The following is a 72,089-nucleotide window of genomic DNA, read 5'->3' as shown; positions in this document are numbered from 1 at the left end:
AGATTGGCAGAGAATATACAATTGCTATAGCCATGGTTTGAGTTTTCCATGTACTGAGATTATTCTCAGGCTTTCCCCTCCAAGTTCTCAACATTGCATGATACTTTTTAAAGAATTTGAAGTTTGTGTCTAGTGATGTGAAGTAAAAATGTAGAGTCCCTTGTTTGCTGTTTGAAATGAAATGCTTGTCTATTATCTCGAGAGATCTGACCTATAAAGTGTACATCCAGAATGCCTTGGTGTTCCCAACTACCAGGGTACATGGTTTCTCTTTGCCTAGATTAAAAGGCAAAATGATTCTTGAAAATCATTGTCATTTCCCACAAGCCGTTCTAGTCAATGATTTTGATGATACAAGTCTTCAGTCTCTGAAATGGATAGTTCATCAAATACTCCCAGAGGATTTTTATCCCATCATTAATTTGTTATGATTTGATAGAACCAGAGGATTAATTTGTGCCATCCAGTGTAGAATCTGGCCATTATGGAGGTCAGTTAGGAGTGTGGACCATCTTGATCCAAGTGTATAGTATAGTACAAATAGAAAATATCTACTGGTGTACACAGCAGGTAGGTAAATAGTATGTATGCCTTGCCAGGTTCAGTTTCTTAATATAGATGGAAGGATGAGACTTAAGATCCCATACTATACATACATTTGGAAATGATAAAATATAGAAGTGGTGACAACTACGTTGATTGTACCAAAATGCCTATTTGCTACCTGGTGAACTTCAAGGTGCTTTCTGAGTGACAGCCATGGGAATTCAGTCTTCCCTAAGTTCTATCTATGTAATGGCACAGTAACTATGTGAAGGATGTTGAATATTTAGGTAGGGAATAAAATGATCAACGATGAATCCACAGATAGGGATAAGAAAAAATCAAAGGTGCAAACTGATCAAAGTGGAGAACTTCACTAGCAGTTAATAGTGCAAAGACAAGTGCTTGAGTGAGGTCTTAAAATCACCCCAAAGAAGGATAATTAGGGATGGATAACATGGTTGAATTTAAGCAAAATTTTCTGGAATAAGAGATTATGGTAAGTAATATACAAAAATCTGTCTGTCGATTATTGTCTTCTTCTTCTTTTTTTTTGGTTTTTTGAGACAGGGTTTCTCTGTGTAGCTTTAGAAACTGTCCTAGAACTCACTCTGTAGCCCAGGCTGGCCTCAAACTCACAGAGATCTGCCTGTGTCTGCCTGCTGAGAGCTGGGATTAAAGGCGTGCACCACCACGGCACAGCTGATTATTGTCTTCTTAAAAGACCATGAAATCCTTGGCATGAGGAACCTTGTTCCTGTTCTAAATTATAAAAGTGACATGATTGTAGGAAATTATCATAGCTCAGTGTGACATTCAGTGGTCTGTGTTTCTGGTTCGAAAACAAGTCATCTATTTCATACCCAGCATTACTGTTTTTGAAGCAATTTTACATGCAGCAATTTTAGTTAAAAAGAACAAAAAAACCTTTTTTTGTTAGGTTCAAACAGACAGCAAAATTTGAGAAAAGATATGATTCATTAGAGGTAAATTAGAGGAAATGGAGTGAATGAGTCATCTTTGGACTATCACAAAAGTGCATCACTGAAGCGAAGTTTTTCCTCCCAACGTACTTCATATTCCAGAATTATGGCACAAAACCAACATAAGGCAAGTGTCAGCCAGTCAAAACATTCCATTAAAAAAGACATTCTTCCAACTTGCAAAATCAAACTTAGTTTTCATTCTTTGCTTGAATCTATTCAGATGGTCAGGCTAGACTTCACCTGAAAATGAAAATTCACAAACCCAAATTGGTCCCAGATTAGCTTGTTAAGTAAAAGTAAGGTGGAGACTCACTACTTCTGAGACTGTCAGTAATTTGTTGAGTATATATGTATCAGATAAGGAGATCTCCCTGGAAATGCAGAAACCGAATGAGCCGTATGTTGTGTTTATTGTTACTCATGAGATTTGTTGAATTCTGAAGAGCCACTGTACCAGGAAGTTTGTCATGAAAGTCCTTCCAAGAAATGAATACATAAAGAAGAAAAGAAGAAAAGCAGTATCAATAGACATGATGATATGGAAGACAACTATTTTGTTGGGTTCCATTCTAGAAAAAGAATTACAGGAAACTAATAATGCTAGGAGAGGAGGAAGTAGCCTATTCTATGGACAAGACCACTTAATGATATTTCAAGACTGAGTGGTCAATCTTGAAACCATATACACATGAACAACACCAATGGTTTCAGAAAATTCCATTTATGTACTTGGGTATATACAAATTTATTTTTTGGTGTGTGTGTGTGTGTGTGTTTGCCACAGAAGGGTTCAGGGAAAGATAACTGGGAGTGCCTGCATAGAATAAAAGGAGGCCAAAATGGGAAAGGATATGATTTAGTTTCAACTAAAAAAAAGCATAGTCTAGAAGTTATGAAAACACGAATGTACATTCAAATGAAAGAATAACAATTATACAAGAAAGTAAAGATAATTTTTCAAAGAGGTAATAAACAGAAATCCCAAAATTTTTCTTTAAAAGCAACAGTCTACATTATTGACAATATTAGCATTGCAGAGAATACTAACCACATTGGTTTAACTGGGTAACTCAGTTTTAAAACTAAAGACAACAAGCATACATCTCCATCAAAGATTGGCAAGGAAAGAGACAACAAATTAATCTTAAGGATTTTATGAGAGACAGAGAAAATTGTAAGTAATAAAGTAATAAACATAACATAAATACATTATTCAGATATTAGAAAGATGTCAAATCATAGATGATTCTGTCAGTTGGATACCGTCTGAACAGCCTCAGACTCTGTTAAATTACATAAGTTGCAATACTGATAAGCAATAGAGAAATGCATAAGAGTAGGACAAACAAAACACTCAAATGATGTAAGATAATACTTAATGAAATTGTCAAGCTCTATAGAAATATATTAAACAGTTATACCCTAACACTCCCAGGTTTCTTAACAAAATTTGGTCTTAGACTAAGCATTGTGCATCCCATCTTCTTCAAGGATTTTATCTGTTTGCTGTTTATTGCCCTACAGCTATATTACGGACCCTCTCTCCCCCTCCTGAATAGCCATGAACATTTTCCTTATCTGTACCAGCTGGCTATCAGTGATATATCTTTAGCCATGGCCATGGTGTTTCAGATGGTTTATTACAGCTGGAATTGGGTAGGAGCAATTTTCTGATTCACTTTCTTTGATAGATTTTCTTTCTGGATTTGTTGTTTTTCTCATATTGTTTTATAGACAAACACATATATACATATGCATATACATACATGCACATAGGTTTCACAGTACGATCATAATATATACCACAAAATACAATTAAATTGTACTTTGTAATTTATGCCTGCATGTAATAGATTTTCTAGTACACAATGTTCTAAGTCCCTATAAATATTGCTGAGTAGGGAAAAAATTTTATTACAAGAACATGTTTAATTTTTCTCAGACTCCACTCTCAATATGCAATGCAGCATGGACTTCAGGGTTTGGAAAATCACCTCAGGATGAAAGACAGGTTTGCTGTTTTGATTGTACTTCCTGTCCCCCAAAATGAAATTTTCAACATGACAAGTAAGAACATGCCTAACAAAAAATTCACTGATTTAACTGATTTCTCCCATTGTTATATCATAAAGATGTCTTTATTAGAAATAAAATGCTAAATCTCTTCATGAAATGAAAAAATCAATGATACTTTCTTTAAAGAAAATATAATTCCCTTTAGAGCATTCAGCAATATTTTATAAAATTTAGGAAAGCTGTCAACTACTGTATCCTAATAAAATTCATACATTAAACAAAAATGTGGGCTAGAGAGATGGCTCAGTGGTTAAGAGCACTGGCTGCCTCTCCAGAGTACCCAGGTTCAATTTCTAGCACACACATGGCAGCTCACAAATGTCTATAATTCAAGTTGCAGTGGATCCGACTCCCTCACGAAGACATGCAAGTCAAACACTAATGCATATAAAAAATAAAAATACATTTAAAAAAGATTTGTTAAATATAAAAATAAAGTGATAATTTTGACATGTAGACATAAGGTGTGATTGGTTCATGCCCCCTCAGCTGTCCTAACATTATTAGAGTAGACATGTAAGAAGGAAATGGAGTAGGTAATGATTTTATGTCCAAAAAGCCACAGGAGTACATGGACATTTGGGTCTTGGCTGTGGATTATAGACATATAGTACTCTACATGGACAGACTGGTTAATGGTACATTACATAGAATAGAGAACCAAGACAGAGCTGAAAATAATCAATGTTCTTCTATGTAATTATTATTTCCAATATATTGTCGTGTAGCAATCAAAATATTCTATTAGTATGCATTATTGTTTTTTGATAGTTGCTGAAGCTGTCCTGAATATACTAGATAATATAAAAAAAACATTGTTAAAGCATGCAGAAAGTATAAGACTTGAATGTGAGGAATGTGGATATGGGTGTAGGGTTCAGATACAGAAAGTTTTCATTGAAATTCTAAATATTTATGATTATGAAATACATTGAATATTGTAAGTAGATATCCTATTTTGAAGGAGTACTGTATAGAACAATATCAATAAATATTGAGGATATTTAGCTGATACAATGATAGGACTTTTAAATGCAAATTAAGAGTTTGCTTCTAATGTCTTTTGTAGAATGTGAATTTTTTTCCATTTATTGAATTTTTTTTAAATTTTTTTATTTTATAATTTAATTTAATTTTACATATCAGCCACTTTTTCCCATGCCCTCCCTCCTCCTGTCCCCCCTGCCTCCCCACCAGCCCACCCCCCATTCCCATCTCCTCCAGGGAAAGGACTCCCCTGGGGATTCAGCTCAGCCTGGTAGATTCAGTCCAGGCAGGTCTAGTCCCCTCTTCCCAGGCTGAGCAATGTGTCCCTGCATAGGTCCCAGGCTCCAAAGAGTCAGCTCATGCACTAAGGACAGGTCCTGGTCCAATTGCCTGAGGGCCTCCCAAACAGTTCAAGCTAATCAACTGTCTCACTTATCTAGAGGGCCTGATCCAGTTGGGGACTCCTCAGCTATTGGTTCATAGTTCACGTGTTTCCATTAGTTTGGCTATTTGTCCCTGTGCTTTTTCCAATTATGATATCAACAATTCTCGCTCATACAATCCCTCCTCTTTTTCGCCAATTGGACTCCTGGAGCTCCACCTCGGGCCTGGCTGTGGATCTCTGCATCTGCCTCCATCTGTCATTAGTTGAGATTTCTAGCACGACTATACCAAAGTAGGTCAGTTCGGGCTTTCTCTCGACCATTGCCAGTAGTTTATTGTGGAAATGTCTTTGTGGATTTCTGGGGACCATTCTAGCATTTTGCTTCTTCTTATTCCCATGGGTCTTCATTTATCATAGTCTCTTTTCCCTTGTTCTCCATTTCTGTTCTTGATCCAGCTGGGATCTTCTGCTCCCCTAAGCTCTCTTTCCCTCAGCCCTTGCCCTTCATTATCCCCAGCCCCCAACTCCAGTTTGCTCATGTAGATTTCATCCATTTCTCTGTCATTGGGTGATCCCTGTGTGTTTCTTAGGATCCTCTTTTCTAGGTAGCCTCCCTGGAGTTGTGAGTAGCAATCTAGTCATCCTTTGTTTTACATCTAGTATCCACCTATGAGTGTGTACATACCATGTTTGTCTTTCTGAGTCTGGATTACCTCACTCAGGATGATTTTTTTCTAGATCCATCCATTTGCCTGCAAACCTCATGTCATTGTTTTTCTCTTCTGAGTAATACTCCATTGTGTATATTTACCACATTTTATTTATCCATTCTTCAGTTGAAGGGCATCTAGGTTGTTTCCAGGTTCTGGCTATTACAAATAATGTGGCTATGAACATAGCTGAGCATGTGCCCTTGTGGTATGATTGAGCATTCCTTGCGAATATGCCCAAGACTAGCATAGCTGGGTCTTGGGTGAGATTGACTCTCAATTTTCTAAGAAAGCACCATATTGATTTCTAAAGTGGCTGTACAAGCTTTCCTCTAAAAAGTAGCTATTATGTTCTGATTCATTTGGTCAAAGCAGAAAACATGCTATTTTCAAATTATCTTGTCTATTTAAGTAAATGATAAATTCTATGAATCAAAAAGGCATCACTGACATTCAATATTGCATTTCTCAATGACAGTTTGATATAAGAATTCAATAAATGATCTCCTATGCTAATGCATTCAAGACTACTTCCTACTTTCTCTTCTATTAGGTTCATAGTAACTGGATTTATGTTGAGGTCTATGATCCACTTGGACTTAAGTTTTGTGCACGGTGACAGGTATGGATCTATTTGCAGCCTTCTACATGTTGACATCCAGTTATGCCAGCACCATTTGTTGAAGATACTTTCTTTTTTCCATTGTACAGTTTTGGCTTCTTTGTTAAAAATTATATGTTCATAGGTGTGCTAAATATAACGCCAGTAGCACAGACACTGAGAGAAACAATCAATGGGACCTCTTGAAACTGAGAAGCTATTGTAGAGCAAAGGACATGGTCAGCAAGATAAAACGACAGCCTACAGAATGGGAAAAGATCTTCACCAACCCCACATCTGACAGAGGGCTGATATCCAGAATATATAAAGAACTCAAGAAATTAGACATCAAAGTGCCCAACAGTCCAATTAAGAAACGGTCTATAGAGCTAAACAGAGGATTCTCAACAGAGGAAGCTCAAATGGCTGAAAGACATTTAAGGAATTGCTCAACATCCCTAATCTTCAGGTAAATACTAATCAACATGACTATGAGATACCTTACACCTGTCAAAATGGCTAAGATAAAAAACACTGAAGACAGCTTATGCTGGAGAAGATGAGGAGTAAGGGGAATAAGAATTTTATACAATAAAAGATGTTAGGTTAAGCTGGTTCCCTTCTGTGTTTTATAAAAAGATTGAGAATATAACTTGCTCATAATGCCTAATAATTAGAAAATCATTAGAAAAAGTTAAATATCTTTAATTTCACTAACCAAGAGTTTAGACAATACCTTCTTCATCACTTTTCAGTCTTTTTATTGACACAATAAGATTTAGAAAACTACCTATATTGTGGTGAAAATAGCCATTTTAAGGTGGAAGGAACTTCTTATCCCCATCATGTGTTAGGTGTAACATATATGGTCTTGAAAAATGATCATGTGCATGTTGTTTTCTCAACAAAACCTACTGCCTAAAAATTAGTGTTCTCCTTGCTCCACATCTTCACTGGGATTATCTGTCACATATGTTTTTGATTTAGCCATTTTGACAGGTGACAGATACAATCTCAGAATTGTTTTGATTTGCATTTCCCTAATGGCCTAGGATGCTGAACATATCTCTACGTGTTTCTCAGACATTTGAGATTCATATGCTGGAATTCTCTGCTTAGATATGTACCAATTTTTAATTGGATTATTTTGGTTTTTTGATGTCTAGTTTCTTTAGTTCTTTGTATATTTTGGAAATCAACTCTCTGTCAGATATAGAGTTGGTAAAAATATTTTCCCATTCTGTGGGATGTCATTTTGTCCTGTTGATGGTGTCTTTTGCCTTACAGAAGCCTAACAGTTTCCTGAGGTCCCATTTATTAATTGTTTGCCCTCTTGGTATTCTGTTCAGGTAGTTGCCCCTATTCCAATGTGTTCAAGGCCATTTCTCAATTTCTCTTCTCTCATATCCAGTGTATCTGGATTTATATTGAGGTCTTTGATCCATTTCAAATTGAGTTTTGTGCAGAGTAATAGATATGGATCTATTTGCATTCTTCTACTTGTCAATATCCAGTTATACCAGCACCATTTGTTGAAGATGCTTTCTATTTTCAATTGTATAATTCTGTCTTCCTTGTCAAAAATCAGGTGTCCAAAAGTGTATGGATTTACATCTGGGTCTTTGACTCAATTTCATTGATACACCTTTATGTTTTTGTACCAATACCATGTTTTTTTTTTTAATATTATAGCTTTGTAGAAGAGCTTGCAATCAGCTTTTGTGACACCTGATTTTTTTACCAAATACACCTTCATTGCTGTTAGGAGTGTGACTTTGTACAGCTGTTTTGGGTCAATATGATAGTTTCTCAGAAAATTAGAATATGATCTACCTCAACACTCAGGTATACCACTGTTGGGCATGTATGAAAAGGATGCCTAATCATATGACTAGGATACTTTCTCAATTATATTAATAGCAGTTTTGTTCTTAATAACCAGAACCTGGAAACAACCTAGATGTTCCTCAAACAAAGAATGGATTTTAAAAATGTGGCACATTTAGAAAATGGAGCATTACTCAGCTGTTAACAAGAATGATATCATGAAGATTACAGGCAAATAGACTGAACTAGAAAAAAATCATCCTGAGTGAGGTAACCCAGGCATAGAAAGACAGATATCATATATACTCACTCATAAGTGGATATTAAATGAAAAATAAAGGATAACAGTGTTATAATCCACCGACTCAGAGAGGTTAGGTAACAAGGATGGCTCAAGGGGGGGATGCTGGGATCTCCCTGGGAAAGTGAAATATAAGAGATTTTTGTGAGTAGACTGAGTTCAGGTGGGTCAGGGAATATGAAGGATCAAGTGAGGCAGGTTGGGGGAGAGTACTAAAAGAGATGACTGGAAGTAGGGCATTAATTTTCAGGTATAAACCTGGAACAAGGGAAACTCCCAGGAATCTATAAGGATTGCCCAAGCTAAGATGCCTAGCAAAAGTTCCTGCATAGCCTGAATTGGACATCTCCTGTGACCAGGCAAGGCTTCCAGTGGAGAAAATTTGACACCATCCCAGCCTCATAACTTTTGACCTGCAGTCTGTCCTGCCTATGGGATTTGCTGGGATAAGGGTGGTGGAGAGATTGTGGGATTGGCCAACCAATGACTGGTCCAGGCTGAAAACCAATCCACAAGAGTGAGTCCACATCTGACATTGTCTGGAGCACCAGACCCAGAGGCTGGATGGCCCAAAGATCTAAAAATAGAACTAAACATGATGGGAGAAAAAAAAGTCAATTTAATGATGCCCATTGATATTTTGCTATACCCATACATAGATTGGAGCTTAGTCCAATTGTCATCAGAGAGGCTTCACCCATAAACTGAGGGAATGAGATGCAGAGACCCACATCCAAACATTAGGTAGAGCTTGGGGAATCCTGCTGAAGAGAGAGAGGAAGGATTATAAGATCCAGAGGGGTCAAAGACATCACAAGAAAACCAACAGGATCAACTAAGATGGGCTCACAGGAGTTCACAGAGACGGAACCAGGGAGCTACATGGAACTGACTTAGCCCTTTGCATATAGAGCTTTGAAGTTGTATAGCTTTGTTGTGTTATGGGAGTCCCAACAGTGGGTGCAGGTCTTGTCTCTGACTATTCTGGCTTTGTGTCCCTTTCCTCATACTGGGTTGTGTTGCCCAGTGTTAATACAAGGCAAGATTAATATCGTCGGGCAGTGGTGGCACATGCCTTTAACCCTAGCACTTGGGAGGCAGAGCCAGGCAGATTGCTATGAATTCGAGGCCAGCACAAAATTAAATTAATATTTTGTTTTGTAGATTCTTATTTCATTTTGGTATTTCTTTCTGTCACATTCTGTTGTTTCTTTGCCTTGAATTTCATATTTGGTTTTGCAGTTTTATTTTTTAATTTCAGTTTTCTTTTTAATATTTTGGAAAAACATAAAGGGAAGATTAGATGGGTAGGGGCATGTGGGGCCTATGAGGTTTTGGATGATATGGAACCTTATTAATTACATTTTAAATTTTTTATTACTTGAAACAATGATTTAAATTTACATATATTTTGATCATATTCTCCTCCTCCAAGTCCTTCCTTCTCCTCTTTGTATCCCTCTCATCTAACTTTAAGTTCTTTCTAAAGAACAAATGCCCAATATAATAACAAATTCCTTTAAAACCTATAAAACAAATTGAAAATACCTACAAAGAAAAAGACAAAAAATAAGCAAACAAACAAAAATCATCAAACTGTAACCAAATAAAAGTTTACAAATAAAAATAAAAACAAAAACAAAAACCCTTGTGGTCCACTGTATGATAGTCAACTACTCCTGAACAGAAAAATGTCTGTCCTCTTGAGCTTGATAACCCCAGGACCACTCTATTGGATAAAACTGAGTTTCCCTGTGCGAGTAGGTATAAGTGACATTTTAGGTGTTAACCTTAACCCTAGTGGCTATGTTCTATTCATTTATTTATTAACTAATTCACTCATTCCCTTTAATAAAATAAAATATAAGTTAAAACAAAACTACCATGTTGATGTTGGACAATATAAATCAAGAGAAGGAAAAAAGCCCAAGAGAAAGCACAAGAATCAGAGACCCACTCATTCACTCACTCAGTATTCACACAAAGACACTAAACTAGGAGCCATAAAATAGAGATGTTCTGGTCCTGATCCATGCAGGTCCGGTGAGTGTTATCTCAGTCTCTGAGTTCATATGAGCTTTGGACATGTTGAATTACAGGGCCCTGCTTTCCTGTCTTCCAACCACTCTGGCTTTTACACTCCTTTCCCCTCTATTCAGCGAGGTTCCCTGAGCTCTGAAGTGAAAGATTCATTTAGTGCTTGTTTTTTTCAAGATCTGTCACCTTTTGTGTAGTGTGTGACTGTGGATCTCTATATTTATTCCCATCTTCTGCAGTCAAAGCTTGTCTGATGACAGTTGAAGAAGGTGCTGATTTTTAAATAGAGCAGAATATCATTAGGAGTCATCTTAACACTATTTTTTCATAAATCCGTATTACTTAATTTTATCCCATGTCTCTGGATTATATAGTCTCAGGCTCTTGAGCACACAAGCAGTGAAAGTTATAAGTTCTATCTTATGAGGTGTACCTTAAGTCAAATCAGTTATAGGTTGCTTACTCACACTATCCTTTTTCAACCAGTGCCTCAGCATATATTTCAGGCCGTACAGCACTGTATGTATACGGTTTGTAGCTGGCTTGGTAATTACACTTTGCTTTTGAGAACTTGCATAGTAGTTCCCATACCAAATACACTGGAACATGGGAGAAATTACTTTTTAAGAACTGGCTTGATGTTTCCATCTTCGATGAATTCTGTAGGCGCCCCCTTCAGCAAAAGAACCTTCCTGTCATTGTGTGGAGAGCAACCTATACTTTTAGCAATATCCTGTGTTTCTTTTTTTTTTTTTTTTTGGATCTGTGTGGGTCACCTTTGGCCAGCAACTCAATTAGATGTAACTCAATCTGGGTACCAAAAGCTTCATTTGTCGAAAAAAGATGAGAAACGGGGACTCTGTGTACACCAATATTAAGAATTTTATTAAAATGCCTTCATGTACATGTACATTTGAGGAAGTTTCAATTGTAATAGGGTTCTACCCTACCCCTTAAATGACCCTTGATTTTAGATATTTCTCTCCATATTCTCTCCCATAACCTCCTCTCCCCACTTGATCCTCCCATTTTTGCCCTCCACCCTTAGCCATCCCTGTCTATTCAATATAACTTTCCAAATGAGATCTAACTATTCCCTCTAGTTCCTTATCCTATACATGCTCTCTGTAGTTCCATCAGCTGTAGCTTGGTTATCAATGACTTCACAGCTAATATTCACATATAAACAAATATATGCCACATTTATCTTTGTGGATCTAGATTACCTCACTTGGGATGATTTTTTTCTCACTCTGTCCATTTGCCTGCCAATTTCATAATATCACTATTTTATCAGCTGAGTAATACTCCATTGTACAAATGTACCATATTTTCGTTGACCATTCTTCTGTTGAGGAGATTCTATGTTATTTTTTTTTAATTCTCACTAGTATAAATGGAGTAACAAGAAAAATAAATGAACAAGTATCTCAGTGGTAGGATGAAACATCCTTTGGATATATGTTCAAGCATGGTTTAGCTAGATCTTGAGGTAGACTGATTGTCATCTTCCAGACAAACTGCCACACTGACTTTCACAGTGGCTCTATGATTTTGCATGGCTACCAGCAATGTACAAGTCTTTTTCTTATTTAACATTCCTACCAGCTCTGCTTTCACTTGTGTTGTGGATCTTTGCTATTTGGACAGGTGTAAGATGAAATTTCAGTGTAGCCTGGATTTGTATTTACATGGTTGCTAACGATGTTTAAACTCTCTTTAAGAGTTACTCAGAAATTTGAGTTTCCTCTTTTGAGGTTTTCTGTTTATGCTTGTAGCCCATTTTTGAGTGATTTGTTTTATTGATATGCATTATCTTGAGATATTTATAAATTTTGGTTATTATTCTTCTATGTGATGTGTACTTGATGAAAGTTTTTTCTCATTCTGTAGGCTACTATATTGTCTGAATAACATTGTACTTTGTCATGCAGAAGCTTCTCAGACAGAATGACAAAACACTATTCAATCAGGCACAAGACATACTTGAACATACTTATGCAACAGACAGTAAAGATACTGCTTCATGTCATGAACATTACTGGTCATATTTCCTGTATGTCTGTAATAGGTCTGTCTAGTATAACACAAAATTGTTAGAAGGTCTTATTAATAAAAACAAACCCAGAGCCAGGTATTGGGGTGAATTCTGGAAGATCAGAAAATCAGAACAAGCCACAGCCACCTCACCTTTCCAATTCCTCAGCTGATCCTGTTTCCTCAGACTGGAGGCTTCTAAGTCCTCATCCAAATGGATCTTGGCTGAACTGCTACGCAAAAGCCTAAAAGCTTAACCAGCTCTAGCTCCTGATCCTCACACCTTTTATATCTTTCTGTTTTCTGCCATCACTTCCTGGGATTAAAGGGTCTTGATACCACACCTGGCTGTCCAGTGTGGCTTTGAACTCAGAGATCCAGACAGATCTCTACCCTGGAATGCTAGAATTAAAGTTGTGTGTGCCACCATTTTCTGGCTTCTATGTCTATCTAGTGGCTGTTCTGTCCTCTGACCCCAGATAAGTTAATTAAAGTGCACAATATTTTGGGAAACACAATATCACTGCAGTCTAGAAAGAACTGTTTTTGACACAAAACTCAAATTGAATGTCTGATGTGATCCAAGTCAACTACTACAAATGATAATCAGAGAACTGGTTTGGTGAACATGGCTTGTTAGGCAATTTGCCCAAGAGGTCTTGTGTCTAATGACATGTACCTAATCATAAGGGATATGGAGGGGAAGAATAATCATAAATGAAATTATTATTCTTAATTGCCACCTGGACTTAGGAACTCAGATGTAGAGCCCAAGGCCAGAGAGTGCTTAAGAACCCCCCCCAGAGGCAAATAGCAAATTGAAAAGTAAAGTACGGAGAGAATACATGCATTCCTTAGCAGTAACTATAATAGTAATAAGTGACAAATGGATGTGTTCAAGCATGATTGATATATGGCTTTCTCTCTGACTCTTCATGCTGCACTTTGCTCAAGCTCTCATCTCAGCTACATTACAAAGATGTTGTCTTTGATCTTCATCCTCCTGGTCCTGAAGCCTCCCTTATTTCTCTGCAGTTTGACTGACCCTGTGTGCTTTTACAGAGTGAAAGACAAGAAAAACCCAGAAGGAGATAAAGACATTGATTGTTTCTTTTCCATTTATACAGAGCATAGATACATGAAAAATTATTATTTCAGTGGGAATCTTGATAAGCAGTAAGTGCCTCTTCCACTTTAAAATTTTTGTTTGTCATGTAGATGATACATTCTAGGGCTTCTGAGAGGTAGACCATTATTCTGTGTGTCTTCTGTCTATTTTCCTCCTCTCTTTAGGACATAACCCAAATATTTTTCATGTTTACTGAAGGTTATTGTCCTGTTTTTGATGGTTTAGGAGTTAGCTTGTTTGTGTTTTTCAAACCACAGATTCCAGGCTGGAAGTTGAATGAGTTATCCATGCTGTCAACTTTGCTTCTAGGGACAATCTTTAAATATGACAATTCCCAAATGCTGTCATGTAATGCCCCTCACAAACATAGTACTAAACACTGCTTTTAGTTTATTTCATAGAAACTACAATAAGTTGGTCTTTCTTTTGTTTGCTAGTGTTTTTTTTTTTAAACAGAATGCCCAATTCCTTCACTGAGGACTTTGGTCTATCTGTGCTAACTTTTAGTTAGATATATTAAAAAGGTACTGAGATTTTGCTCAAATAATATCTGTCATAAATTCACAACTGCTGTGTTCTATGACTCCTGCACCTGAATTCATGAGTGGAAACATAATGTCTGTTCATTATGAGAATTTCATGCGACCCTTTCTTCTATATTCAGTTTCATATGCATAGCCATATTTTTTGTGACCCAATGAGTTTTATTGGGATAACTTAAGGAGTATGGATGAGGGGCTACTCTCAGGAGTTCTCAGAAATTATTCCCAGCATGAGTGGCAGATCACAAAAGCTGCAAACCCAGAGCACACAGCTCTTCTTACAGACAGCTCAACAGATTGGCGAGTGTCTTTTTAGGTAGCTCAGTTGGTCTAAGTCCCTTCCAGGAAGCTCAACTGGTTTCTACTTCTTCCAGGTGCTGGTCTCAGAGTCTTCTTCCCACTTTGTCTCACCTGAAAGTGACCCTTGGTGGTCTTTATTGTTTACTCTTAGGGAAGGAGGGGCCTAGTGAATCTGGTCAGTTTCTGTGGATGCTATTTTGAGCTGTTTCTTTTTCACTTTGAGGAGCTTCCCTAAAGGGTAGAAGGTTTCACTCTAGAGGATTATTATTATAAAACAGAGATGCAGGAAAAGTCCTATTCATCTTTGTAAGTGCTCTTGCCTCGTATGCTCTTCAGCAAGTAATTACAACAACTCTCAGCAGGTTAGAAGTCACTTCATGAGATGTGACTTGTGAAAGATGGTTCTCTTCAGCAGTCTCTAGGACAGCTGGTCACTAAGTGCCATATGTTGACAATATGCCCAGAAGCCAAGGAATTATGTCTCTCCTGTAAGAGAATCTTGGCAAAACGTCCCACTTCTAGCCACTTCACACTATATTTAACAGGAAGAGGGATGGCTTTCTATTCCTTAAGTAGATAACTATACCAAGATCAATAAAAGTTGATAAAGTTGCTAAAGTGAAGCAAAGTGGATTTATTGAGGCTTGAAATCTTGATGTGAAAAACACAGCTTTTCAACCAACCAAAAGTCAGAACAGAGTCCAGAAAAAGGCCCACCTGTATACAATTAACCACATATCAACAAAAGGAACACCATAATTTAGTAGAGAATAGCTACTTTAGTCAATTATGCTAGATTAGTTGAATTTCCATAGTGTACTGATTATTTTTTAATCTCTTAAAATAATAATAATAAAAGCACAGCCACATTTTTGTTAAGCAAACAATGTCAGGATTTTTCTCAAATTCTTATTAGAAACACATGTCACATCCATCTAGCATACTCCAGTAAGCAATTTGTTCTTTTGTTAGAATAGATGGTGCTCCTGCAATCAGTGACTTCCTATTTCCCTTTTAAAGTGTTAGGAAAAAGGTGTTGCCTGCAGTAGTGCTAACAGTTAAGAGAGTAGTACTAAGATTACAAATTCATCCAAGTTTTGCTAGGCCAAATGTCATTTATTGATTTCAAATATGTATGTCTCATTTTTGCTGCATATTCTTTCATCTATTACTTTTAATGCACATTTAAATATCTTTCTCCTCCTTCACTAACTATATAAAATGAGATTGTTTATTGTGAGGATGAGTGCACTTCACAATCTTTGATTTATACTTGGTCACAATTTTACTTTATCAATGAGGTTACTGGTTGAGATTTCAGCTGAGGACATTGCTACAATGTCTCTTGGAGTTTGATAGGAAAAATGTCAAAAATTCTAAATGTTTGGTGAAGAGCACATCTCAGAAAGTGGTATTGTATATGTGTGATAATAATCACAGTGAAGTTTTCAATTTCAGATAAAGGTTATAATCAATTTTAATACAATATCTTAGTATGAAATTCAAAACAGGAGAAAGTGTGTGCCTGTATAATAGAGACACCTCAGAAGAAATGAAAAACTACAGTAGAACTTAAGCAATATCTTAGTGTTGATCACTGATCTGTTTATCAAAAACATCCTTAGGTTGGAAGGAGAATGTGAAGCGAAGGGTAAGTGATTACATAATAGTTATGAAAGCAATATTCATGGTAACATGGAACATGGAGAAGATGACCTAGACATCCAAATAAGTAGATACAAATGCGGAAGAAAGAAGGGGGGATTTGAATAAAAAATATTCAACAATATCAATGTCATGCCTCCCACAAGCCCATGATTATCCCCACATTGCAGGCAAGTTGTGTCCTGAACGTCAAGAAGATGATGTTTTTATTTCATCTCATTCACTTTCAAAATTCATCAGCTAATGAATGAATATGCCTCAGTGATGGGATCTTATATTTTAAGATGATGAGGAATTTCATGCCTGAACTTCTGATAGTTGAAATTGCAGCATCTTTCTATATCTATGCTTACATATTTACATGATACAAGATGAGAGAGGTCCAGAGAAATGTTTTAAATTCTCCAACTTATGAGTAATAAAGAAAATGGCAAAGCAAATGTTTTCTTTCTAGACTCTTTGTTTGCATTTTTACCAATACAAATAATTGATTAGCATAGAAAATGACACATGGAGGCATAAATGCCTCATTTGTACAAATATGGTCCTGATCTTTTTATTAAATTCCTACATTTACATGTATGCTCACTGTAAAGTAGGATTGTTGTATTTAAATTTCTTAATTTCTATTACATAGAAAGCATGTTTCCATATTAGTGTACATTTCTCTTCCTGTATTATGACAACAGTGCAGTGTATGTTTTATGGCTATTCAATATTATTTGCTGAGCAATATTTGGATGATTCTACAATGATTAGAAACATAATATCACAGTTGACAAAGCAAATGAATTTATAGAAGAAAAATATTGGATGATTAATGTACCTACATAATGTTTCATATAATTTAATAATGATATAGTATCAGATCATTGTGAATAAAATATAACTATATGAAATATGGCCATGACGAACGATATTTAGCAAAACTAAATACATATTCACCACCTCCAAAGAGACTCCTGTGTGAAAATATTGGTATTCTGAAGAGACATTCTCTCTATGTACCCAGTAGTAAAAGCTTTAAAGTGATCATTTAGTTATTTGTGAATAGCAAGGTTAAGGCAACAGGAACATGAATTTTAGGGAAAATAAAATATATTTTGTCAGAATATTTCTACTATTGTTCTATGTCATAATGAAGAAATGATACAATTGTCCTGTCATTTGTTTTCATAGGCTTTGTAGAACATCAGAACTTAACTCATGTTAAGTTGGAAGATTTAATATAAATTTAATGTATATGTATTCATTTTAACCTAAAAACAAAAAGTATGTTCCATTTATTTGGTAAATGCTCTTGATTTTCATAGCTATCATCAGCTGTAATTTGTCAGAAGGATTGTTTTTTTATGCTGTGTCTGATCATTTTACAACCCTGCTGAGTTGAATGAGCACTTAGGTGTTTCATTTAACAAACAGAATTTCAAATAATCCAATTCCTCTGTTGACTTACATAATTAGAATTTCTCTGTGACTGAGCAAAGGATTCTCTTCATGGCATCCATTATTCTCTGTAAGTTGGAATTTGATTCATAGAAAAAAGAAAAGTAAGCTTATTGTATGTATTTACTCTCTATATTTCCAACATTGTTGTAGATTAAATGTGAGGGATACACAAATGCTTGTACTGCATATTATTGATCTTCACATCAGCACTGTATGTATATAATGCAATAAACAGGAAATTAAGTTATTTGTTTGTATAATCTCCACTGGAATTTAGTTCCCAATTCTGCCTATAATTTTCTTTTGTTTATCCGAACCATGAGGTAAATATTTTTAGTAATACGTATTTCTCATATGGATGTATAGGGATGAGAGGGAACAAAAGCAATCAATCAATCTTCATTTAGATTGAGTCAAATCTCCAAACTGTGAGCCTACCTGAAAAATGCAGGAAGAAGGAAGGATTCACTTATTTTCTGACATAACTACCCCAACTCTGTTATCTATTTAAAATTTTGTAATTCATTTGAGGATTTTATGGAATGCATTATGATCATATTCATGCCCTTCCAACAACTTCTCTAGATTCATGCCTCTTTTCCAACCTTCCTGCTTGTTTCTTTTTTTTGTTCTGTATCAAGTCCAATTTGTATTACTCATATGCTCTTGGATATATGTCCTTCTACTGGCCAATGGTTAACAACCAAGTTGTTATAATCATAAAAAAGCAGTAAAAACTGGCTCTCCATCTTTCAGTAGCTATCAATTGCCAATATTGGTCTAGTTTCTAGTTATCTTCTCTGTGGAGAAAAATTTGGAGTATATTTCTTTCTCTTTTCTAAATATAGTGATTTTATATAGAATGATAAGAGTCTTGTGACTAAATAAAGCCTTCTAGTTTGAGATTTCCCAATGTCACTTCATTTTTGTAGATGGATGTGGAAGATATTGTGCTGAATTTCAGAGATAAACCTCATCTGATAAACTCCAGGTTTTCCACAGATTAAAATCAATAACCATGACTGATAAGTAGAGGCTTCCCAAGGACATGAGAAAATGTAGCATCATTGACAATGGCACAAAGTAACAGTGGGTAATTTTTGAATTATAAAACAGTAAAATATTGAAGATTTTATATAGAAAATTTTCAATATAAATTGATTGACTGATATAATTTCCATGCAAATAAAAGATATGATTCCAAAAAGGAAAAAAACCACAAATCTAAAAACGGCTAATTTGTTTGAAGTTTATTTTTGTTTCTGTTAAGACATGTTTTATGGTCCACTCCTTTAAAAGAATAAATGCAACATAGACAAATGTGTGCATCCATCACCACAGTCAAGATCAAAATATTTAGAACATTTCATTAGGAATCATGATAATGCACCCTTCAGCTCTCATCGTTTTACCCCTTCATTCCTGCCTATTTCTAAATCTATGTTCTATCCCATAGAGTTCCATTTGGGCTTTTCATATGCATGAAATTATCTGCTCTTTGCACATTTATGATTTTTTTTTACTTAACATAATGTTTTTCCATGTCCATCTACATAACAGCACAGAACAAACATATATCCCTTGCATATTTTACTAAAAATGCATTTTATATATGTTGTATACTAATTATGGTTTTCACTCCCCCAACTCTTGAAAAATCCTCTGCATCTCCCCTATCTGAACATGAAACCTTTTTTTCTCTTTTTAGAAATAAAAGAGTCATCTAAATAACAGTTAAAAAATAAAATAAAATAAACACAAACAAATAAAAGTAGGACAACATTATTAGATAAACAGAAGAAATAAAAAGAATTAGATACTCATATAGATAAGGAGACACACACATTCTTACACACAGGAATTCCATAAAAACCCAAAACTGGAAGCCATAACATAAATGTAATGGCTGTGTAGCTCAAAATAATTTTTAAAGTCCTGAAAAAATATTATGATACAACAAACCTCCAAAGATGCCATTGATTTTATTTTGTAATGGCCATCTACTGCTGGGACTTGGACCTGCCCTAAAGGTGGTTTGTAGCCCCAGTGAGACTCTATTGGAGAGAACTAAATTTTTACTTGTAAGTACATATTGTTAGGAGATATCTCCTGAATTTAGGGTAGAAGCATTTGTCCATTTCTCCTCTAAGCAAATAGACTCCATCTGGCCCAGAGCCATGCAGGTCCTGTGCATGTTGCCACAGCCTCTGAGAGTTCTTATGTGCATCTGTCCTGAGCATAGAAGGCCTTCTTTCCTTTGTGTTCTCTGTCTACTCTGATTTTTACAATCTTTTCACCTCCATTGCCATAAGGTTCCTTAAACCCTTTGGGGGTCGGGTGGATTTGATGGAGACACCACATTTACACATGGTGCAAGGACTCTCAGTCTCTGCACATTGACCAACTGTCTGCCTTGGTATTTATCTACATATACTGGAGGAAGGTACAATTTTGATGATATGTAAGAAAGGGAAACTTCTATGACTATAGCAGAATTATGTCAGGAGTCATTTTATGGCTTTGTTCCTATGTCAGAGTGTAAATGTAACCAATCGTATTATTAAAATAAGAAACACAGAGCCAAGGTAAAAGAGAAAAGCCGAGAGGTCAGAGCTCAGAGATAAAATCTTACCTCCTGCAGTGCTCCTAGCTTCCCCGAGAGAGGGAGGTACTTCCTGTGTCCCTGTTTAAATAATCTTTCTGTTCTGCCTTCTCATTGGTTGTAAACCCAACCACATGACTGCCTCATCACTGCCTGTAAGTACCGCCCTCCAGGTCTTAAAGGCGTATGTCTCCAATACTGGCTGTATCCCTGAACACACAGAAATCTACCCAGCTCTTCTAACCACCACGCTCTTACTAGGGCTCTAATAGCTCTGACCCCAGGGCAACTTTATTTATTAACATAAAATTAAAATAACATTTCAGTACAAATAAAATATCACCACATTTCCCCTTTTCTATTTTAATAAAAAGAAAAAAGGCAAAAGGTTATAACTAACAAAAGAAAAACTATATACAAAAGTACAATAACTATATACAATATATACAAGTAACAAATACCTAAACGATGTCTAGTCCATTTGTATTTGACAAATCAGAGAAAATAATTCCCTTATCTATCCTATTTTAGTAAGTCCAAAATGTATCTAATTCACTTTCTATCCTAATTAATCTTCAACTATAACTAACTAATCTTCAACTCCCTCAGAGACCCAAGAAGGAAATAATATTAGCTAACAAAAATAAAAACAGGAAGTGCACAAAAGCAACTTCCAAAAATTTTGTGAGTTGACAGAAACAGCCAGCTGCCTGGACAGTCACCTGAGGTTTCTCCACAGTGTTGGGGCATCATCTTCAGCCTATAGGCTTAGCGTATCTGACAGACTCATTTGTGAAGTAGGTTGTACACAAGGTCAACAGTTCAACCTCACACTGGGTGAGAGCAGTCCATGTACCAGAAACACCTGAATTCCACTAGTGTCATGTCATGATTCAGGATTTTAAATTCTGGAAATTGTTGATGGTTTTTGAATTCAGCTGTCCATTCTTCTTGGCTGTGTATATATGGCTTCATCTCAGCATCCCCTTCTTCTCCACATCCCTCTATTAAATGCCAGTCTACTATTGAGAGGCGTGAGCTTTCAGTTGCTGTTCCATTGCACAACAGAAGCCATCGGCCCACTGCCTGTTCAGCTGCCTTCAAAGAAAAGGGCACTGTACCTTTTCCAGATTGTGAAGGCCACTTCAGGGATGGTGCCATATTGTCCTGGCCTCAGAAGATGCCTTCTGATAAAGCCATAACCATACTTGTTTTGGCAGGAATCGGTAGTCCTTTGTTTCGTGTTCTGTCTGTCCATTTTGTCCTGTTGATTTGAGGATACTTTGTTGTCCAGTGGCTAACTTTTGCCACAATGAAAATTAACTCCATATGCAGTTTCTTCAATGCCCATATTTTCTCTGAAGTAGATTGGTACTGCCAGGAGCTGACATGTCTCAAAAAAGAAAAATTTCTAAGTTATTAAAATATTTTAAATGCCATATTCGTTAGATCTCTGAAGGGTTTGAAGATGACCTGTCTAAAATATATCTGCTCAATTTTTAAAACATATCTAATATAACTACAATTTCTATTGTAATGTCTAACTACTAACTTTCATTTCTTTATATCCTAATAGTTGGTAATAATGTAAAGTATTTAAAACTAGTAATTGTCTTTTTCTTTTCTTTTCTTTCTTTCTTTTTTTCTTTTTCTTTTTTTGGCTAGGGAGCCGGCCCCAAGCAGTTTTTAATGGATTCTTGTCACGTTGGGCGCCAGATGTAAATGTAACCAATCGTATTATTAAAATAAGAAACACAGAGCCAAGGTAAAAGAGAAAAGCCGAGAGGTCAGAGCTCAGAGATAAAATCTTACCTCCTGCAGTGCTCCTAGCTTCCCCGAGAGAGGGAGGTACTTCCTGTGTCCCTGTTTAAATAATCTTTCTGTTCTGCCTTCTCATTGGTTGTAAACCCAACCACATGACTGCCTCATCACTGCCTGTAAGTACCGCCCTCCAGGTCTTAAAGGCGTATGTCTCCAATACTGGCTGTATCCCTGAACACACAGAAATCTACCCAGCTCTTCTAACCACCACGCTCTTACTATGGCTCTAATAGCTCTGACCCCAGGGCAACTTTATTTATTAACATAAAATTAAAATAACATTTCAGTACAAATAAAATATCACCACATCAGAGTAGTCGTCTTTCATTCTCCCCTAGGTCCCTGACCTATCTATTGTCAGGTTCTTGGCAAGCAGTTCAGTGTCATACATGTATTTGGTCTCTTGGAATGGACCTAAACCAAATCATTTTCTATTTGGTTATTCCCACCAGCTTTGAGCCACTGTTTCATTAGCACATCTTGCAGGCAGTCACCATTGTAAATGTTTAGGTTTGTGTTTACCTTGCCTGGTTTTCAGAGAACTTTGAGTACTATGGGCAGTAGTTAGCAGGCATAAATGCTCTAGGTAGGAACCAGCTTGATTTCTTCATCAGCTGTGTAGGTCATCTGCAGACACAGGGCCTTATCCTCAGTTTATAGAGAGGAGCCTACAACCTTGGTAACACCCTGTGCTTTTGGAGAGTCCCTATGTTGTCTCTTTGGCTAGCTATTTAATAAAATATAACCGATTCCTAGTACTGGAAGCTTCCTTTGGTGACAAAACCTGTCTGTATGGTTGTGGTGTGGTCTTAACTGTTATTTGTCAATTTAATTTAGATTGCCTTAATAAATGTATATATTTTAGGAAGTTTATACTATTTTAGATTTCCATACAATATACATGGGTCTCTTTACTAGGATGTAGAGTACCATCTATGTTTCCCATAATTTTCTTATGCTCATGTTTGAATCAGATTTGTTTTTGGCTTTTGAAAATTATGGGAAACATAAATGGTTCAGTCAAATCTATTCCAGTTTCACAGCCACAAGTTATGTCTAGTTACTTGAATATGTATTTAGTCACAAAGCAATACAAAACATATGGATGAGTCAATACCTAAAACACTCATAAACAACAACCTGAAATGAGCAGTTATTGTTAAATAAGATCAATCTATATAAAAACTGTATCAAAACAGTTAAATTCAATTGAAATACCTTAAATGAAAGAGAGTAAATACATAAATCAGGATCAATTAGGACAAATATAATGCAACTTGAACCCAGGGCCAGGTCTGTAATACCAAGCTGAGCATATAAGTTGAAAGTCATCTATATATTTAAGGGTCCAATTAAATAGAAGGGAGCTCATTCCTAACTAGAATCAGGTATAGTTATATCCAATCATATAACACTCAATATTGCACATCCTCAAATACAAAATGAAGATAGGAAAGTATGTGAAGGGGGAAGGAGAGTATAAGAATTATTATGCTCTTTGCATTACCTATGAGTCCCTCTTTTTTTTCAGAGCTCTTGACACAAACATATTTGGCTACCTTGTCTTCATACCTTTAAAAATACCATAACATTGTCCAAGGCTCCTCTGTATAGAAGTATAAAATTCTAAGTTGCAGATAATATCTATTTATTTTCCACATGTTAAATGTTAGAAATATACACTGAAGGCATGAGCAGATTTAATGTTAACAGTACAATCTTTTCTAGTAATTAAATGGTATGCATGCATTTCAAAATGTTTACAGAAAACAGGATGGAAATATAGAAAACTTAAAAAAAACAGATTCAATCGCATTGGTATAAAATTCACACTCCCCCCCCCAAAAAAAAAACCTTTGAATATTCCTAATACTCTCCCACTGCTCTCACATCATCATACAACAAAGTAATAGGATTTCTGTCACCATAGCAATGGTTCAAAAATGTAAACAAGAATTCAGTGCTATTCTCACTTTGAGTGTGATTTAAAATTGTCATGATTGGAACCTTTTCTCTCATGAATAGTGTACTCTGTTTTCAGGTTGACACCGAAGAATGTCCACTTGATTCTCTCTCTTTATTTTGCCATGGAAGAAATCAATAAGAATCCTCATATTTTACCAAACATTTCTCTGCTAGTTAACATCAAATGTAACCTGATAGCTGATCAGAAGAGATCTGGTATATCTGCAAAAAGAAGTGAAAACTTTCCTAACTACTACTGCAGAAATCAGAGAAAATATTTCATTGTACTTACAGGACCCATGTGGGTACTTCCTGCAACCCTTGGGCCATTCCTGTACATGTCCAAAACTCCACAGGTAAGTTGGGGTGGGTTACTTTTAATGAAACACTGTCTCCTTCAAGTTGACTTTCTGAATATCAAAAAGGTTAAAACTCAGAGAGACTGGATTTATATATTTGCTGTTCCATCAAGTATAAAAGCTCAGATACTTTCTGCAGAAAACATAACAACTTTGTCACAAATACACATGAAGGTCACCAGAAATAGAAAAAAAAAATGTTACCAGAAAACTTAGTTTATCTGTAGTTTTTTGATGACCAACGGAAACTATATATGATTTTAAAAATGAGGTGAAGAATTCACAATTTCTGAAACCCCCAGTATTTGCTTACTACACTTAGATCTTAGACCAATCATTAGTCCTTCTATGTTACTCATACTGTGCCTATGTTCTATGTCCTTCAGCTCTACTATGGTCATTTTCAACCTCTCCTGAATGTCGATGAACAATTTCCTTATCTCTACCAGATGTCTCCCAAGGACACATCTCTGCCACTAGCCATGGTGTCCCTACTGGTTTATTTCAGATGGAACTGGGTGGGAGTGATCATTTCAGATGAAGACCGTGGAATTCAATTTCTTTCTGAATTGAGAGAGGAGATGCAAAGGAACATTGTCTGTTTAGCATTTGTGAGTATTATCACAATGATAATTTTTCATACATTAAAATGTTTAAACAGTATTATAACCAGATTATGATGTCATCAGCAAAAGTTGTGATTGTTTATGGAGATAAAGACTCTAATTTACAATGGAACTTTATATTATGGAAATCTGGAGAAATTAGGAGAATCTGGGTCAGTATGTCACAATTTGATAGGATCACAATTAAAGGAGATTTCTTGCTTAACTCCTTCCATGGAACACTCATGTTTTCACATCAGATTTCTGAGATGTCTGGTTTTAAACAATTTATGCAGACAGTGCACCCTTCAAATTACAGTAATGAAATTTCATTTGTTAGACTATGGTGGATTTATTTTAAGTGTTCTTTGTCATCATCTAATTGTAAGAAACTGAAGGATTGTTCTACCACAACTTTATTGAAGTGGATATTTAGCCACAAGTTTGGAATGTCCATGAGTGATTCAAGTTATAACTTATATAATGCTGTGTATGCTGTGGCCCACTCACTCCATAAGATGCTTCTGCAACAAGTAGATATATTGTCAGAGAACCCTGGGAAAGGGCTGGAATTTGACTCCTGGCAGGTAATTAGTCATTCGTTGAATAGCCTGTATGTCATAGAGATGACATTCTTAAAGGTAACCAAGGATTTTAAATGCATGCAAACTACAAACCTTTCTCCAGATGCATTATTTCTGGACTCTTTCACTGCATGTGATGAAGATCATGTTAGTGTCATAAATTATGATACAGCTGATAGTGGCACACAAGTTTGTATTTTACATTCTAAGCGAAGAAATTTTGTTGAGAAAATTTCAAGCACATACATGAGGATTATGCCTTTAACATTTGGAAGAAAAACATTTTTCATGAAATTCTCAAATTATAATAGGAAAATGACTTTTTTTATATGATCAAAATTTTGCTCATCATCATAATAAATAGATTCCAGATAATACTTGTGGTGATATTTTATTTGTGCACCTCGATAAAACTTATCTGGGTATCACAGAACAGAGCCAGCCACAAAATTAGACATAGAGGTCAGGCATTATGGCACACACCTTTAATCCTATCACTCAGGAGTCAAGGCATCCATCTGTATCTCTGTGAGTTCAAGACCACAGTGGGAATAGAGCCAGGCATGGTGGCACACACCTTTAATCCCAGTGCTTAAGATCTCATGTCTTTGCTTGGGGAGGACACATGTCTTTAATTCCAGGAAGTAATATGGCAGGACACAGAAAGGTATATAAGGTATGAGGAAACAGGAACTCATACTCTTGAGGCTGAGGATTTCAGTCAGAGGATTCATGGAGTTGGTAAGTTAGTAGCTGGTGGCTGTGGCTTATTTTGTTTCTCTGATCTTTCAGCATCCACCCCAATGTCTGGCTCCAGGTTTTTATTAATAAGACCGTCTAGCAATTCATGTTACAAATACTGGCAATACAGCCACATTTTTAACTATTAAGGAACCCAGTTTCCCAGGTTATGTTCAAATAACTATGTTGGCAGGATGAAATAGAGAGCGTGTCTCTACTATATAAGCATAGAATTTAGGTGGGATGGTTTAGCATATCAATTCCAGTGAAAATATTTTAACTTTAAAATGTAGTTAAACTTTAGGTCTACATGTAATTTCTTTTATTTACTACTGAGTACTTCTAATGAAGTTAATTTTAGGAGAGGCAAATAAAAATTACCAGCATTGTATAATTTATATCTTCTGTCCTACTTTGAAGCCATAGTTGAAACTAAAATGACAAATGTGTTTTAGATGTTCTCTCTTCTGAAGAACATACAATTTGTAAATCCTGCTGGAGACCTAGTGAACATGAACCAGAAGACAAAAAAGGATACAGAGTATGACATTTTCTATATCACAGATTTTAACCAACATTTTGGACTTAAAGTGAAAATAGGAAAGTTTTCTGGACATTCTCCAAAAGATCAAAAACTGTGCATATCTGATGAAATGATAGAGTGGGCTACTGATTTTAGACAGGTACTTTGGTCTTAACTCAAATGATTTACATGTAGCACAAATACTCTAAAACAGCATGCTTCATCATTGGGACAAAAGGTTTTGACATTTACTCATTTATACTCATTTCTACTCTTCTATACTCTCTCTCTCTCTCTTTGTCTCTCTGTCTGTCTCTCCTTCTCTGTGTCTCTCTGTATTTTATTATATATATACATATATTTGTATATATATATATGTAGATATATATATATATATTCACCATACATTAATAATATTTATCTTTAAGGCAATGAAATTTTAATTTATAATATGCTGTATAGGTTTAATGGGAGGATTTTCACTGGGCCATGTTGTGAATCACTGCAGCTTTTGCAACTTACATTAAACTCTTTGTGTCTAAAATGTATCTGATTTTCCTCAGACTCCACCCTCTATATGCAGTAGACCCTGCAGTCCTGGACACAGAAAATCCCCTCAGGAGGGAAAAGCCATCTGCTGTTTTGAATGTAACCCCTGTCCAGAAAATGAAATTTCCAATATGACAAGTAAGAAAATGATTTACCAAAATAATCAACAGATAGTTTATTTTCTCCCAATTTATGTAGTTTTCAAAGAGTCCTTCAGGAGAAAGGAGAAGTTGAATCTCACTAAGAAGTTGAAAGCATCAGTAAAATTGCTATTTGGAATAATATACTCTCTATCTTTTAAAGTACAGTTTTGTGTCACTGTTCTAGGACCCATGAACATAGTATTTACTCTGGGACATTACTTTAGAGCACTAATGATTACTCTTGAATCTCATCTTCATTCCATTATTCAGCATTTTGTAATAAGTTTTATCTACTTTTCAGTTAATTTAAGTTACACACTGTATATACTTATGTTTCCAGTACTCCCCGCATGGGTTTCTAATAAGGAGTGAATGCTCAGTGATGTTGTATCATGTTAAAGAAACACTCTTTTTTATACTATTTACTATTATAGATCAATTCAATCATTGGTAGTTTGTATTTGCAGTCCTACTCTGTTTCACAGGAGAGTTTGGATGCTATCATATTGAACTCTGAAATAAAGATTTTATTATAGTGTTCAGAACATGTAAAGCAAAGAGACTTTTTAAGTAAATACATGGTGAAATCAAAATTGAGGTACAGAAATTTGAAAACTTTGTTTTTGGTAGTCTATCAGATAACAGAAGGTTGGAATTAATAACTGTAGTAGCTATAAGAAATAGCTAAACAATTAACTGACAATTTCATTTAGAGCCACACGAGCATGTAAATGATTCCCTATTAGAACTGAACATGAGGATTTTGAAGAAGTAGTACAGATGTTTTTTTAAATTACACTAAAATAATAAACATATTTGACTACAAAATCCAATGAATAATGCATGAAAGTAAGCTACTTGACTATAAAAATGAATATAAAGAAAATAAAAATTGTATGATTAAAATGTCATTTTCACATATATATCAAATTCAAATAAGTGTTCAAATGTATTGACATTTTTCTTGGATGAACAAAAAGATACTGTGCTCAATTTTATTAAATTCCCTTTCTCCTACTTAGAAAAGCAAGGGACAAGTTGAGGAAGGGGAAAGTATGATAAGGGTGTACTGTATGAGAGTAGAACCTATTTTCCATACAAATAAATAAATATAACATTTTTATAATTAAATAAAAGGAGTATTAAAAATTAATGTATTAGAATGCTCCCAGTCAACTGTTTAGATGACATTGCTTAGCAATATCATAGAGAATCTAAAAACTGAAGCCAAATGTAAATTTTTGATGGATAGACTAAGTACTGGAATGGAAACATCATCTTTCATTTTTTTTTCTGTTGGATCAATGCAATTGAAAGAAAAATAAATATAATTTGGCATAAATTACAAAGATACAAATGCAAGCAAGGTCTCAACGTCATCCAGTACTAGCTTTCAAAATTATGTCCTTGAGATATGGAATATTATCTTGATTTTGATGTTTTCTTATTAAGTACTGTAACCTTGGGAGCATTGAAAGATCAAATTCTATAGAAATTTGTAAAATTTGCAGAAAATATGCAAACTAAATATGATACTCTTGAAATGTAGAGAATTCGGTGTTAATTTGCTCATGTTATTTCTGCATTCCTTGACATTGCTGGCTTTTGTTTCTGCTTCTTTTCTTTTTAAAATTTTTGATATAATAATACAGTTATATCATTCTCCATTCCCTATCCTTCCTCAAAACCCTCCTATAAAGACCTTCTGACTCTCATTCAAATCCATGGCCTCTTTTCTCATTAATTGTTGTTGTTTGCATATGTTTTATTTATTATATTGTATGTAAATATATACATATATTTAAATGTATATATTTATATGCATTTCAGTCTGTACATTATTACTTGTATGTTTTCAGGGCTGACCATTTTGTTTTCCAGAAACAATCAATTGGCATGGTTTACTCTGGGAAACAATTCGTCTGCTCTCAATATCCCTTTGATGCCTGTAGTACTCTCTGTATGCTTGGGGCCTGATGGTCTTTCCCCCATCCACTTTACTATGCCTATTGTTTTATACTTGTTCAGCTTAACGTCAGCAATCATGTTGGTGAGAATTTGTGACTGTAGCTTGTGACATTTCTTGGAGACACTAACTCACATCAAGCTCCCGGATCCCCTAGCTCTTACAATCTTTCCATCACCCTCTTCTACATTTTTTTTCTGAGCCTTAGGTGACCCGATATTATAATAGATGTATCCTTCGCACTTGGTTCCACACATCTACATTTTAACTGATTGTGATTTTTCTCTAGTAGTCTCTGCCTCAAAGATGTTTCCTTGATGAGGGGGGAAGACTTTACTAAGTGTGCAAGCACAAATATTTTAAACATCGTTATTTTACTGTTATCATAATGTAGTGCATGTGGGTTCTTTCTGAGATATGGAGTGTAGCTGGAGAGTTTTCTCTCTTGGTCCTGCCAAGCCCTGGAAATTCCTTAGCTCACTTATAAAATAAACATACATATGCTTATATTATTTAAACTGCTTGGCCATTAGCTCAGGTCTATCATTGTCTAGCTCTTACTCTTATATTCAGCCCATTTCTATTAATCTACAGTTTGCGACGTGGCTCATGGCTTACTGGTACCTTACATCTTCCTTGTCCTGGCGGCAGCTACATGCAGTCTCCTCCTTCCCTTCCTGTTCCCTTAATTCTCCTCTCTGTTAGTCCCACCTATACTTCCTGTCTGGCTACTGGTCAATCAGTGTTTTATTTATTAACATATTTGCCATACAGAACATCCCACAGCAATGAAGTAGGTGGAATTTGCTGTCCAAGGAGCCCCATTAGGTCATTTATATGTAGGAACTAATTTGTTGCTGATAGATAAATTATAAGATGCTATAAACTAGCTCATTATCAGTTCTTCTTTTGCTTAATTACAAAATCTATGAATAACAAATGTGTTTTTTCATGAGTGATTCAATCCAAGGTAGGCTACTGGGGGCTACCTAAACATTATTTAAAAATATATTATTGTTTTTAAATGTACATACATAAGATTATTTTAGCAAAACTTTTGCATTCAGATGAAAGACAATAAAAAATTAAATTAAATTCTATGCATCAAACACATTTAATTTCTATATACCACAAGAGGTAAATAAAATTTAGCTATGACTTTTTAATGCATTAATGTGTCATGTATCATCATGTATCATGAATACTAGGGAAAAAATAAAACTGAAAATAATTCCCTTCCTATATTAGACATGGATCATTGTTTGAAGTGTCCAGATGATCAGTACAGCAATGCAAAACAAACTCACTGCCTCAAAAAAGTTGTGACCTTTCTGGCTTATGAAGATCCCTTGGGAATGTGTCTGGTTGGCTTGGCTCTGTGTTTCTCTTCTCTTACAGCTGCTATTCTAACTATTCTTTTCAAGTATCAAGATACTCCCATAGTCAAGGCCAATAACCGAGTTCTCAGCTATGTCCTCCTCATCTCCCTTATATTTTGTTTTCTCTGTCCTTTGCTTTATATTGGGCATCCACATATGGCCACCTGTATCTTGCAGCAGATAACATTTGCAATTGTCTTCACTGTGGCAACATCTTCTGTCTTGGCTAAGACAATTACTGTGGTACTAGCATTCAAAATCACTGTTCCAGATAGAAGAATGAGATGGCTGCTGGCATCAGGTGCACCTAACTTCATCATTCCCATGTGTACTGTGATCCAACTGATTATCTGTGGAATCTGGATGGGAACTTCTCCTCCATTTGTTGATGAGGATGTACATGCTGAACATGGCCATATTTTGATTGTCTGCAACAAAGGTTCAGTTATTGCCTTCTACTATGTCCTGGGATATTTGGGCTCACTTTCCCTGGCAAGCTTCACTGTAGCTTTCCTGGCCAGAAATCTGCCTGACACATTCAATGAAGCCAAGTTCCTGACATTCAGCATGCTGGTGGTCTGCAGTGTCTGGATCACCTTCATTCCTGTCTACCAAAGCACCAAGGGCAAGGCTACAGTAGCTGTGGAGATTTTCTGTATCTTGGCCTCAAGTGCAGGGCTACTTTTTTGCATCTTTGCCCCAAAGTGCTACATTATTTTGTTCAAACCACAGATAAATTCTTTTCATAAGTTTTGGAACATACATTTGAAAGATGAAAATATCCATTAAATATAACTAACTTTTTTCCTACAGCAAACATGCCTGCAATATCACAAGGCTCCTTTAGTAGTAACAATATATTATGCTAAAACAAGAAGTGTGCTCTTATGGAAAAATGGAGAAAATAAGCTGCATAATAAAGTTTGAACATAAAATCTGGACCTGAGTTCTATTGAATGAAATGTTGTGATAAACCATTTCTCCACATGAAATTCTGCTTTTTGTTATTATTTTTTACTGAATCGTGTGGTATCTGAGAAGTGGAATGGAGACTTTTACATTATTTCATTTGACTGCAGCCTTCCACTACAAATTCTATGCTATTTTTACATTCCAAAAATATTGATATATGGAGAGCATATACAAACAGGTTTTAATAAGGAAACCCCTCATATTGATCAACGACTATAAAGAAATTACAAAAATGTAATTAAATTATTTTCTATGTGATGGTATAGTCCTGAACATGGGATAATACAAATAATGATGCTAGGAGATATATGATACTAAATGCTTTCTGATTTGATTTGAAGCCTGATCAATAGGAAGATATTCCATGCCTTAGTGTATTGAATATCTCATGGCTGAGGATGGAAACGGGCCCATAGTATAACATTCCATTGTTACTTTGCTAAGTGATCATAGTATCAAATGCCTTTCTAAATATTTATATTTATATCTAAAGACACAGGCTGCTCTCAACCTTAGTCATATAAGATTTTTTTATGTAATAGAAAAAAGTCAAAGAAGAAATGCACAATAGTTTAAAGTCCTGAAAAGAACAGACTAAGTGCTCTGACTTAAATAGGACATCTGACCAAATCCTCTCATTATTATGGCTTAGGGAACATCTTGGAACAGATGGCAGAAGGATTTAAGAGCCAACAGGTAAGTACTTCTGGAAATGACATCTTTATAGCAAGATGTTTCTATTGTATTTCTGGTACTTGACAAAATCTCCACAAGAACAAACAAGTGAAAATCCTGGCAAAGAATCAGTAGATCTTCTTTTGGAAGCCACTCCAACACACTGGTGAGCTATAGGTAGTAGAGAGTGTCTATAGTATGAAAAGGTTTTTTGAGACTGAACTTTCTGTTAGGATTCTAGTAAATGACCCTAAACTCATGCCCATGTTACCATCACAAACTAAGCACACTGGGTTATGAAAATTAAGAGCCAAAAAGGTGGGTGAAGGATGTGTTGAGATGAGTGGAAAGATGTATGGGGAAGAAAGGAGTAGATATGATTCTGTTATATTAATTAATGTGTGACATCCCCCAAAGAAACAAATTTAAATTGCTATCTATGAGAAAGTTCATCATTAATGTATGAATTGAAGCTGATTGTTTCCAATTTTAAATTTAAGGGGCCATGGGACTAAAATTAAACCATGTGCTAAAGTGTTCTTGAGCTTTATAGGAATTCTTGTGGTCAGATATCCTAGGGCCTAGATGATCTAGTAAGTGAACTAAACAGAGAGTTCCTACTATTTGAATCTTAACAAAACCTCGACATAGCCATATATAAAAGGTAAAAGAATGATGATTAATACTTTAAAATTGGTGGTTTATGTTGCCATCTTTCCTAAAAAGCCTATAGTTCTTAGAACTACAGTATAGACTAGCATCACAAATATTTATAATCCTCTAGCTCTCAATCTTTCTGTAAGATTATTGTGACATTTTTTTATGAACAAGATGTGGTTATGTCATAAAGTGGTCCATGTGTGCAGTGGCTAATAGCCAATAATTTGCAAACTGCTTGCTAATCTTTCCTTAATTCATGATTTTAAGGCATTGGTACTTTTAGGAAAAGTGGTTTCTTTAAAAACATTGTGACAGGAATAACTATTAGGGAAATTCCAGATCTGGTGATATCTCTTTGAAGATAATGCTTGGAGGCAACATGTCAGTCAATACATGTCTATATTACAAGTCATAAGAAAGACCTATGTGTCTCCTCTGGGACTTTACAGAGTAGAAAGCATTAATGTTAAGAATGTGAATGATATTTGAATTTGCAAAAACTTTTACATGGTCCCGAGTTTTGTTCTGTGACAAAACTTTCATTGAGAGATACAACAAGCATGCCTACTCACTCCACATAGGTAACTCACAACATATCAAAGTATAGATACACCTAAGCCAATTTGGTGAACTAATGATTTTATTGGGGTGCTTATAGGATTTTGGGTGAAGGGTTACATAATAGCAGGAATGACTCATCAAATCTCACATCTTTATGGGTAACAGCTCACAAATCTGGGAACCTGGAGTACACTGCATAATGTGAAGAGACCTCAAAAGGTTGTATAACGAGTGTCATCTCCAGATGACTTTGGTCTAAACCTATTCCAGGCAGTTCCTCTGATTTATGCTTCATCTATGGAGCTGGTCTTGTCTCAAAATCTTCTTTAAAGTTTTGATCTTCTGAGAGAATTCTTTGCAGCTAGATTTAATTTTATCTGAAAAGGACTCTCATTTTTCATTGCTTACCATTACAGGGAGGGATCTAGTGAACCTTGAAAGTATCAAGGATTCCCTGAAGCTATTTTGAGTTGTTTATCTTCCTGTTTAGGATTAAAATGTGTTAGAAATTTTAATCCCGCAGGAAACTGGTGAACAGCACTCTACCCCCTCCTATGCCTCTTATATTCTTTCTCTACTCTTTTTTGCAGTTATCCATGAGCTTTGCAATCAGTGACTATAGATGACCACAAAATTAATAGGCCACTATGTCCCAATAATAGGCGACTGTTCTGTGTAGCTTCATCAGTAGTTATGAGTTGAGGCTGACAAAAACAGTGATCTATGAGTAAAAGCATACCTGTTCAGAAGATAGTTTGACAGTCACATAAAATTATAGAGGTTGCTTCCTCAGGCACAGATTTTTTTCTCTGACTCACCCTATCAGGCTTGGATTCTCTCTCTTGTATAGTATGCAATAAATCTAATTGGAAGACTGTTATTCTTATCCTTGATAACTGAGCCACTATTGCACAACAAACAATATTGCCTGGCATATTGTTTGCTAAGCATGCAGGGTCCATATATAAGCAGGAATGTTGGTCACAATTCTCCATGGCAGCTTCACATCGCTCCTCTGACATTCCATATGGCAGCTAGCATGGTGGCAGTTTCCAGGCTATTCCCAGCTTAATTTCTCTGTGTCCTACAGTGAAGGATATATATTCAGTTTCCTTTGCCATAGGGTCATACCATCCAGTCCTGGTATAAAATCAAGAGAATAAGAAATGGATTTTATGATGTGTGAGCCTCAGGGGCTTTTCTGGCCGGAAACACATAGGAACATACTTACTACTAGCACCAAAGTTTTTATTTAATAACTTTATGGCCTCTTGCATTGTCCTCTTACAAACATATAGCATATCTTCGGTTTTTGTTTTGTTTTTATTACCCCAAAACCTGTAGGGTGGTAAAACAGTTCAAAGTATCATTGTAACTGGTTGTCTCACCAAGAACTTTCGAAATCTGCAAAGTACTTCTTGCTCAGAATTTTATCATCTATATAATAAATTATTATCCAGAGGATATACAGAACCAAAGAACACTCCAAAACACATAATTGTGTTTACAAAGATAACCTTGGTGAAGCACTCTGAAAGTCTATTGTCATCTGTTTCAGTAAGTTCCAGGTGATTCTAGATGTTCACAACTAAGAAGATACTAGCAGTAAACATAAGCATGGTCAAATATAGTACAGAAAGGGTCCATCCATTTGTATCAGTTGCTTCTTCCAAAGATCAAAGTTTGTTATAAAGCATACGTAGGCATTTCTAACATAATTCATTCTCTATAACTGTAAGTATTTCTCTTCAAGTCATTTTATCGACATATCCAGAAGCTCTCCATAGAGCCTCCATACATTTCTTTAACTATGGTGAACTCTTTGGGCCCGAGTTAATCAAATCCAAATTAAAGCATTAAACACAAAAAGAAAAATGCAAGAACACAGAGTCAACATAAATATTTCAGATGTATGAATAATGGATATAGAAAGAGAGTAGACATAGGGCACAGAGAATATTTTAAACAAAATTATAAAGGAAAATTTTCCTAATTTAAAGAAAAACATGTCCATCAAATCCTAGAAGCATGTATAACACCAAATAAATAGATTGTAAAGCTAAACATTCCATGTAATATAGCAGTCAAAACACTGAAGGTACACACCAAATAAAGGATATTGAAAATAGAAGAAAGAATGATCTATTAACAAAATTAGACCCATATCAAATATAGTATATTATTCAATGGAGACCATAAAAAGCAAAAGTCATTGGATTGATGTTGTACAAATTATTGAAAAACAACATATCCTAGCTCAGTGTTCTATACCACACAAAACTATTATCATAATAGAAGAAGAATGGACAATTTTCCCAAATAAATGCAAATTTCAGAATATATTACAACTTAAGAAATCCACAGAAAATAATGAAATGCAAATATAAATATAAATTGAAAGTTAAATATGCCCAAGAAGACACAGAAAACAAATTATTAGTTTTAGAATATTAATCAGTAGATGTCTAATAGAAAATTACAACACGAACAAAACAGAAGGAATAAAAACACATTTTCTTTAGTTTTAAAAATAAAAGATATAAACATGGCAATAAGGAGATGGAGATTAACAGATCTGCATAGATAACCCAACATTTCACAGGCTCCAAGACAAACACCTAACAGCCAATGACATACATTGCCACAGGGTAAAAGGAGGAAATACTTGCATTTCAGTAAAATAAAGCTAAAAAACAAATAGATCTACTACATAATGCAGTTCACTTCAAACCAAGCCTAATCAGAACAGGTAAAAAGAGACTCTTAGTAATGTTTTAGGAAAAGACAAACAGCCGGAGAATACCACAATAAACATACAAGGACCAAATACAAGAGGATCCAATTTTATAAAAGAAACACAACTGGACTATTAACCACTAACTGATATCAATACAGTGATAGTGGGTAATTTCAATGTCTCATTCTTAACAACAGGCAGGTCATCTGGGGATAAAAGGGGTTAGAGAAAATGAGAAGTTAAATAATAAATGAAATGGACCTAACAGTTATCTACAGAATATTTTACAATAACACTAAAGGATACAAATTCTTTCCTAACTGCCCATGGAGCTTTTTAAAACATAAAATATTCAACAGAAAGCTAGCCTCAACTACCTAGAAAAATTGAAAGGACAGACTGCACTAAATATGAATACCAATAAAAATAAAAAAAAAACAAAAAATATACAAATCCATGAAAGATGAATACAAACTACTACAGCAAAACTGGATGAAAAAAAACTAGAAGAAATTTTAGAGTTCTAAATTGAATGAAAATAAAAACACAACATATAACAATCTACAGGAAACAAACAAAAGATTCATAAGAAGAAATATAACACAATATGCTTACACCACTAAAATTGAGTGGTCTCAAATCAATAACTTAATGAAAGCATTAGAAAAAAAGAATAACCAGAAGGGAAGAGATAATCAAAACCACAGTTAAAATTAATAGAATAGAAATGAAGGAAAAGCACCCCCCAATCATTGAATCATAGCTTTAGTTGTTTGAAAATATTAAGATGGACAAAACAGTGTAGCAAAAAGTGTCAAAAAGAGAGGCAGCAAATTGCTTAATGTGGAGATGAAAGGTCAGACAATACAGAAGATATTGCTGTAGAAATGCAGAAGATCCTAAGAACATTCTTTAAAATTTAGGTTCTAAAAAGATGAAGAAAAATGGTGTAGAAGTACTTAAACATCATCAACATCCAGACACCAAGGAAGCTGTCAGAGTCAAGGCCCCCTGCCCAGTAAACTCATCCACTCTCTCACTCTTGGTGCCTGACAGTCTTATCAGCATACTGGTACCTTCCTAGTCACCTTGTTTGGGTGTCCAACTGGGGTTCAGGCTGTCTGCTCTAACAGAGACCACACAGGCCACAAGTTATAGAGGTCTACCAACTGCCTCCTCATATCACAACTCTCTCAATCTCTCTGTGCCATCCCACACTATCCACAGTTCTGTGACCTCAAAGTTCCTTTTGCCCATCATAAAACTGGGGCCAAGAATCCATGTTCTACCAGAGCCCATGGCAGCCTCAAAAAGTCCAGGTAGGCTGTTCCCCCAGATTTGCCTCATCTCACTCTACAGGTGCCTACCTACCCTCTTTATCATCATATCACAGTCCCCATCTGGAGCAGAGACACTCTGCTTTCCTGAGACCATCTTAGCCAATTGAAATCAGGCCCACAAAACAAGTGGAGATCACCTATTCAACCAGAGGTGACACCAAACAGAAGATAAGGGAGAAAACAGAAACAAAAGAACAAAACACCCATCCACCAAAGGCAGATACAAAATTTGGCACCTAGACCTATAATCATCCCAAAACCAAATGCCTAGAGGTCAGCATCAGAACAAAATCAACAACAGTCAAAATCATATGTCAAAAACAGAACCCAGATATCCAACAACAGCAATCCCTATATTACAAAACAGTAGAAACACTGAAAAATACCTAAAAATCAACTTTATAAAGATGTTTGAAGTCCTTAATGAGGAAATAAGTAAATCCCTTAAAGAAAACTAGGAAAAGACAAAAAATTGGAGGAAATAAATAAATCCCTTAAGGAAAAGCAAACAAATAGTTGAGGGATACCATTGTGTTGTTTGAATCTTAGATGATATTTTAATAAAGAACCCAGAGACAGATATCAGGGTGAAAGCTGAAAGATCAGAGAAACAGAACAGCCAGCCATTAGTTCTTACTTCTACGAAATCCTCAGCCTGAGGAGAGTAAGTTTCTGTTTCGTCATGCCTTATATGTCTTTCTCTGCCATGCCATACTACCTTCTGGGACTAAAGGTGTGTGTTCTTCCCAAGCATAGGCATGAAATCTCAAGTGCTGGGATTAAGGGTGTGTGTCACCACTGCCTGGCTCTGTGTCTAATCTAGTGGTGGGCTCTATCCTTTGATACTTGGACAAGTTGATTAGGGTATAAAACATATCACCACATTTCCACTTTTTTTCTAAAATAATAAAAGAAGGTAATAACTAATTTAAGAAAAAAACTATATACAATAAGTGTATACAATATATGCAGTCAAGAATTATATTAACAATATCCAGTCCATTAACATTTGATAAATTCAGACAAAAATCTCCATTATTTATCTTATCATGCTGAGTCCAAAATGTTGTACCTAATTCAATTTCTATTCTAACTTGTATTAACAACCCAAAACTATCTTTTGAAGTCTTTCAAACTTATATACTTACACATCTTCAGTGAGTTTCTTTTCTGAATTTGTTAATAAGAAAACTATAACTATAATTGTCTAATCTTCAAATCCCTCAGAGACCTGAGAAGAAAATAATATTATCTAATTATTACTGGTTTGCAAGCAAACAAGTGACTTCCAAAAAATATGAGAAATTACGGAAACAGTTGGCTGCCTGTACAGTCAACCAAGATTTCTCTGCAATGTTGGGGCAACCATCTTCAGCCTATAGGTCTAGCATATCTGACAGACTCATCTATGAAGCAGGATTTTCTAAAGGGCCTTCCTACCTTGTATTGGCAAGGTAGGAAGTCCTTTCTTTTGTGCCCTCATTGTCCATTTTGGACAGCATACAGTCAGCAGTGGAGGCAAGAGCATTTTCTTGCCCAGTGGCTAACTTTTGCTATGAAGAAAGTAAATTCCATATGGAGTTTCTTCAATGCTCATCATCTCTGAAGTAGATTGGTGCCATTAGGAGCAGACATGTCTCATTGCCATAAAAAATGAATCTGTTATTAAAACATTTTAATTGCCATATTCTGTAGATCATTGAAGTGTTTGAAGATGGCCTGATTATCTAAAATATATTTCTGTTTGGCCTCGAAAACATACCTAATATTACTACAGGTTCAATTGTAATATGAGACTAAATGCTAACGTGCATTTCTTTATAGCCTAATTAGTTGGTAACAATAACTTTCAAGGACTAGCAATTTCAATTACATTGTTAAATGAGCTCTATAGGTACAATACCTTGAACAAGATTAGAAATATATATACAATATTTTCTAACAATTCATCTCAAATTTGTATCAATATACAAAATTTGTATACAATATATAAAAATCCAATCTAATATAAAATATTTAAAACTAGTACCTATTTTCTGAAAATAGATTCAATAATCTACCCTTTATCGATCATTTCTATATCTTTTTTGTGAGAATAGGTTCAATAATCTACCTTTTATCTAATCATATTCTTTTTCTCTATTTTTTCTTTTTTTTAAACAAGAACCCTGAATCTAATTTCCTTTGTTTATCTTTTTTCTTGATCATTAACAATTAATAACTTGTAGCCAACCATCCTAAACAATAACAATTATCCACAACCTTTGAATGATCAAAACCCACCTATCCCACATCTTGGTTATGTGGGCGTTGTGTTCTGAAAATTACTTCCTACTGTCTGGGGCAAAGGCATCTTTAGGGATCCTGAAAAGAAAATTTTAGGGTTAATTGTCAAGTCCTGGAAGAGTTAGCTGTATCATTTGTCCAGTCTCTGCATAATGTGAAAGTGCAGGGCTTGTTTCAAGTCTTGCTCAAGTAGTCTGTGAAGCTGGATCATCTCAGTTAGCCATCTCATGCTGTGGATATCGCTATATGTAAATAAACACTGATTGGCTAGTAGCCAGATAGGAAGTACAGTCAGGACTAACAGAGAGGAGAATTGAGGAAGGAGGAAAGATAGGGGAGATTGCCTGGAGCCGCCAGGAAAGGGAAGATGTAAAGTACTGGTAAGCCACGAGCCACGTGGCAAAGTAAAGATTAATGGAAATAGGATGAATATAAGAGTAAGAGCTAGACAATGATCGGCCTGAGCTAATGGCCAAGCAGTTTAAATAATATAAGCATCTGTATGTTGCTAGAGTTTTCCTGCCTTGCCCACAGTCAGGACAAATCTCTGTTACCCGCCAGTCCCACAGCCTCTCAGATCAAACCAAATAAACACAGAGACTTATATTGCATACAAACTGTATGGCCATGGCAGGCTTCTTGTTAACTGTTCTTATAGCTTAAATTAACCCATTTCTATAAATCTATACCTTGCCACATGGCTGGTGGCTTACCGGCGTCTTTACATGCTGCTTATCCTGGCGGTGGCTGCAGTGTCTTTCTGCCTCAGCCTTCTGCTTCCCAGAATTCTCCTCTCTCCTTGTCCCACCTACTTCCTGCCTGGCCACTGGCCAATCAGTGTTTTATTTATTGACCAATCAGAGGAATTTGACATACAGACCATCCCACAACATCTGTATGTCTATTTTATAAGTGGATTTTGGGACCGGCGGGACTTGGCGGCAGGAGCTGGAAAGAAATTCTCTGGCAAAAATCTCAAAATTGTCCTGAGCAGTTTATACTCCAAAGCCAATCTTTTCATTGTGTTTGTTTGTCATGTTAGTGGTATTTTCCTGAGGGAATCATTGTTGTGGGGCCCCATTATCTCTTTGAAGACTTCAAATTTGCTGTTAGGCATGATCATGTTTATTGCAGAAAACTGATAGAAAATCAAATCTGAAATCATGTACAGGAAGCTCAATGAAGTCTTTTTCTAGGATTAGTTAGTATTCTATATGACCATTAATACCATGACAAAAGTTTAAAATACATGCATATGTGCATATGTGTGTGTGTCATATAAATTTTGATATAACATTCATACGTTATGAAAAGTTTTAAAGAATCAAAGTAAAACCAAAGAATTATGAGATTAATAGCAATTGAATAGTCCTATAATTTTGGTTTCTCTTCTGTTCCATATCAGGTGGTTCTTCGGACATGAAAGAGAGATTTTGGATTTTCCTTTTAACAAGCATATTTGGGTTTATTGAAGGAGAGAGCCATGCTCCAACTCCAAAGCCAGTTTAATTTTTAATTGAACTGGGACTACATAAAGACCATTTGTGCTATGTGTCTGTAGATAACAGCAGAAACAAACATTTAGGAAGACTTAATGAAATATTATTCTGTTAATTATGCAGTATACCAAGAGGACAATTTATTCTTTTCCTTGGGATAATTTTTTCTGGATGATTTCTCCTTTTTCTTCAGAAGTCTCATTTGCCCAGTGTTCCTCAGATTCATTAGCCATCATTCTCCTGAAAGACAAAAATAAAACCCTTCCCCATCCCTTACTGAGGGGATTTAACAAGGCAACTCCATGTAGTTTATCTAGTAGTTAAAAGAAGGTTTATTTTGGGGTAACTTATAGTCAGTCAAGGGGTTGGTTACAGGATCCAGGAAAGGTGAGGTAGAGTCCAGAGGGGTTCTCTGGAGAACTCCGACTTGGTATGCAATGTAGCATCCAGGATCTCAAGGAGCTAAGAGGTCCAGCATGTATGGATCTCACCTCTTAAGGGATCCTGCCTCAGCCATGCTCCAGTTACCAGCTGCCTCACTGGGGTGGTGTTTCAAAGTCAAAGCTGGATCAGCTACCCACTATAAACCCTAACTTTGGAGAGGTTCCTAATCTAATCTTTATCAATTTTGATTCATAGGTTTACATAAATTCTTGGTTGTGGTCTTATAGAGTCAGTCTTATTTTGCCTCAGAAGCATGTGGTGGGCTTGACCATTATGGTAGTTAATAATGCTGATGTGCTTTCTCTGGTCAGTTTCATACTACAGTCCAAAACCTCTGAAAAAACTTTGAATTGATCAACAACTTGAGGTACTATGAAAAATATCTCTCACCACCCTAATTCCTTAGTGGAGGTGGGAAGAGTCTGGTTAAATTTTTGTAGTGTAGACTGAATTTGCACAGGTAAGATGTGGAAAAGGACCATCTTAGCTTTATTATTCCAAAATACTCATTGACCAAATCAGGAGTAGTAAGATAATCCCTGAAAGAGGTAATATTTATCTCCACCCTAAGTTAAATAAGAATTTACAAAGTGATTGTGTGATGGAAAGTATTTGGGGAGGGAGAAAGAGTGTAAAATTTGAGTCCATAGTTGAAACTAAGAAGGAAATGGTGGGGGATAATTGAACAAGGTGGCAGATCCTCAATGTGAAAAGCATCTAGTAGCACAAAATCCAAGGAATGAAGGAGTACTTGAATTTACCAATGGGAATAATTATTAACAATATGATATGTTGCTGAATTTAAGAAAGATGACCAGATGTAAAAGAATATGGTAAGGAATATACAGCATCTGTCTTATAGCTTAATGTCTTGTTAAAATCTATGACAATTTAACATGAGGTGTCTTGTTCCCTTTCTATACCTAAGAGTTTTAAGGAGATATAAACCCTTCCCCTTACATCCCAACAAAAATGATCTAACTTTAGTGAAATATTGTGCTGTGGGATGTTCTGTATTGCAAATGTGTTGCTCTGATTGGTCAACAAATAAAACACTGGTTGGCCAGTGGCTAGGCTGGAAGTATAGGCGGGACTAACAGAGAGGAGAAAAGAAAGAACAGGAAGGCAGGAGTCACTGCCAGCTGTCGCCAGGACAAGCAAAATGTGAAGATGCCAGTAAGCCATGAGCCACATGGCAAGGTATAGATTTATGGAAGTGGATTAATTTAAGGTATAAGAACAGTTAGTAAGAAGACTGCCACGGCCATACAGTTTGTAAGTAATATAAGTCTCTGTGTTTACTTGGTTGGGTCTGAGTGGCTGTGGGACTAGCAGGTGACAAAGATTTGTCCTGACTGTGGGCAAGGCAGGAAAACTCTAGCTACAATATTGTAGAGAAATATCCCATTCATTGTCTCATAGTTCTGACTGGGAAGCAAGCACATAGATCAAATCCAGTTCCAAAGGAAATTAAGTTTCATATTGGAGAGCATCATGTGCAAATTTACACCAATACTTGAGTAAAGACTATAGGTAAATTATATAGAACAGAAGCAATGAACAACAATTTTAGTCATCTCAAAGAGTTCCAGAAGAAATTCATAGTTGCTCCTTTGGGTATAAAATTCCATCATACCTCATTTTTTAGAGTGAGCCATGGTGTCACCAAAATGAATTAACTGAAGAATGATCTAATCAAGTCATTCTCTCAAATTACACACACTCCGAACTTGCAAGTTTTCATTCTGGATCCACATCCACTCAGATGGTCAGCTTTAACTGAACTCAAAAGAAAAATGTATAAACCAAAACTGGTCACAGATTTCTTGGGAAAGCAAGTGAGTCTGATTATTTCTGAAAAAGCCAAAATCTGATTGACCATAGCTGTTTCAAATGAGAAAACCTCATTAATATTCTACAATCAAAAGGGGCATTACTTTATACCCCTTGCCACCTATATGGTCAGTACTAGCAAACTAAAAAATTGCAGAAGAGAAAAGTAATAATATAAAGAGCGAATAGTAAATTTAAATTCTCTACTATTTTGAAAACTAACTCATACTGGAAATGAAGAGACTCCTAGAAGGAAGGTAGAGTGTGCTTGAATCCTAATGGGCTATATCATACCATCCTCCATTTTCTCATACCTTCAGATCCTGCCAATGTGTTTCCTTGCCCATGATCTGGTAACCAAAGTTGTCAAATAATGGCATTTCATATTTATTTAAACTAATTCCTTAGCCTTTATAGCATGGAGAACTGGATTATAGAGTCTACTTCTGTTGGCCTTAAGAATAGAGATAAGTATCTCCTTCTAGAGTCCATCAGTGGTCTCTAAATGACTTATAGAGACACCCCAGTGTCCAGAGCAAGAAATTCGAAGAAAAACAAGGAAAGAAAGTACTTTAAAAAGTCACCAAACAAGAATGTTTTATGAAATCTGAGAGACTAGCAATGTATAGGTAGTAAGAAAACTTGGAAATAATATTAAGAAATTATTAATTGAAAAACATGACAATAGAACATTTGGAGCATGTCCTAGGAGTGTATTATATATCTCAGAAAAAATGATAGCAATTAAAAAAAAGTTGTGAGGCTTATGAAAGTTTCAAAAACATTGTATACGTAGCATGGCTATTAATGCAAGATCTATTGTTTCTCTGGGGAAAGTTGAGGTTCTTTATGTTATATGTATATGTGCCTACATACATATGTGCACATGACTCTGTTTATAATGCATGTGTCATACCTGGCTCTTCACCTTACTTTTTGACACATTGTCTCTCTCTGAACTTGGAGGTTATAGTTTAGTCAAACTTGGGTTACCAGTGAGTTCAAGTGATCATCTTGTCTCTGCCACACAACAGTATTCAGACAGGAACCTGGTATTCTTGACATCTTCATTACAGAAAACGGTGTAGAAATTATAACAGCTAAAGGATCAGGGAATTTGCTGTGAGATAATGTCTCCTAGTGATGTCAGAAACTATAACAATAAAGTTTCAACAACCTGACTGCCTAAACATAAACTGAAGAGCAAAAATAATTTATATGACAAAGCAGCCAAAGTAAATATCACGAGGCATTAAACCTATACAAAAGACTACAGACAAGGAAGGAATGCTGAGAATTGGAGAGTTAGACTTCAAAAAATTCACCAATTGGTTATCCAATACCAGTGGTCAACAATGTAAATAGTAACATCACAGAGACAGCATGTTGCATTTGTGTATTTATGAATCACACATGCAAGCACACAGACATATAATATGTGTATATTCTATATGATTAAGTTTGTGTGTACTTATTTGACCACAACAACTCAAAAAAAGTCCATGAATTTAAAAATCAAGGATATATGTACAGGAATTTTTGGAGGAAGAAGAATGAGTGGGGAAATAATTTCATTAAATTTCAAGCTCAAATAGTAAAAGAAATAGTTTAAATATGTTTATTAATTCTTTGAAAATTCATATGTGGAAATTTATCATGTTAATTTCCCAGCCAGTTCTTCCAACCCCTGTCCTGATTTCATACCCAACAATCATTCTGTCATCATTTTTAATTGAAAATTGATTCTTCTCTCATTCACTGCATGACCACCAGTTTCCTTTCTCTCCATTCTTCCTAACTCCTCATAATATCCCACCTTTTCAAATCATCTATCTGTTATAATTTCATGACTATTTTACTGTACAGTTTCTGGAGCTGAAATCAGGGATCAGAACAAAATGTTTTGTCATGAACTGGATTTTATGTTTTCCTTTAACTTCTGTTCTGTTTCGTAAGCACAGCTTCATTTTTGCAGTATAAACAATGTCAGGATGTTTTTTAAAGGTTTCAAGTGAAAAATTCATGGGACTCTCATTTACAGTAATCCCGTAGACAAATAATTTGTTTGATTAAAAAGGAGTGGTCCTGCAAGTAATGCATTCCTATATCCTTTCAATGTACTAGAATTCAAAGTGTTGCCTCTGGTATCTACAAGCATTTGAGAGAGATATATAGAAGTTACTTATTTGGCCAAGTTGTCTGGTATTGATAATCTGTTATTGTTTTTAAAAATGCATGTTGTAAATATGCTGTTTAGGTTTTAAAAGTAAATTCTTCTCTCCTACGATACATCCCAACCACAGTTTTCCCTTCCTCTGCTCCTCCTAGCTCCCCTCAACCTCCACTCTCCCCTAGATACACTCAACCACCATTTCCTCTTCAAAAAGGAAAAGGCCTCCTGAACTATAGATTTGAACTGCAGTTTTAACTCATTATAGAATCATTGCAGATAATAGTTTCTCCTGGAAACTAGTTTAGAGTGTTAACTATCACTGTAGTGTTTATCTTCAACCTAGAAAATCAGCACCTATATTACAGTGCATCTAGTTTTCATCATTCTTGACACATATGGCATCTTTCAGCAGATATGTGACACTACAGTTATTAAACTTTACCCTAGTTACTAGGTTTCATTCATTTATTTATTCATTCATTTCCTTTTAAAAATATAATTAAAGTTTAAAAAAGTACCAAATGGATGTACAAACCAAGAGATGGAAAAAAGCACAAGAATCAAATACATCCTGGTTCAACCACTCTGAAATTCCACAAAAACATTAAACTGGGATCCATGAAATAAATACAGAGGACCTGGTGCTGATTCATTCAGGACCTATATATCTTACCTCTGTCTCTGTGAGTTCGTATAGGTTTTGCTCATTTATTTAGGTCTGGGTGTTTCAAGGTCTCCCACCTTCTCCATAATGTGACTGTGTATCTCTGTACTTCCTCCCATCTGCTGCAGGAAGAAGCTTCGCTGATGATAGGTGAAGAAGGAACTGATTCTTAAGTATAGCAAAATATAATTAGGAGTCATTTTATTATTATATTTTTCTCTTCTTATATCTGTATTATTTAATTTTACCTTAGATCTGTGGGCTCTTTAGTCTTAGGGTCTTGATCAAGCAAACATTGTAGGGTGTGCATTCCATCTTGTTGAATGGGACTCAGTTCAAATTAGTTATCAGTTGGTTAGTCCCACAAGTTTTTTGCCACCATTGCCCTAACATATCCTCAGGCAGTAAACCATTGTATATAAGGGATTTATAGCTTGCTTGGTGTTTACATGTCTTTTTTGAAAGCTTACTGTGTAGTTCCTTCACCTAAGACACTGGAACATAGAAAAGGCTCTTGTATAGGAACTACATTGGCATCTCCATCTTCAAAGACTTGTACAGTTGTTGCTTTCAGCAATGGAGCCTTTCTGTCAGTGTGTAAGAGGAAGCTATACTGTCAGCCATAGAGCCATAGCCTTGTGTTTTTTTTTTTCTGGATTAGATTTAACTCAATCTGCGTACTTAAAGCTTCATTTGTTGAAAAGATATGGGCATTTGGGACTCTGTGTAACCCAGTATTGGCAATTTCCTTTAGAACCCCTTCATTAATATATGTATTTGAGAAAATTTCAATTATAATATGTTTCTATACTACCCCTCAAATGGCCCTTGATTTTAGGCATTTCTCTGCATATTGTCTCCCATAGCCAGTTCTATCCTTGCTGTCCCCACTTGATCATCTTGTTCTAGCTTTTCACCCCGATCCATCCATGACTATCTATTCTCACACCTTTCCTAAGGAGATCTATCTATTCCTTCCAGTCCCTTATTCTATACATACTCTCTGTGGTTCTATCAGTTGTAGCTTGGTTATCAATAGCATCTTAGCTTATAGCCACATATAAGAAATACATACCATCTTATTTCTTTCTGTTTCTACGTTACCTCACTCGGGATGATTCCTTTTTCCTCATCCCATCCATTTGCAAGCAAATTTCATGATGTAGCTATATTAACTACATGGTGTTAATGTACCACATTATCTTTATCCATTTTTCTCTTGATGAGAATCCATGTTGTTTTTAATTTCTGACTATTATACATTGAACAACAATGAAAATAAGTGAACAAATGTCACAGTGGTAAGATGAAACAACCTTTGGATATATGCCCAAGAAAAGTTAAGCTGGATCTTGAAGTAGATTGATTGCCATCTTATGACAAATTGCTAAGATGATTTTCATAGTGTTGGTATGAGTTTGTACTTCTACCAGTAATGTGTATTCTTCTTACTTCACATGATTGCCAGCTCTGCTTTCACTTGTTTTATGGATCCTGGCCAATCAGAAAGATGTAAGATGAAATCTCAGTATACTTTGGATTTGCATTTTGATGGTTGCTAAGGACTTTGAATATTTCTTTGTTTCTCAGGTATTTGAGTTCCCCCTATTGATAACTTTCTGGTATGTCTGTACTCCATTTTGGGGTTATTTGTTTTATTGATATGTATTTTCTTGACCACTTTTGAAATTTTGGATAATATTCTTTTATCTCATGTATAGTTGAGGAAAATATTTTCTCACTGTGTAGGCTGTTGCATTGTTTGAATGACAGTACTCTTTGCTATGCAGAAGCTTCTCAGGCAGACATATTCAAAAACAGCATGCAAGCAGGCACAGAACTTATTCATACAACAGACAGTAAAGATACTATGTCCTATGCTGCTCATTAATGCTCATATTTCCCATTTGTCTGTAATAAGCTTTATCTACAAAGAACTGTTTTGGACACTTCCACATCAAAATTCATTTGAAATGTCTGATGTAATCCACATCAACTATTACAAATAGTAATCAGAGAATTGGTTGGAAGAACTAAGCTAATTAGGAAATTTGCCCAAGAGGAATCTTATCTGGGAGTGTTATGTCCAATGACATGGATCTAATCATAAGGAATAAGGAGGGGAGGGATAATCATAAGTGAAATTATTACCCATTAATTGTTACTTGGTAATAGAACCTCAGATGCAGAGCCACAGGCTGAAGGGTGTTTAAGAATCTTCCAGAGGTGAACAGCAGACTGAAAGAAAAGTACCGAGAGAAGTACATACATTCCTTCACAGTAACTGCAAGAGTCAAAGGAAACTCATGGACATGTTTCTGCATAACTGACACATGGCTTTCCCTCTGACTCTTCATGCTGTACATTACTCAGGCTCTCATCTTAATTTTATGACAAAGATGCTGTCGTTGATCTTTGTCTTCTTGGTCCTGAAGCGTCCCTTCCTTTTCTGCAGTTTGACTGACCTTGTATGCTTTTGGAGAATATGAGACAAGAAAAAACCCCAAAGGAGATTTAAAAAAAAAAAAAAACGTTGATTGTTTCTTTTCCATTTATACAGAGCATAGATATTCAAAAAACAATTACTTCAGTAGGAATCTTGATAAACAGTAAGTGCCATGTCCATTTATTAATTCATGTTTATCATGGTAAATGATGCATTCTAGGGCTTCTGAGAGGTAGAACATTCATCTATGTGTCTTCTATCCATTTTTTACTCCACCTTCTAGGACACAACCCACATTTATTCCATGTTTGCTACAAGTTATTTCCATATTTCTGATAATTTAGTGGTTAGTTGGTTGGTTGTCTTTTTCAGATCAGAGATTCCAGACTGTAAGCTGAAGAAATGACCCAAGCTTTCTACTTTGCTTCTAGAGATAATCCTTTAATATGACAGTTCCCAACTGGGGTCATGTGATGTCCTTCACAAACATAGTACCAAGCACTGCTTTTAATTGATTTTATAGAGGCTACAATAAAGTGTGTGTGTGTGTGTGTGTGTGTGTGTGTGTGTGTGTGTGTGTTTTCTTGTCTCCTACTCTTTCCTTCATCATCATAGAATGTCCAGTTCCTGCACAAAGGAACTTGATTTACCTGGCCTGACTTTAACTTAGATATATTAAAATGATACTCAGATTTTGTTCAAATGATCCATCTGTTATAATTTCACAACTATTGTGTTCTATGACAACTGCAGCTGAAATCAGGTGTGGAATCACAATATCTGTTCACTATGAGAATTTTGTGCCCTTCTTTCCTTTACATTCTGTTCCATATGCACAGCCATGTTTTTGTTGAATAAACAATGTCAGAACTTTTTAAAATTAAAGTTCTAGGTTAGAAACACATGGAGAATCCATCTAGCATACACCAGTAGACAATTCATTCTTTTGTTAGAGTAGATGGTGTCCCTGCAAGCAATGACTTCCTCTTTCCCCTTTAATGTATTATAGTAAAGGTGTTGCCTGTGGTGCCTGCTAACAGTTGAGAGAGGAGTACTAAGGTTACAAATTCACCCAAGTTTCCACAGGCTGAGGTCATTTATTGATTTCAAAAGTCATGTCGCATTTTTGCTGCATATGCTTTCATCTATCACATTTATTCCACATTTAAATCTCCTTCTCCTCTTCTCCTAATAATATAAAATGATTTCATTCATTGTGAGGAAGACTATACTATAGAATCTTTGATTTGTATATTTGGCCACATTTTTCTTTATCAATGAGGTTACTGGTTGAGATTTAAGCTGAGGAAATTGTTACAAGGCCTCTTGGAGTTTGAAGGGAAACTGTCAAAAATAATATTATAAATGTTTGAGTAAAAACATATTTCAAGATGTGGCATTGTATATGTGAGAAAATCGTCACAGTGAAGTTTTCAGTTTTATATAAAGATTATATTCAGTTATTAATACCATATCCCAGTATGAAATTCAAAAGTGAGGAGAAAGTTTATGACTGTATTATATAACAGAGAAATCTCAGAAGAAATGAAAGCCTACAGTAGAACTTAAGAAATTTCATTGATAACTGATTTGTTTATCAAAAAATATATTTAGGTTTGAAGGAAAATGTGGAAAGAAAGGCCAGTGATCACATAGTAGGTATAAAAGCATTATTCATGGTAATATGGCACATGGAGAAGATGACCCAGACATCAAAACAATCAGATATAAATGGGAAAGTATGAAGGGGGAATTGAGTAGAATTTGAATAAAAAATTTTTACAAATACCAATTTCATGTCTCCCACAATCCTGTGAATATCAACACATTGCACGCAAGCTGTGCCCTGAAAGTCAAGGAATTTTTTTTTTAAATTCTTCTCATTCACTTACAAAATTCACCAGCTAATGAATCAATACCAATTTCATGTCTCCCACAATCCTGTGAATATCAACACATTGCACGCAAGCTGTGCCCTGAAAGTCAAGGAAATTTTTTTTTTAATTCTTCTCATTCACTTACAAATTTTCACCAGCTAATGAATCAATATACCTCAGTGATGTTATCTCCTATTTTAGGATGATGAGGAATATATGTCCAAACTTCTGACACTTGAAATTTCAGGCTATTTCTACATCTATGCTTACATATTTACATGACACAAATCAGAGAGGTCCAGAGAAATGTTTGAATTTCTCCTAACTTATGAGTAAAAAGTAAATGACAAGGCAAATGTTTCCTTCCTAGATTCCTTTGTTTACATTTTTACCAATACAAATTAATCTATTTGTATAGAAACTGATTCATGGAGGCATAAATGTCTCACTTGTACAAAAATGGTCCTGATCATTTAATTAAATTCCTTCATATACATGTATATTCATTAAAGATTGGATTATTGTATATAAATTCCTATTACGCCTTTTTTATTACATAGCAAAAATGTTTCCAAATTAGTTAGTGTACATTTCTCTTCCTGTATGATGACACAATAGCAGTGTATATTTTATGACTATTCCATATTATTTTATTTTCTCAACGATATTTGGATGATTCTACCATGATTAGAAACATGATATCACAGTTGATAAAGCAAATGAATTTATAGAAGTAAAATATTGGATTATTAATGCATCTATATGGTGTTTTGTCTAACTAAATAAAGATATATTATCAGAACATTGTGAATAAAATATGACTTCCTGGAACATGGCCATGATGAATGAGAATCAGCAAAACTAAATACATATTCGTCATCTCAAATGAGACTCTTGTATAGCAACAAATATTGGTATTAAGAAGAGTCGTTCTGCCTATGTACCCTCTAGTAAAATTTTTAAGGTTATCTTTTAGTTATTTGTGAATAACATGGTTAAGGCAACAGGAACATGAATTTTAAGGAAAAATAAAATATCATATTTTTAAGACTCTTTCTATTAATGTCCTATGTCATCACAGTGAATATATTAAAGAAGTGATACAATTGTCCTGTCATTTGTTTTCATAGGCTTTGTAGAACATCAGGAACTTACTTTGTGGCAAGTTCAAGAATTTAATATAAACTTACTGTATATGTATTCATTTTAACTTAAAAACAAGTAGTATGCTCCATTTATTCAGTAAATGGTATGGATCTTCATATCTATCATCAGATGTAATTTGTCAGAAGGACTGTTTGTTTCTGCAGATCCTGGTCATTTTATAATACTTCTGAGTTGAATGGGCACTTAGATGTGTCATTTCACAAACAAATATTCCAACTACTCTGTTGATATACATAATCAGAATTTCTCTGTGGTTGAAAAAAGGATTCTCTTTGTTGTGGTGATATTGTATTTTTATGTTAATAAAGTTTGCCTGGAGATCAGAGGAAATAGCAAGCAATTTTAAGTAAACACCAAAGTCAGGCAGTGGTAGCACATGCCCTTAATCCTATCATTTAGCAGTCAGGGTCTCTGTGTTTTCACGGACACACTAGGGAACAGAGCCAAGTGTGGTGACACAGGCCTTTAATCCCAGTACCAATCATAGAGACCTGGAGGTCTGTACAGACAGTCAGTGACAAGGAAGTGAGGTAGATGGGCTAAGACAGCCAATGAGAGGGCAGAACAGAAAGGCAATACAAGCCTGGTTAGACAGGAAGATGTTGCATTTGGAAGTTGCAGAGCTGGTGAGATAAGATTGGCTGGTGGCTATTTCTATTTCCCTGATCTCTAAGGTTTTCACACCTATATTGGCTCCATGGTTTTTTTTGTTTTTTTTTTTTTTTTTTGGTTTTTTCGAGACAGGGTTTCTCTGTGTAGCTTTGCGCCTTTCCTGGAGCTCACTTGGTAGCCCAGGCTGGCCTCGAACTCACAAAGATCCGCCTGCCTCTGCCTCCCAAGTGCTGGGATTAAAGGCGTGCGCCAACACGCCCGCATGTTTTTTTATTTAAAAAGACCATTTAGCAATTCATCTACACTTCATGGCATCTATTATTCTCTGTAAGTTGGAATTTGATACACAGAAGAAAGAAAATTAAACTTATCATATGTATTTACTTTCTACATTTCCAACATTGTTGATGTGAAGGATATTCAAATGCTTGTACTGTATATTATTGATCTTCAGGTAAGCACAGTTTGTGTATAATGCAGTAAATAGGAAATTAAGTTATTGGTATGTATATCCACCACTGAAATTGGGTTCCCAATTTTGCCTATAATTGACTTCTATTTGTCCAAACAATGATATAAATATTGTTAGTCATACATGTTTTGCTACAGATATATAGTAATGAGAGGGAACAAAAACAATCAATCAATCTCCATTCAGATTGAGTCAAATCTCCAAAACTATGAGCCTACCCAAACAATACAGGAAGGATTCATTTATTTTTCACATAACTACACCAACTTGTGTTACCTATTTAAAATGATATTACTCATTTGAGGATTTCATGGAATTTATTGTTATCATATTCACACCATTCCAACAACTTCCCCAGATTCATACCTATTTCCCAACCACCCTGCTTTGTTTCATCTTTTTTCTTAATGCATCAAGTCCAATTTGTACTGTTCATATGCTTTTAGATATATGTCCTTCTACTCTACAATGGTTAACCAGCAAGGTGATTTAATCTTAAAAATAAGTAAAAACTGGCTCTTCATCTTTCATTATCTATGAATTGCCAATATTAAGCTGGTTTCTAGTCATCTTCTTTGTGGAGAAAACTTTGCAGTAAGTTTCTTTTTCCTTTCTAAATTTACTGATTTTATTTTATTTTTTTTACAGAATGATGTCTTGTGAATAAATAGAACCTTCCAGTTTGAAAGCTCACAATGTCACTTCACTTTCATATGTGGAAGCAGAAGATAATGTGTTGCATTTCAGAGAAAAACTTCATCTGATAGACTCCAGGTTTTCCACAGATTCAAAACAATAACCACAACTGATAAGTATAGGCTTCCTAAGGATATGAGAAAATGTAGCATCATTGATGATGGCATAAAGTAACAGTGGGTACTTTTTGAAATGTAAAGCAGTAAAATATTGAAGATTTTATATAGAAAACTTTCAATATAAATTGAATGAATAACATAATTTTCATTCAAATTAAAGCTATAATTCCAAAGGGGAAAAAACACAAATCTAAAATAGCTAATTTGTTTTGGTGGTTTGTTTTTGTTTCTGTTAAGACATATTTTATCGTCCACTCCTTTTAAAGAATGAATGCAATCTAGACATATGTGTGCATCCATCACCACAGTCAACTTCAAAATATTTAGAACATTTCGCTAGGAATCATGAGAATGTATCTCTCAGCTCTCATCTCTTTCCCCCTCATTCCTGCCTATTCCTAAATCTACATTCTATCCCATAGAGTTCCATTTGGGCTTTTCATATGAATGAGACAATCTGCTTTTTTTCCATTTTATGTTTTTTTTTCATTTTATGCTTTTTTACCTATATATTTTTTCCATTCCCATCTACATAACAGCACAGATCAAACATATATTCCCTGCATATTTTATTGAAAATACATTTTTATACATTATATTCTGAATATGGTTTTCCCTCTCTAACTCCTTTGAGATCCTCTGCATCTACCCTCCTATCTGAACTCACACCCTTGCTTACTCTTATTAAAAAGTCATCTAAATAATACTTAAGAATAAAATAAAACAAAAACAAAATCAAAATAAAACAACATTTTCAGACAAGCAGAAGTGATAAAAAAGAATTATATATAGAGATAGATAGATAGATAGATAGATAGATAGATAGATATAGATATAGATATAGATATAGATATAGATAGATAGATAGATAGATAGATAGATAGATAGATAGATAGATAGAGATAGATAGATAGATAATGAGACAAACACCTTTGTAAACACAGGCATCCCATAAAAACCCAAAACTGGAAGCTGTAATATAAATGCAAAGGACCTGAAGCTTAAAATAGTTTTTAAAGACCTGAGAAAATATGATGATATAACAAACTCTGAAAGATGCCATTGAGTTTCTTTTTTATTGGCCATCTACCTTAAAGGGTACTTCGTAGTCCCAGTGAGATTCTATTGGAGAGAACTAAATTTTTGATTGCAAGTAAATATTGATGGAGATACCTCCTGAGTTTATTTATTATTTGGTTACTCCCACCAGCTTTGTGCCACTGTTTCACTAGCACATCTTGAAGACAGTCAACACTGTAGATGTTTAGGTTTATGTTTACCTTGCTTGTGTTTACAGAGAACTTTGAGTACTATGGGCAGTAGTTAGCAGGCATAAATGCTCTAGGTAGGCACCAGCTTGATTTCTTCATCTTTACTCAGCTGTGTAGGTGTCATCTTCAGCCATAGGCCTTATCCTCAGTTTATAGACAGAAGCCTATAGCCTTGGTAACAGCCTGTGTTTTGGATGGTCCCTATGGTGCCACTTTGGCTAACTATTCAATAAAATATTACCCATTCCTGGTGCTGGAAACTTCCTTTAGTGAGAACTGTCTGTGTTGTTTGGGATTGGTCTCAACTGTTATTTGTCAATTTCACTTAGATTGTCTTCATAAATGTATATATTTTAGGAAGAGTATACTATTTTAGATTTCCATACTGTAGTGGATAGCAATTCCAACCTTGATCTGGAAGTTCCAACCCCCATTGAGGTTTTGGTAACTGTCACGCCTACAAGGCGGGGCCAAGAGAGGACCCTGAAGACCTGAGATCTGGATACTGTGGGCTCTCTTGTTTCCTGGACCCTGGACGCTTGAGGTAGACCAAGCAGAGTTCTCCAGAGAACACCACTGGACTGTGACACACCTTTCCCAGACCCTGCAACCTACCTATCCCTTCACTTATAAGTTAAGCCACTAAATAAACCTCCCTTTTAACTATGTGGAGGGGCCTTAATAATTTCACCAATACCATACAGTGAACATGGGTAAGAAAATGTCTCTATAGTAGGATGTAGAGTCCTTTGGGTGTATAACTAAGTGTAGAATGGTGAAGATTTATTAAACTAAACAAGCTAAAGTCATCTGAGAAGAGGTAAACTCAATTAAGACAATATCTCCATATTATAGTTTGTGGACTTGTCTGTGGAATATTTTCTTAATTAGTGATTGATGGGGGAGGGTCTAGCACATTTTGGGTTATGCCATCTATGGACTTGTGTTTCTGGGGTCTATAAGAAAGCAGGCTTAGCAAACCATGAGAAAAAAGCCAGTAACTAGCACTCCTCCATGTGTGTCTTCAATAGCTTCTTTTTCCAGGTTCTTGCTCTGTTTGAGTTCCTGTCCTGACTTCCTTCTATCATGAACAGGGATATGGAAGTGTATGGCAAATAAACTTTTCCTTCCTAACTTGCTTTTTGGTCATAGGGTTTCCTTTCAGCATTAGAAATACAATTACAACAGCTCAGACATTTGGATATTTAAGTAGATCTATACTAAGCTTCCTAAGGAACTACTGCACTGATCTTCATAGTACTGTACAAGTTTGCATTCCTATCAGCAAGGATGAGTCTGCCATTAGTATGCATTCTTGCAACATGAGCTGTTATTTGATTGATTTTGGTCATTCTGAAAATAACTGGATAAAATTTCAAGGTATATTTGATTCAGAGTACACTGGTGAGTAAGGATCTTTTTTCCATTCTCTAACCTGCCATATTGTCCCAATGATGGTATTTCCCATATAATAGCCTTTCAGTTTCATGCGGTCTCATTTACTTATTGTTATTTTGGTAACTTTCCTATCAGTGTTCTGTTCAGAAAAACTTTTACCATCATAATCAATTGAAGACCTTCCCCAAGTTTCTCTTTTTATTATTATTATTATTATTATTATTATTATTATTATTATTTTATAACACCATTCAGTTCAACATAATAGCCCCAGATTCCCCTGTTCTCCCCCTCTCGCCCCCCCTCCCCCCAGCCCACCCCCCATTCCCAACTCCTCCAGATCAAGGTCTCCCCTGAGGACCGGGGTCGACCTGGTAGACTCAGTCCAGGCAGGTCCATTCCCCCCCTCCCAGACAGAGCCAAGTGTTTCTGCATGAGTCCCAGGATTCAAACAGCCAACTCATGCAACCAGCCCAGGACCCGGCACCAATGCACAGCTGCCTACCAAACAGATCAAGCCAAATGACTGTCTCATGCATTCAGGGGGCCTGATCCAGTTGGGGGCCCCTCAGCTTTTGGTTCATAGATCCTGTGCTTCCATTCATTTGGTTATTTGTCCCGGTGCTTTATCCAACCTTGGCTTCAACAATTCTCACTCATATAAACCCTCTTCTTTCTCATTAAATAGACACCCAGTGCTCCACCAGGGGCCCAGCTGTGGATGTCTGCATTCAGATTCCTCAGTCCTTGGATGGGGTTTATGGCACAACTATCAGGGTATCTGGCCATCCCATCACCAGAGTAGGTCAATTCCTGCCGTCTCGCGACCATTGCCAGCAGTCTTTTGCGGGGGTATCTTTGTGGATCTCCGTGGGCCTCCCTAGCTCTCTGCTTCCTCCCCTTCTCACATTCTCATGTGGTCTTCATTTACCATGGTCTCCTATTCCTTGTTCTCCCTCTCTTTTCTTGATCCAGCTAGGATCTCCCACTCTCTTTCCCTCGACCATCGCCCTACATTGTTCCCACTGATGACCAGGCTGTTCATGTAGATCTCGTCCATTTCTCTGTGTCTTTTTTGGGGGTACCGTTCTCCAGGTAGCCTCACTGGTGATGTGAGTAGCAGTCCAGTCATCCTTGTTCCACATCTAGCATCTTCCTATGAGTGAGTACATACCATATTTGTCTTTCTGAGTCTGGGTTACCTCACTCAGGATGATTTTTTCTAGATCCATCCATTTGACTACAAACCGTATGATGTCGTTGTTTTTCTCTGCTGAGTAGTATTCCATTGTGTATATGTGCCACAATTTATTTATCCATTCTTCAGTTGAAGGGCATCTAGGTTGTTTCCAGGTTTTGGCTATTACAAACAATGCTGATATGCACATAGCTGAGCAAGTGCTCTTGTGGTATGATTGAGCATTTCTTGGGTATATGCCCAGGAGTGGTATAGCTGGATCTTGGGGGAGATTGATTCCCAATTTTCTAAGAAAGCGCCATATTGATTTCCAAAGAGGTTGTACAAGCTTGCATTCCCACCAGCAGTGGAGGAGAGTTCCCCGAGTTCCACATTCCTCTCCAGCATAAAGTGTCTTCAGTGTTTTTGATCTTAGCCACTCTGGCAGGCGTAAGGTGGTATCTCAGAGTTGTTTTGATTTGCATTTCCCTGATTATTAGGGATGTTGAGCAATTCCTTAAATGTCTTTCAGCCATTTGGGTTTCCTCTGTTGAGAATTCTCGGTTTAATTCTAAAGCCCATTTCTCAATTGGACTGTTGGTCGTTTTGATGTCTAATTTCTTGAGTTCCTTATATATTCTGGATATCAGTCCTCTGTCAGATGTGGGGTTGGTGAAGATCTTTTTCCATTCTGTAGGCTGTCGCTTTGCCTTGTTGACCATATCCTTTGCTCTACAAAAGCTTCTCAGTTTCAAGAGGTCCCATTGATTGATTGTTTGTCTCAGTGTCTCCGCTACTGGTGTTATATTTAGGAAGTGATCTCCTATGCCAATGCGTTCAAGACTATTTCCTACTTTCTCTTCTAGCAGGTTCAGAGTAGCTGTATGTATGTTGAGGTCTTTGACCCACTTGGACTTAAGTTTTGTGCACGGTGACAGATATGGATCTATTTGCAGCCCATGTTGATATCCAGTTATGCCAGCACCATTTGTTGAAGATGCTTTCTTTTTTCCATTGTACACTTTTGGCTTCTTTGTCAAAAATTATATGTCCATAGGTGTGTGAGTTAATGTCAGGGTCTTCAATTCGATTCCATTGGTCCACATGTCGGTTTTTATGCCAATAACAAGCCGTTTTTATTTCTGTAGCTCTATAGTAGAGCTTGAAGTCAGGGATTGTGATGCCTCCAGAAGTTGTTTTATTGTACAGGTTTCTTTTAGCTATCCTGGGTTTTTTGTTTTTCCATATGAAGTTGAGTATTATTCTTTCCAGGTCTGTGAAGAATTGTGTTGGTATTTTGATGGGGATTGCATTGAATCTGTAAATTGCTTTTGGTAAGATTGCCATTTTTACTATGTTAACCCTGCCTATCCATGAGCATGGGAGATCTTTCCATTTTCTGAGATCTTCTTCAATTTCTTTTTTCAGGGACTTAAAGTTCTTGTCATATAGGTCCTTCACTTGCTTGGTTAGTGTTACCCCAAGGTATTTTATGTCATTTTTGGCTATTGTAAAGGGTGATGTATCTCTAATTGCCTTCTCAGCTTCTTTGTCCATTGTATATAGGAGGGCTACTGATTTTTTTGAGTTGATCTTGTATCCTGCTATGTTGCTGAAGGTGTTTATAAGCTTTATCAATTCCTGGGTGGAATCTTTGGGGTCACTCAAGTATACTATCATGTCATCAGCAAATAGGGAATTTGAATCCCCTTAATCTCCTTATGTTGTCTTATTGCTCTGGCTAGAACTTCAAGTACTATATTGAATAAGTACGGGGAGAGTGAACAGCCTTGTCTCGTTCCTGATTTTAGTGGAATTGCTTTGAGTTTCTCTCCATTTAATTTGATGTTGGCTGTTGGTTTGCTATATATTGCCTTTATTATGTTTAGGTATGTTCCCTGTATTCCTGATCGCTCCAAGACTTTTATCATGAAGGGGTGTTGGATTTTGTCAAATGCCTTTCCTGCATCTAGTGAGATGATCATGTGGTTTTTTTCTTTGAGTTTGTTTATATGGTGTATTACATTGATGGACTTTCGTATGTTGAACCCCCCTTGCATCCCTGGGATGAAGACTACTTGATCATGGTGGATAATTGTTCTGATGTGTTCTTGGAGTCTGTTTGCCAGTATTTTATTGAGTATTTTTCATCAATGTTCATGAGGGAGATCGGTCTGTAGTTCTCTTTCTTTGTTGCATCCTTGTTTGTTTCAGGGTAATTGTAGCCTCATAGAAGGAGTTTGGTAATGTTCCTTCTGTTTCTATTATGTGGAACAATTTAGAGAGTATTGGTATTAATTGTTCTTTGACGATCTGGTAGAATTCTGCGCTGAAACCATCTGGTCCTGGGCTTTTTTTGGTTGGGAGACCTTTAATGACTGTTTCTATTTCCTTAGGGGTTATTGGACTATTTAAGTGGTTTATCTGGTCTTGATTTAACTTAGGTATGTGGTATCTATCCAGAAAAATATCCATTTCTTTTAGGTTTTCCAGTTTTGTGGAGTAGAGGTTTTTGAAATATGACCTTATAATTCTCTGGATTTCCTCAATATCTGTTGTTATGTCCCCCTTTTCATTTCTGATTTTGTTGATTTGGATTCTCTCTCTCTGTCTTTTGGTTTGTTTGGATAAGGGCTTGTCTATCTTGTTGATTTTCTCAAAGAACCAACTCTTTGTTTCATTAAATTTTGTATTATTCTCTTAGTTTCTAATTTATTAATTTCACCTCTCACTTTGATAATTTCCTGGCGTCTATTCTTCCTGGGAGACATTGCTTCTTCTTGTTCTAGAGCTTTCAGATGTGCTGTTAATTCACTAGTGTGGGATTTCTCCAACTTCTTTATGTGGGCATTTAGTGCTATGAATTTCCCTCTTAACACTGCTTTCATAGTGTCCCGTAAGTTTGGGTATGTGGTGTCTTCATTTTCATTGACCTCTAGGAAGTCTTTAATTTCTTTCTTTATTTCTTCCTTAACCCATTGGTGATTCAGTTGAGCATTATTCAGTTTCCATGAGATTGTAGGTTTTCTGTAGTTTTTGTTGTTGTTGAAATCTAGCTTTAAACCATGGTGGTCTGATAGAACACAGGAGGTTATTCTTATTGTTTTGTATCTGTTGAGATTTGCTTTGTGGCCAAGTATGTGGTCGATTTTAGAGAAAGTTCCATGGGGTGCTGAGAAGAAGGTATATTCTTTCTTGTTAGGATGGAATGTTCTGTAGATATCTATTAGGTCCAATTGGGTCATGACATCAGTTAAGTCCTTTATTTCTCTGTTAAGTTTGGATTTGGGAGATCTGTCCAGTGGTGAAAGTGGGTTGTTGAGATCTCCCACTATTAATGTGTGGGGTTTTATATGTGGTTTAAGCTTTAGTAATGTTTCTTTTACATATGTGGGTGCCCTTGTGTTTGGGGCATATATGTTCAGAATTGAAACTTCATCTTGGTTGATCTTTCCTGTGACGAGGATGTAATGTCCTTCTTGATCTCTTTTGATTGATTTTAGGTTGAAGTCTATTTTGTTGGATATCAGGATGGCTACCCCTGCTTGTTTCTTAAGACCATTTGATTGAAAAGTCTTTTCCCAGCCTTTTATTCTTAGGTAGTGTCTGTCTTTGAATTTGAGATGTGTTTCTTGTATGCATCAGAAAGATGGGTCCTGCTTTCGTATCCATTCTGTAAGTCTATGTCTTTTTATAGGTGAATTAAGTCCGTTGATATTAAGGGATATTAATGACCAGTGATTCTTCATCCCTGTTATTTTTGTTGGTAGTGTGTGTGTACTTCTCTTCTTTGGGGTTTACTGTTGTGGCTTTATCTATTGCCTGTGTTTTCGAGTGTGTATCTGACTTCCCTCAGTTGGAATTTTCCTTCTAGTGCTTTCTGTAGGGCTGGGTTTGTGGATAGGTATTGTTTAAATCTGGCTTTGTCTTCGAATGTCTTGTTCCTTCCGTCTATGATGATTGAAAGTTTTGCTGGGTATATTAGTCTGGGCTGACATGCATGGTCTCTTAGTGTCTGCATTACATCTGTCCAGGTCCTTCTGGCTTTCAAAGTCTCCATTGAGAAGTCGGGTGTTATTCTGATGGGTTTACCTTTATAGGTCACTTGGCCTTTTTCCTTGGCTGCTCTTAATATTCTTTCTTTATTCTGTACATTTAGTTGTTTAATTATTATATGTCAAGGGGACTTTTTTGGGGGGTCTAGTCGGTTTGGTGTTCTATAGGCTTCTTGTATCTTCATAGGCATTTCCTTCTTTAAGTTGGGAAAGTTTTCTTCTATGATTTTGTTGAATATATTTTCTGAGCTTTGAGTTGGTATTCTTCACCTTCTTCTATCCCTATAATTCGTATGGTTGGTCTTTTCATGGTGTCCCAAATTTCTTGGACATTTTGGTTCATGACTTTCTTGGCTTTAGTGTTTCCTTCGACTGATGAAACTATTTCTTCTACTGTGTCTTCAATGCCAGAAATCCTCTCTTCCATCTCTTGCATTCTGTTAGTTGTACTTGCATCTGAAGTTCCCGATCTTTTACTCAGCTTTTCTATTTCCAGCATTCCCTCTGTTTGTGTCTTCTTTATTTTTTCAATTTCCCTTTTCAGTTCATGGACTGTTTCCTTTGTTTGTTTCATTACTTTTTCATGATTTTCTTTCATTGCTTTATTGTTTTCTTGCAGGAGTTTATTGTTTTCTTGGAGGGCTTTATTGTTTTCTTCTAATCTGTTTGCCCTTTCCTCTAGTTGTTTACAGCATTCTTCCAATTTTCTTGTCTTTTCCTCTACACAAGCCTCTAACTTCTTCATGAAGTTACTTATAAGGCTACTTTCTTCTGCTTCTTCCAATTTTTGGTGTTCAGGTCTAGATGTTGGAGGGGGGCTAGTTTCTGGTGATGTTGTATTGCTCTTCATTTTGTTGTATGTACTTCTGCCTTGACGTCTGCCCATCTCCTCGTGGTTCCTTCTTGGTCTTATCAGTGTACTTGTTTCAGAAAGAGCTGACAGATTCAGGAAGTCTCTCTCTCTTGTCCAAAAGGGAGTTCTCTTGTCCAACTGTCTGGTCCAGAAGGGAAGTCGGGGGCAGGATGGGAGCTCTGGTCCAGAAGGGAAGTCGGGGGCAGGATGGGAGCTGGGGGCCAGTCTCTAAGTCTCAGGAAGTGGCTGGGGTCTTGGGCAGATGGGCGTGCGGGCAGGGCACGGGGATTGCAGGGGCTGCCGGGGGGGCTTGGAGAAGGGGATCCCTCCCAGTGGGGCTAGAAGGGGAACCGCCCGGTGGCTAGAGCCTGTGGCCAAGTTGGACAGGTCTTCCTGGAGTGGCTGGTGCCCAGGGATGGGGTCCGGGATGGACCCGGCTACTCACCTCTGGTCCAGAAGGGAAGTCTGGGGCAGGATGGGAGCTGGGGGCCGGTCTCTAAGTCTCAGGAAGTGGCTGGGGTCCTGGGCAGATGGGCGTGGGGGAAGGGCACGGAGATTGCAGGGGCTGCCAGCGGGCTTGGAAAAGGGGATCCCTTCTGGTGGGGCTAGAAGGGGACCTGCCGGGTGGCCAGAGCCTGTGGCCAAGTTGGGCAGGTCTTCCCGGAGTGGCTGGTGCCCAGGGATGGGGTCCGGGTTGGAGCCCCCAAGTTTCTCTTTTAAGAGATCTAGAATATCTGGTCTTACATTGATGTCTTATTTCAACTTGGAGTTCAGTTTTGTGCCAGTTGATAGATATGGATGAATTTGTGCTCTTCTCCATGCAGCAATCCAGTTGCCCGGCACCATTTGGTGAAGATTTTTTATCATTCCAACTGTGTGTTTCTGGCCTCATTATCAAATCATAGATCTCCATATGTGTGTGGACATAATCTAAGACTCAAATTCCATTCTATTGATCAATATATCGGCTTCTGTGCCCATATCATGCTCTTTTTATTATTTCATCTATGTAGTACATTGCGAGACCAGTGATATTTCCAGTAGTTATTTCATTATTTAGTATTGTTTTAGCTATCCTGGGTAGTTTTGAGTTACATATGAAGATAAAAAGTCTCCTTTCAAGTTCTAAAGTACTTAATTTGTGAATTATATTATAGTCTATATTATTTTTTAATATTAATATTGCACAGAAGATTAATTGCAGTGCATGAATAGGAGAACTAAATTTTAACAATGCATATCCATCTCCATTATAGAATGGCAAGGGCCTAGACAATGTGGTATAACTTCAAGACTTTTTAAAGAGATAATTGTAAGAAATGAAAGAATAAGACACTGCCAAAATAAAACTAATCCAAGCATGAGCATAACAAATTATGGGAAACATAAATGATTAAATCAAGCCCATACCAGCAACACAGCCACAAGATATGTCTAGTTACTTGAATATATATTTATTTACAAAACAATACAAAAATATGGATGAGGCAATACCTAAAACACTCATAAACAACACAATGAAATGAGATGTTATTGTTAAATAAGATCAAACTCTAGCTGGGCAGTGGTGGTGCACACCTTTAATCCCAGCACTCAGGAAGCAGAGCCAGGCTGATCTCTGTGAGTTCGAGGCCAGCCTGGTTTACAGAGCAAGATCCAGGAAAGGCTCAAAGCTACACAGAGAAACCCTGTCTCGAAAAACCAAAAAAAAAAAAAAATCAAACTGTAGAAAACTATATCAAAACATTTACATCCAATGAAATACCTTAAATGAAAGAGAGAAAGGAAACTTATTACAGAGAACATATCAGGACAAATATGATGCAACTTGAACCCAGGGCCAGGACTGTAATACCAATCTGAGCATATGGGTTGAAAGGCATCTGTACAGCATTAGGGTCCATGTGAAGAGAGTGGAGCTCATTCCTAACTCGTAGCAGGTACAGTTATATCAAATCTTATATCACTCAATACTGCACGTTCACAAATACAAAATAAAAATGAGAAAGTATGTGAAGGGATTGCCAGAATACAATAATTACGATACTATTTGCATCACCTATGAATCGCTCAGACTTTTCAGAGCTCTTGATGTAGACAGATTTAGCTACCTAGGCTTCATCCCTTTAAAGAAAGTCATAACATTGTCCAGGGCTACCTCAGTATACAGTATAGCAATCTAGATAGTATATAATAGCCATTTATTTTTTACATATATTAAATGTTATAAATATACAATGAAGGCATGAGCAGATTCAATGCTAGGCAGTACAAAATGTTCTAGTCCCTGAATGGCATGCATACATTTCACAAAGTTTACAGAAAACAGGATGGATCTTTAAGAAACTTCAGGGTAACAGCATCAATCTAATTGGTATGAAATCTACCCACAAAAAACCCTTTTATATGCCTAATGTTCTCTCACAGGTTTTACACCCTCATACATAAAAGTAATAGGACTTTTGTCACCATAGCAGTGGGGTAAAAATAAAACCCAAAAATTCAGCATTAGTCTCACATTGAGTGTGATTTAAATTTATCATGTTCCGAGCCTAATCTCTTACGATAAGTATGTTGTGTTTTCAGGTTGACACCTAAGAACATCCACTTGAATTTCTCTCTTTATTTTGCCATGGAAAAATCAATAGGAACCCTTATATTTTACCAAACATTTCTCTGCTAGTTAACATCAAATGTAACCTGGTGGATGATGAGAAGCAATCTGGTTTATCTATAAAAAGAAGTGAAAATTTTCCTAACTACTTCTCTAAAAATCAGAAAAATATTTAATTGTACTTACAGAAACCATGTGGGTACTTCTTGCAATCTTTAGACCATTCCTGAACATGTCCAAAACCCCACAGGTAAGTTGGGGTGGTTTGCTTTTAATGAAATACTGTCTCCTTTCAGTTGAATTTCTGAGTACCAAAAAGGTTAAAAGTCAGAGACTGGTTTTATATCTATTCTTTTACATGAAGAATAAATGCTCAGATACTTTCTACAGAAAATATAACAACTTTATTACAAGTAGACAAGAAAGTCGGTAGAAATGTGGAACATTGTATGAGAAAACTTAGTTTATCTGTAGTTTTCTTTATAACTGGAAGAAACTATATATGCTTTTAAAATTGATGTGAAGAATTCACACTTTCTAATACCCCCAGTATTTGCTTAGCACACTTGTAATGTCTTGTACCAAGCATTATTTATTCCATCTTCTTCATATTGTGCCTATGTTCAGCTCCACTATAGTCGTTTTCAACCTCTCCTGAGTGTCCATGAGTAATTTCCATATCTCTACCAGATGTCTCCCAAGGATACATCTCTACCACTAGCCATGGTGTTCATAGTTGTTTACATCAGATGGAATTGGGTGGGAGTGATCATTTCAGTTTAGGATCATGAAAATCAATTTCTTTCTGAATTGAGAGAGTAGATGCAAAGGAACATTGTCTGTTTAACATTTGTGACTATTATCACAAGTGGTACAGTATCATACATTCAAATGTCTGCTAAGTATTATAACCAGATCATGATGTCATCAGCAAAAAGTTGTGATTGTTTATGGAGACAAAGACTCTGCTCTTGCATTGAACTTTATAATATGAAAATCTTTAGAAAGTAGGAGAATCTAGGTCAGTATATCACAATTTGATAGGATCACAGTTAAAGGGGATTTCTTTCTTTCTTTTATGGGACTCTCATTTTTTCACATCAGATTTCTGAGTTGTCTGGTTTTAAAAAATTTATGCAGACAGTGCACCCTTCAAATTACAGTAATGAATTTCATTTGCTAAGCTATGGGGGGTTTATTTTAAGTAGTGTTTGTCATCATCTAATTTAAGAAACTGAAGTATTGTTCTACCAAAACTGCATTAAAATGGTTATATAGGCACCAGTTTGGAATGTCCATGAGTGATTCAAGTTATAACTTATACAATGCTCTGCATGCTGTGGCCCACTCACTCCATGAGATTACTCTGCAACAAGTAGACATATGGTCAGAGAATGCTGGGAAAGGACTGAAATTTGACTCCTGTCAAGTAATTAGTATTCCATTGAATGGCATGCATACCATATAGATGACTTTCTTAAAGTGAATCAAGGATTCTAAATCCATAAAAAATACAAACCTTTCTTCCAGATTCATATATTTCTGTATTCTTTCATTGTATGTTATGAAGATCTTGTTGTTATAAATTATGATACAGGAGATACTGGCACACAAGTCAGCATTTTAAAATCTAAGTGAAGAAACCTTGTCCAGAATATTTCAAGCACACACAAAAATCTTATGTTTTGAACATTTGAAAGAAAAATATTTTTCCATGTAATTCTTAAATGGCAACAAGAAAATGATTTTTATATCATCAAAAAATTGATCATAATTGTAATAGGTTCTAGATAAAACTAGTAGTAATGACACTTTTTGAACTATTAAGGAATCCAATTCCCTAGATTATGATCAAATATCAATGTTACCAGGAAGAAATAGAGAAATGTGTCTCTATTCTACAAGCATATAATGTAGGTATGTGTTTTAGAGTATCAACTCTAGTGAGAAAAATTTAATGTTAAAGTGTAGTGAAACCTCATGTCTATATGTAATTTCGTTTATTTACTACTGAGTGTTTGTGATAGCTACATTTTAGGAGATGCTAATAAAAAATGTAGGCATTATATTCTTTATATTTCTGTTCTACTTTGTAGGCATAGTTGAAACTAAAATGACAAATATATTTTAGATGTTCACATTTAGGGGAAATATGTACAATTTGTAAATCCTGCTGGAGAACTAGTGAATATGAATCATGAGGAAAAACTCTGCACTCTTGTGTGTTTCACAACATATAAATCACCACAAATTCATAATAGTTATTTTAAAAATAATGAAATTTTACTTTATAATATGATACATGTATTTAATAAGAGGATATTGAATGGTTCCATGTTGTGAATCACTACAGGTTTTGCAACTTACATTAAACTCTTTGTATCTAAAATGTATCTGATTTTCATCAGACTCCACCCACTACATGTAGTAAGCCTTGCAGTCCTGGACACAGAAAATACCTTAACAGCAGGGAAAAGCTCTCTGCTGTTTTGATTGTAACCCTTGTCTAGAAAATCAAATTTCCAACATGACAAGTAAGGATATGATTTACGAAAATAATCAACTAATTATTTATTTTCTCCCATAAATTCATACTAGTTATTTTAAATAACTATTTACAGAGTAAATAACATTTACAGAGTTCTCAAAAGCCTTTTGGGGCAAGGAAAAGACAAATTTCATAATGAAGTTGAAAGCATCAGTAACATTGCTATTTGAAATGCTACACTCTCTGTCTTTTACCTACATTTTATCTGATCAGTCTAGAACCCATGAACATAATATATTTTTCTTGGATATGGCATTAGAGTATGAAAGATTACTACTGCAAGCCATCTTCATCATAATATTCAATATTTTAATAAGTTGTATCTACTTTTCAGTTTATTTAAGACTTATATGCTATGATGTTCTGTGATGTTATACCATTTTAAAAAAAATGCTCATTTTTGTACTGTGTGCTATGGTAGGATAATGCTATCACTGGTAGTTTGTATTTCCAGTCTTACTCCATTTCACAGGTTAGTTTGGATGCCATCATATTGAACTCTTAATTAAAGATTTTCTTATACTATTGATAACAAAAAATGCACAGATATTTTCTGAATTAAATAGCTGTGGAATCTACATTCATGTACAGCAACTTTGAAAACTATGTTTTTCATAGTAGAAGATGTTCTAAAGGATGGACTTAATTAGTGTTGTAGTAATGAGAAATAGCTAAATATTCAACTGACAGTTTCATTTACAGCCAGACTACCATGTAAATATAACTCTATATGATTTGAATGTGAGGAGTATGGATAAATAATGCAGGGTTTTAAAAAATTACACTAAAATCATAAACATATTTGACTGTAAATCCCAGTGACAAATGCAGGAAAATTATTCAACCACTTAAATAGAACAATGCATAAAAAATGTGTTGATTCAAATGATACTATCACAGATATATCAAATCCAATAGTCAAATTTATTGACTTTCATTTGGTTGAACACAAGGATACTATACTTAGTTTTATTAAATTTTCCTTGCTCCTACTTGAGAAAGCATGAGAGGAGTAGAGGGAAAGCGATGATGTGGTCAACATATATCATATCAGAGAAGAATGTATTTTTAATATAAATAAAGTAATATAACATTCTCATACTTAATTTAAAATAAATACTAAAAATTGAAGCGTTTGAATACTTCTACTCATCTGTTTAAATGGCATTGCTTAGCAAAATCAGAGAGGATTGAACAACTGCAGTGGAATGTAAACATTCTGATGGATAGACTCAGTACTTGAATGGCATCATCACTTTTTCATTTGGTCTGTTGGGTCAATGCACGTGAAAGAAAAGTGAATATACTATGGAATATACTACAAAGATACAAATGGAAGGAAGTTCTCAGCCTCATCCAGTACTATTCTTCAAAATTATGCCCTTGAGGAATGGAATGCTCTCTCTATATTGATGTTTTCACAATAAATTCTGCAACCTTGGGAGCATTGAACTATCAAATCTTACAGAAATTAGTAAAATTTGCAAATAATGTTCCCCAACAAAGATAAAACAGTGAAACATAAGAATAGATGTGATTTTTTGACATGGAGAGAATTTGGGTGGTAATTTGTTCATATGTCTCTGCTTTCTTCATGCTGCCTTTTTTTGGCTTCTTTTTTTTCCTTATTTTTCAGATTATAATACAATTACATCATTTCCCCTTTCTCCATCTTCCTCTAAATCTTCCCGTATATCCCCTCTTGCTCTCTTTCAATTTCATGGTCACTTTTATCACAGTTGGCATGTGAATATATTTATGTATATACTTATATATTTCTAAGTACAAAGAGTTCAGTCTGTATACTATTACTGGTCTGATTTCAGGGTTGACAATTTTGTTATCCAAAGATAATCAGTTTGTATGTCATAATCTGGAAAAGACAGTTTCTCTCATACTCCTATTCCTTAGGTTCCTGTAGTTCTTCATTTAGGATTGAAGCCTTATTGTCTTTCCCCTCGTCCACATTGCCAGGTCTATTATTTTTGTGCTTGTTCAACTCATGTTTAAGTAGTCATGTTTGTGAGACTTTATGTCAGTAACTTGTGACATTTCTATGAGACACCTACTCACATCAACCTCCCTGATCTCCTAGCTCTTACAATCTTTCCATCCTTCTCGTCTGCAATTTTTCCTGAGATTTAATTGAGGGAATATTATTATAGATGTTTCCATTAAACTGAGCTCCACAACTCTACATTTCTCACTGGTTGGGATAGTGGTCTCTATCTCAAAGATAAGATCCTTGATGAGAGAAGATTACTATACTAATATGTGAGTAAGCAAATATTTTGAACATTGTTAGGAATTGTAATGGTTAATGATGTGGTGGATATAGGTTCCTTGCAAGATATGGAGTGGGTAAGGTTTCTATGTCAAATGAGACACATGAGCACATTTTTATGTGGGATCTAACTTGCTGCTGATAGATAGATCATTATATGCAGAGAAGATCATCCTAAGTTCTTTTTTTTGGCATTTTATGCAAGACTAAGAGTGATAATTGTTTTTCCATGAATGACTCAATCCAAGGCAGGTTACTGTGGCCACTGTAACATTATGTAAATGTGTATTATTGGTTTTGAAGAATACTAAAATGTTCTTGGGTAAGTAAGATGAATATAAACAAAATCTTTGCATTACGTTGAAAGATAGTGGAAATTAGAATTAAATTCTAGGCATCAAACACATTTAACTTCCATGTTCCACAAGAGGTAAGTAAAATTTAGGTATGACTTCCTAATTCATTAATAGAGCTGTCATGTTTCGTGAATACTAGGAAAAATTAAAGCTGAAAATGCTTTCCTTTCTATTCTAGGCATTAATAATTGTGTGAAGTGTCCAGATGACCAGTATGTCAACACAAAACAAGCTCATTGCCTCAAAAAAAATTGTCCCCTTTTTGGCTTTTGAGTATCCCTTGAGAATCTCTCTGTCTAGCTTGACTCTGTGTTTCTCTTCTCTTACAGCTATTGTTGTAGCTATCTTTTTGAAGCAAGAAGATACTCCCATAGTCTTTATGAGTCTAGGTTACCTCACTCAGGATGATTTTTTCTAAATCCATCCATTTGCCTGCAAACCTCATGATGTCATTGTTTTTCTCTGCTGAGTAGTACTCTATTGTGTATATGTACCACATTTTATTTATGCATTCTTCAGTTGAAGGGCATCTAGGTTGTTTCCAGGTTCTGACTATTACAAATAATGCAGCTATGAACATAGCTGAGCATATGTACTTGTGGTATGATTGAGCATTCCCTGGGATTATGCCCAAACATGGTATGTACTCTCTCATAGGAGGATACTAGATGTAAAACGAAGATGACTAGACTGCTACTCACAACTCCAGGCAGGCTACCTAGAAAACAGACCCCAAGAAAGACACAGGGATCGCCCAACAACAGAGAAATGGATGAAATCTACATGAGCAAACTGGACATGAGGGGAGGTAATGAAGGGTAAGGGTAGAGGGAAAGACAGCTTATGAGAGTGGGAGATCCCAGCTGGATCAAGAACAGAGAGGGAGAACAAGGAAAAAGAGACCATGATAAATGAAGAGCCCATTGGGAATAGGGAGAAGCAAAGTGATAGAGAGGTCCCCAGAAATCCACAAAGATACCTCCACAATAGACTACTGGCAATGGTCGAGAGAAAGCCCGAACTGACCTACTCTGGTGATAGGATGGCCAATCATCCTAACTGTTGTGCTAAAACTTTTATCCATTGACTGACAAAAGAGGATGCAGAGATCCTAGGCCATGCCTGAGGTAGAGCTCTAGGAGTCCAACTGGCAAGAAAGAGGAGGATTTGTATGAGCAAGAATTGTTGAGACCATGATTGGAAAAAGCACAGGGACAAATAACTAAACTAGTGGAAACACATGAACTATGAACCAATAGCTGAGGAGCCCCCAACTGGATCAGGCCCTTTGGATAAGTGAGACAGTTGATTAGCATGAACAGTTTGGGAGGCCCCCAGGCAATGGGACTGGGACCTGTCCTTCATGCATGAGCTGACTATTTGGAACCTGGAGCCTTGCAGGGACACTTTGCTCAGACTCAGCGAAGGGAGGAGGGGACTGGAACTTCCTGGACTGAATCTACCAGACTGAGATGAATCCCCAGTGGA

General features: G+C 35.9%; 1 pseudogene; it reads left to right on the top strand.

Annotated features, from left to right (window-relative positions):
• The first annotated feature begins 13,469 nt into the window (after positions 1-13,469).
• Positions 13,470-31,601, top strand: LOC102917064 (vomeronasal type-2 receptor 116-like; annotated as a pseudogene).
• Positions 31,602-72,089: the final 40,488 nt, after the last annotated feature.

This window comes from Peromyscus maniculatus, chromosome 1 (assembly GCF_049852395.1).
Source record: "Peromyscus maniculatus bairdii isolate BWxNUB_F1_BW_parent chromosome 1, HU_Pman_BW_mat_3.1, whole genome shotgun sequence".
Taxonomy (NCBI): domain Eukaryota; kingdom Metazoa; phylum Chordata; class Mammalia; order Rodentia; family Cricetidae; genus Peromyscus; species Peromyscus maniculatus.
Note: the sequence above shows the minus strand (reverse complement) of the source record. Positions and strands in the feature narration are given on the sequence as shown.